The sequence below is a fragment of the Xenopus laevis genome, chromosome 3L (genome assembly GCF_017654675.1).
Source record: "Xenopus laevis strain J_2021 chromosome 3L, Xenopus_laevis_v10.1, whole genome shotgun sequence".
NCBI lineage: Eukaryota > Metazoa > Chordata > Amphibia > Anura > Pipidae > Xenopus > Xenopus laevis.
Genome location: NC_054375.1, coordinates 133843649 through 133915737, shown reverse-complemented (window position 1 = coordinate 133915737; position 72089 = coordinate 133843649). Strand labels below are relative to the sequence as shown.

Sequence of the window (72089 nt, the reverse complement as noted above, 5' to 3'; positions counted from 1 at the left end):
TAACAAAAAATTCGGCTTTTTCAATTTACTGCGCATGCGTCTGCCCCGGGAAATTAGAAGAAGCCGAAAGAGATCGCTCCGTTGTGCTCGCTGGAAGAACCCCAGGCTGGTGCAGTTTTCTGCTGATAGGAGCACCAGCCCAGGGTTTCAGGTAAGTAAATACATTGACTTGGGGGTGCCTAAAATTTGGCATGCCCAAGGTGTTAACGACTTTCCTTCTCCTTTAAAGAAATTTAAATAACCAGTGGATGCCAATTTACTAAGCGACTAAAATGTATAGTCTTCTAACCCAGACTAGTTGCATATCATTTAAAAGTGCCGTTTTGCTCCTGGGCACCACCCTGCCATGTTTTCACAGGCCCCATGAGTCCCTTGAGCCAATTTAAGATAATCACTCATACCTGGGACCTGTAAAAAAAACCTAGTGGCACAATTTTAAAGAAAGTTGTACCTGCCCAGGATAAAGGGTTAGTGATTTCAGTCACTGGGGTGTACCTAATAAATGTGCACCTCCAATGAGTTGATATTTCCATCTCTCTAAAGGAACAGTAACACCAAAAAATGAAAGTGTTTTAAAATAATGAAAATATAATGTTCTGTTGCCCTGCACTGGTACAACTGGTGTGTTTGCTTCAGAAACACTACTATAGTTTATATAAACAAGCTGCTGTGTAGTCATGGGAGCAGCCACTGAAAGCCGAAAAGGGAGAAAAAGCACAGGATACACAGCAGATAACAGATATGGGATTATCTACTGTGTATCCTATGATATGGTATAAACTGCCATTTATTTTTAGTTTTTTTGTGTACATATACACATTTTAATTGTGTCAAATTTTTTGTTTTTTTGTGTACAGATACACATTTTAATTGTGTCACATTCTCCTTTGCTATCCTCAGAGGATCTATATAAATAAGTATAGAAAATAATTATTCCCCCCCAATGAAAAAAGAAATAAAAGATGTACACCTATCAGAAGGTAATACCATTAAAGGGGTGGTTCACCTTCAATTAAGTATTAGTATGTTATGGAGTGGCCAATTCTAAGCAACTTTTCAATTGGTCTTCATTATCCATTTTTTTTTTATAGTTTTTTTAAAAATTATTTTCTTCTGACTGTTTCCAGCTTTCTAGAAATACAAATGCTCTGCAAGGCTACACTTTCATTGTTATTGCTACTTTTCGTTGCTCATGTTTCTATTCAGATCCTCCCCAATTAATTTTCCTGCCTCTTATTTAAATAAGGGCATGGTTGCTAAGTTAATTTGCAAATAGAAAGGTTTGGCGTCGGCTCCGCTGAATAAAAGCGACTCTGTGGTATCTTCCGAAGATGGTGGCGCCCATGATATCCGTTTATCCGCATTGGGGAGGTGGCAAGTAGAGCTGGAGGAATATGGAGGCAGTTAATGGGTGGGTATTGCAAATAGAACTGTGACGGGACGATTAGGATGAAGCTTTGTACTCGCTTAGTCTGTAGCATTGAGAATGTGTCAGCCGGGAGAGAGAGAGTCAGGGTTTCTGAGATTTAGGGGTCAGTTTCTAAAACTACACTAAACTGAGGTATTAGAGCAGGGATCCCCAACCTTTTGAACCCGTGAGCAACATCGAGAAGTTAAAGGAGATGGGGAGCAACACTAGCATGAAAAATGTTCTTGGGGTGCCAAATAAGGGCTGTGATTGGCCATTTGGTAGCTCCTATGTGGAATGTCAACCTACATTGAGGCTCTGTTTGGCACTGCACCTGATTTTTATACAACTAAAACTTGCCTCCAAGCAGGCCCGGATTTGTGGAAAGGCCACCTAGGCCCAGGCCTAGGGCGGCAGGATTTTAGGGGGCGGTGTGCTGCCCAACCACGCCCACATTGGTTCAGAAACACTGGGGATACAATCATTTTTTAAATTTCCCATGCACCAATCCCCATTTCTCTGGTCCAGATGATGAAAATTTGCACGAATAAAGGGGAGGGGATAGGGGCGACGAACGGCAGTGGGCCTACAGGTGCCCACTATGTAAATCTGGCCCTGCCTCCAAGCCAGGAATTTAAAAATAAGAACCTGCTTTGAGGCCACTGGGAGCAACATCCAAGGGATTGGAGAGCAACATGTTACTCAGGAGCTCCTGGTTGGGGATCACTGTATTAGAGGCTCGTTGCATAGACTGGGGATAGTTTATTTGCCCACTCGCATGTGGGGAAGGTGTTTCTGGACTAAGATCTTCAACTGGGCGTATGTCAGACCGAGGCAATCAGGTGACCTCTAGCGTAGAACTAATGAAAATGTTACATAATGGCTGATACTAAGCAACTTTTTAATTGGTCTTCATCTATTTTTTTTTTTTATTCTTTGCCTTTTTCTTCTGATTCCAGTTTTCAAATGGGTCACTGACCCCATCTAAAAGCAAATGCTCTGTAAAGCTACAAGTGTATTGTTGTTGCTACTTTTTATTACTCATCTTTCTATTCAGGCCTCTCCTATTCATATTCCAGTAATCAAATCAATGCATGGTTGCTAGGGGAATTTGGACCCTAGCAACCAGAGTGCTGAAATTGCAAATTGAAGAGATGCAGTGTAAAAAAAAGCTAAATAATTCAATTACCACGAAAAATAACCAATTGCAAATTGTCTTAGCATATCACTTTCTATATCCTACTAAAAGTTATCTCAATGTGAACAACCCCTTTAATGTCCTTTAAAACCTTTAAAGGAAAAATATATCCCTCTTTCATTCAGATGAGCCTATAAAAGAAAAAAAGTTCATAAATGCTGAACCATGTTCCATGATTCTGTGCCTTGAAGTCGCTCTGCTTTCCATGGGTAGTGGTGACAGGATTTTCTGGAAAGCCAAATCTCATCACTACACAATGCAACAAGATGCATTACACTGTGAGCCTAAGGGCAGCAGGAACTGGTCCCAGTGAGCAATGACAGACTATCATGGTTTCCTTTCAACATGTGCAATTGGGAATATTTGTGTAAAAATAAAACAATATTTGCAATTTTAGACAGGCCCAGATTTCGGGCTTCGGCACCCCTAGGCCACTGGGTCCTAGTGCCTGACATGACTGTTTACACCGACCCCACCGCTGCTCGTGAGCGTGCTCATGCATCGGAGCACTGGGGATGATGCGTACAGTACTACGTGTCCCCAGCGCTCCTTGGATTGTGGCTGTTGCTCCTATAATCTTGCCGCCCAAGTCCTTCGCCACAAATCTGATTTTAGATAGTGTTTATGTACTTTTTTTTTCTTCAACAGAATGAGCTTATGTCAAATAGGAGGATATATTTTCTCTTTGAGATTTGTGTTGGTCACCCCTTGTCTTAACTGCCTTAAAGTGATACTGACACTAATTTTTAAAATAATAATGTACATTTTAAGTTGCCTGTAGGTCACATTAATCGTTTCTTGCTGAGAGGTTTGTTTTTGTAAGTAAGTGTTAGTTGAAGTTCCTAAACCTGACTGTTTTGCCAACCTGACTGTCCCATCTCCAGTGTCGGACTGGCCCACCAGGATACCAGGAAAACTCCCGGTGGGCCCAGGTGTCAGTGGGACCTCTTGCTTCTAAACATTTGGCCTATTTCATGGTCATTGCCTATTTCTATGAGAATAAAGAGGCTAAATCGATGGAATACTAGGTTATAGTATATAAAGAAAAGAGAATAGGAGAATAGAGGTTGAGTGAGGAGAGGAAGAAAATAATACTTAGAGTGGGCCCCTGGTCTAAGGGTTTTTGGTGGGCCCCTGGTGTCCCAGTCCGACACTTCCGATCTCAGCCTGTCAGTTAGAGTTTCTAATGCTAACGGACTCCTGCTGCACAAATATGTCAGCCCCTCATACAGGAACATGGGGGATCAGACAGGTAATGTAAAAGCTTTGGGCAAATACTTTATGGCAAAGTTATAAGTAACTTTCAAAGGCAATATTATGATAGATGTAAAAAAGAGTTTAATTTCTGGTGTCAGAATTTCTTCAAGCATCTTTGTCATGTTGGTGGACAGACAGTATGGAGGGGTATCAGTCATCCCATTTGTTAAAGGAGAACTAAACCCTAAAAATGAATATGGTTAAAAATGCCATATTTTATATACTGAACTTACTGCACCAGCCTAAAGTGTCAGCTTGTCAATAGCAGCAATGATCCAGGACTTCAAACTTGTCACAGGGGGTCACCATCTTGGAAAGTGTCTGTGACACTCACATGCTCAGTGGGCTCTGAGCAGCTGTTGAGAAGCTAAGCTTAGGGCTCGTCACTAATTATCCAGCAGAAAATGAGGTTGGTCTGTAATATAAGCTGATGCTACAGGGCTGATTATTAAATTCTAATGCTAAATGCACTGGTTTCTGAGCTGCCATGTAGTAATTATCTGTATTAAAGGTTAAGGTAACTTTTATTATGTTATAGAACAGCCAATTCTAAGCAACTTTTCAATTGGTTTTCATTTTTTTTTATAGTTTTGTAGTTATTTGTTTTTCTTCTTCTTTCTTTGCAGCTTTCAAATGGGGGTCACTGACTCTCTTCTAAAATACAAATGCTCTGTAAGGCTACAATGTATTGTTATTGTTAGTTTTTATTACTTCTCATTCCATTCAGCCTCTCCTATTTATATTCCAGTTTCTTATTCAAATCAATGCATGGTTGCTAGGATAATTTGGACCATATTTACTAGATTGGTTAAGATGCAAATTGAAGAGCTGCTGAATAAAAAGATAAATAACTCAAAAACCACAGATAATAAAAAATGAAAACCAATTGCAAATTGTCTTAGAATATCACTCTCTACAGCCGAATGTTTTACCTTTGTCTTCACCACATGTTAATAAGAAGAACAGAAAGCTCACTACTGGCACAAGTTCAAAGCCGCTCCATTCAGACCACGTCTGTCTGCCTATAGGTAAACTTGACATTAGTTAACATCTTTAAAACTCTCCTTCCTGTTGATAAAGCACATACATCCTAATGATTTCCACAGGACAGCAAGCAATCTTAAGGTGGCCATACACTGAGAGATCTGCTCTTTTGGTGATGTCGCCAAACGAGCGGATCTCTCCACGATATGCCCACCTTGAGGTAGATAGATGTGGCCACGATCCGACGGGATTTTTCATCCCATCCGATCGAGATCTGGCCGACTTTTGGCCAGATCTCGATCGGTGAAGCCCGTCGGGGGGCCCCATACACGGGCCAATAAGCTGCCAACACGGTCTGTTGGCAGCTTGTTGGCAGCTTTTATCGGCCCGTGTATGGCCACTTTTAGTCCTGAAAAGTGGGTGGTGTTTTGGATTGATGACGGATTGATTGGTGATATTTAAGTTGATTATATAAAACCCGTATAGGAGAACTAAAGCCTGAACTTTAATATGGATAGAAATGAAGTATTTTATATACTGAACCTCCAGGAGCTGCCCTATAACATCTATTGGAGATGGTAATGAGGTGCTACACAGAATACCGAAATGCACTCTTGCCTCTCAGCTGTCCTGTAATATGATCAGTAGTGATGGGCAAATTTGTCCCGTTTTGCTTCACCGTGAATTTTGCAAATTTCCTGCGAAATTCGCAAAACGGCGAAAATTGATCGAAACTGCAATTTTGACACCGGCGACAATTTGCCGGCGTCAATTTCGATGCCAGTGTCAAAAAACTTTGGACAAATTTTTTACTCCAAATTCGCCTGCGGCAAAATGCAGAAATTCACTGTGAATTCACGCCTGGCGAATAAATTTGCCCATCACTAGTGATCAGCCTCGTAATATGTATTGTGACCCTAAGCTCAAGTAAGTGACTGGAGCATGTGACCTAGCAGGTTCATCTTAAGAGGCTCAGATTTTCACTGCCTTGGCCTGCAACAGAATCCCAGAACATAATGTGTAGCATTTCCAGCCTACATCTTTGTTAATGCATAAATACACAAAATGGGCAATAAAGCCTATGCAGGATCGGACTGGGGGGCCCAGGGCCCACCGGGACTGCTGTGTATGGCCCCCCGCTACCTACTGTGAGGCGAAGCGACGCTCGGCATACTTGAAAAACTGTTTTGGAGAGGGGGTCTGGCCCGGCGGGGGCCCACCGGGTATTTTCACGGTGTCCTGCCGGGTCAGTCTGACACTGAGCCTATTATTAAATGAGAAGTAAAGCCTAACTGAAGACATAGGGTAGAAATATTGTATATTATGTTTTGGGCTTCTGTACCAGCCCAAGGCAACCACAGCCCTTTAGCAGTAAAGATCTGTGTCTCCAAAGATGCCCCAGTAGCTCCCCATCTTCTTTTCTGCTGATTCACTGCACATGCTCTGTGCTGCTGTCACTTACTGAGCTTAGGGACTGACGCACAATATACAGTACACATAGAATAGAAATGTCACAATATAAGGCTGATTAGTAATTACTACAGATAATTACTACATGGCAGCACATAAACCAGTGCAATTAGCATCAGAATTTAATAATCAGCCCTGTAGCATCAGCTTATATTACAGATAAACCTCATTTTCTGCTGGATAATTAGTGACGACCACTAAGCTTAGCTTCTCAACAGCTGCTCAGAGCCCACTGAGCATGTGAGTGTCACAGACACTTTCCAAGATGGTGACCCCCTGTGACAAGTTTGAAGTCCTGGATCATTGCTGCTATTGACAAGCTGACACTTTAGGCTGGTGCAATAAGTTCAGTATATAAAATATTGCATTTTTATCCCTATTCATTTTTAGGGTTTAGTTCTCCTTTAAGGGAGTGTATCCCGAAACGCGTCAGGCATTTTAACCAGCAGCCTACTACAACAAACCCACATTTTTTATCCTGAGTGCCGCCTATTTTGTATATTTATGCAGTATCAATACAATGGGGACGCTGTTGGCTGAGGATCTGGGGACATACGAGATAGGAGCTGCCTGAATGAGAGTCGAGCAGAGAAGGAGCTTGGAGCGGACCGTTAATTTTTCAAGTGTATTTCTTTGTTAAACTTTACTTCTTTTTTTAAAGGGGTGGTTCACCTTTAATTTAACTTTTAGTATGTTATAGAATGGCTAATTCTAACCAATTGGTCTTCATTGTTTATTTTTTTTATAGTTTTTGAATTATTTGTCTTCAAATGTTAGTCATTTACCCCCATCTAAAAAACAAATGCCCTGTAAGGCTACAAATGTATTGTTATTGCTACTTTTTATTACTATTCATATGCCAGTCTCTCATTCAAATCAATGCATGGTTGCTAGAGTAATTTGAACCCTAGCAACCAGATTGATGAAATTGTAAACCAGAGAGCTGCTGAATAAAAAACTAAATAACTCAAAAACCACAAATAGTAAAAAATGAAAACCAATTGCAAATTGTCTCAGAATATCACTCTCTACACCATACTAAAAATTTATTTAAAGATAAACAATCCCTTTAAAACATGGCAGTGTTTTTTGGCCCTTTGTCCCCTGTGTTTTTCAGAGCCTAAAGAGAAATAGTCAGTGGTTTAATACAATGGAATGAAGTGAAAGCACCTGTGTTGGTGCTTCAGGTGATTCCCAGTGACTCATTGGGAGGTGACAGTTTGAGAATTGCAGCCAGCAACATTTCTGTACATTTCCCTGACCTTAGTACAGTGTGTAAGCGGTGATGTAGTAGATGTGATGCATTGCTCTTTGCCTTTATTCTTCTGTTCACTAAAAGACATCATGTTATGACAATATCTGTCCAAAACATATTTCCAAAATACAGTCAAATTTGAAGAAATTCAAGATGACCTTATCCTTCAGCACAAGGGAGATGACTCATGATCATACGAGATAATTCAATGTGACTACACAATTCTTTAATAATTATTCCCCAACCCCATACAATTTATATATTCTAGGGATGCACCGAATCCAGGATTCAGTTCGGGATTCGGCCAGGATTTGGCTTTTTTCAGTCGGATTCGGCCAAATCCTTCTGCCCTGCTGAACAGAATCCGAATCCTAAATTGCATATGCAAATTAGGGGCGGGAGGGAAATCGTGTGACTTTTTGTCACAAAACAAGGAAGTAAAAATATTTTCTCCTTCCCACCCCTAATTTGCACATGGAAATTAGGATTCAGATTTTGGTTCGGCCGATTCCAAAATAGTGGATTTGGTGCATCCCTAATATATTCAGTTTCTGGTGTTGTCTGGCAGTGCACACACTTTTTTTTCTCCATTTGCTTTCATGTCCATTCCTTGCCCATTTTTTCCCACCATCCTTAGATGAAGCAATAATAATGCTTACTAAATTAACAATGATTTAAATATTTAAATACTGCTTTCACCAAAGAAAATGCAATTACTGTATATGTTAATATGAGGCAGCTTAGTTTCTATGGCTCCTGGTAATTGGGATGTTCTCTCAGCCAGTAGACAAGTGCCCAAACTTGGGCCGTTCTGAGCAATCCTCCACTTGTAGAAATTTGTTGGTGGAGAAACCACTGGGTCTGACATGACCCTTAGCACACAAGCAGGTACCAGGAAACAATGCACATGAAAAACAAAAATAGGAAAGTATTTATCTGATACCATACCTCATACCAGTCATTTCTGACATCCTACGTTTTATTGCTCTTTGTTACTGTCAGTTATTTTATCTGTTGCCAAAGACCCAGTCCAGCTCCCAAAAGCCCTACAGGTACACGTACTGGTATTTTGTAAGAGGCCTAACCTGAATTCTAGAAATAATGCAGAATTAGTGATATTTATTTTCTGGTGTTACTGGCCCTTTAAGCTCTCACAGACTTGTGCCAGGCTTATGTTTAAAAATAAATGGTGAAAGCATTGATTCTTATTACAGACCCCCCCCCCCCTAAAAAAAAGCAGCTAAAAGCTGATTTAAAGTAGAAAGAAAGCAACCGGAGCAGTTTATTGCCAATAGATTAGCTACAATAGTTCAAGCTATAACACTATATTTATTCTGCAGAATGTTTTACCATACTGAGTAAACAGCTCTAGAAACTCTCTCTGTTTGTTTAGGATAACAGCTGCCATTATAGCTTGATGTGACATCACTTCCTGCCTGAGTCTCTCCCTGCTCTGGGCTCAGATTACAGAGAGGGCAGGAGGGAGGGGGGAAAAGGAGGGGGCGGGGAGTGAGGAGCAAACTGAGCATGCTCAAGCCCAAGCCCTGGAGGTTGAAGATGAAAACAGGAAGTCTGATACAGAAGCCCATGTGTACACAATAGAAGCAAAGAAATGCTGTGTTTCTTTTGACAGAGGACTCAGAGCAGCATTACTTTGAGGGTTTAATGGTGTATTTATATAGACCTTTCTGATAAAGCTTACTTAGTTGTAACCTTTCCTTCTCCTTTAAAGAGGCTCTTTATTTAGTTATTATTAGTGCCGTGCCACTTCCCACCAGTTTTTCTTTCTAAACATTGCCGCGCAACAGCATCACAGGGGATTGCACTGCAGGCAAAACAACAAAGCATCTCCAAAAAAGATAGTGTGGGGGGGGGTGCCTTTTAGTAAGAAGAAAACGTCAGTATATATATAAACAACACTCACACCTGCAAAGGGCACTTGAAATACTGCGTTTGCAGGGGTACAGTAGTCTTGTTTGACTCACTAAGAAAATATGCCCTTAGCGCTTTGTTTTGCCATATCCATGGTTGGCCAGTAAAATGTCTTGACAATCTCCCATTTCAATTTTCCCTTGTAGAACCGAGCTGCCCGAGTGCGAGTGGGTAAAGGAGACAAGCCTGTGACCTATGAAGAGGCGCATCCTCCACATTATATTGCACACAGAAAAGGCTGGTTGTCTCAGCACACAAGTGAGTGGGTCTTTGCTGTACTGATCACTAAAAGCCAAACACCACGTGGTGTTGTTGGTGGCTGTGGCTAAGGACAACGGCACACATTCCAGTCCCCAGCATATTGCTGCTCATCTGATTTCCAGCTCATTGTGTGCAGTCAGGGGCAACCATTATGGGGAATCAGGGAGTCCTATTGGGCCCCAGAGCAGTAGGGACAGTCCAATTGTGGAATGATTAAGGGCTGCAGTTTGCATATGGAATGGTTACAGTTACCACCTGGGCGATATTTCACTGGCCTAGCCGTTAAATCAACAGTTAGGGTCTTCACCGGTATTGACAATGTCTTGCCTATACATTTATAATGCCCTATAATCCCTTCCCTTTCTGCTGCTGATCATTCCTTATAACCACAAGCCTTCCTCTGTCTCATTTAATTCCCCACCTGCCCAGTTCCCTGCCTCCATAGCCCCCATGGCCTGCCTCTGACCCAAAGGCCCGTATTAGCGAAGATAAAAGGTGGAAACCCTAGGAATGGCTGGGTCTGGAGTATTGCGTTCATGTTTTGGGAGCAACTGGCTTTGGCAGGGTGAATTGGCCATTGTGGTAAATGTGCTCTATAGTTGAGCAAGTGGGGCAGCTTAGTAACCGTTTTCATTTGCTAAGCCCATTCTACCTTCTGCAATGTGCAACCATTTCTCTGTCCAATAAGGCTGCCATTGGTTAAAATTCATGGAAACATTGTAGCAGAAGTCGGAATGTTAAAGGGCATGTAAAGGCAAAAAAAATAAATCCCATTTTTACTTTCTTTAATGAAAAAGAAACCTATCTCCAATATACTTTAATTAAAAAAAAAGTGTACCGTTTTTATAAGAAACCTGACTGTATGCAGTAAAATTCTTCCTTCTTTTACTGCTGTGGATTGCAATTGTCAGATGGTCCCTAACTGCTCTGCAGGGAAACAATCATACTTATGAACATTAGCCTTACTTCCCAGCCGTGCAGAACTCAAGCAGCTTTGTTTGTTTTCCTGTAGAGCAGTCGATGACTGTGTAGAGATTTGTTTTGGATTTCTTTTTTGCCTTTACATCCCCTTTACTGTTTCCAACTCTAGCTGCAGGGACAAAGATCATGGAGCCAGATTTAAAAAGAAACTGGAAATCTATTTGGAGGATTGTTTTGCTGCAGCCACTGGTTCTGCAGATTTGGAGAAAGTTTGTATTAAACAATACAAAAACTATAAAATCCACATTCGATTACATGACAACACAGGACCCAGTGCAGTCTGTATATTCTGATTATTAATCAGACTTGCTGTATCGGCTTCTGGCAGATATTATTTGACTTGTGCTGTTTTGATAATTTATAACAATCCCTAAGCAGCCCAGACCACACTGAGCATGTGCACTGAGTCTTAGTCTTGCAAAGATGTTTAACAAAGTAACAAAATGGTGACCCCCTGTGTCCAACTTTGAAAGCATAAATCATTTGTTTGATTAGGCTTGTGGTGCAGTAAGTTCATGTTTATGTTTAGTATTCAAAATACAGCATTTCTAGCCTTTTTCTATTTCATCTGATATAGTGCATTGTTTCAGAACCAGAAGTGCAGAGAACAGAAAGCTGAGTTGCAATTACATTGTCCGATAACATTAATATGTATGTATATAGGACAGTTTAATAAAATCATGACTGGAGGACGGAGCCCTTCTCATGTCTCATTAGGATCTGTGCAGATGCTGATTGCACCAGCCTTTTGCTTTTCCAGGTAACTTGGATAGAGAGGGCAGCACAGCAGAACGCACCGTAAAAGACGTCTTCATCCGCAGGTTTATATTCGGCACATTCCACGGCTGCCTGGCTAACGAGATTGTGATTAAGCGCCGTGCCAATCTGCTAATCATCTGTGCTATCTTTATCCGAAAGTTTCCCAAACAGAAGTTCTCCTTCCTGATTGGCTACACAGAAACACTTCTTTCCTTTCTGTACAAATGCCCCATCAAAATGGAGGTGCAGACTGTCATTTATAAATATCTGTAATAGCCAATAAGTAGGGGGGTCACATTTTTCCCTGGCTACTTGCACTGCCTGCCTTGTCAGGCGACTACAGAATAACTTTTCTTGCAGGATAAAGTGCAATATAATGTAGCAGCCTAAATTGCAGCCTCTTTGCTGCAACATTCACCAGCAGGTTGTTATTAGAATTGTACTAACAGAACAGAAACAGGAACCTTCAGTTTTGTGCCTCCAGCCAACGTCAAGAAGGGGAGAACACTGATATTGTAACATATAATGAATATTCAGAGCTCAATTAAAACCATCTCTGCTTATAAACAAACACCTGAAAGTAATGAAACAATCTGATGTGGGGAACAGGCAAGAACAATACGTAGAGTGAATTGTGGGAGGTACCCCATGTTTGCTGGCCAGTTTATATGTTGTGGTTGCCCCAAGTTTATTGACGGCTGTGCTGCTGGTAAATATTTACTGTTCCTTTAAATATAGGCAAAAAAACACTGTTGTTTCTGAAGGTTACAAACAGTCTCCCACGTAGGATGATATCAGAGTTGATTTTGGCCTGATATTATCTGCACTGGCCTTATAAACAAAAAGATTATCAGTAGAAAGTTTTAATTGGTTCATAAAAGGGATCAGGGTTGCAGAACAAGTTTGCTCAGGGGTTTGGCCATGGAATCACCAACAATGCTTCTAATCCCTGGCTGTTATTGCTACGGATCAGTGGCAGACATATTCTATATGTCATTATAGCCCATCGTGCCTCAGTAAACCTTAGATTGCAACCTTGCCAGGCTTGAATTGCACAATGTATTGTAATTGGATACAGTGTTATCAAAATCCATGTTCACCTTTTAAACAAAACGTTCAGCAAACAGCTCTAAATTAGTTGCAGTTGAGAAAAAAAACCCAAAAACAGTCAAGTTCTACCATTTCCAAATGCGTGTATATATATATATATATATATAGTGAAATAAAGAAGCTTGCACTCACAGGACTTATCAAAATCAAAAAAGGTGTTTATTTGGATCAAAAACGACTAACGTTTCGGCTCACACTCAAGCCTTTCTCAAAGTGAACTTACAAACACTCACCAACCATTTAAACCCTAGAATGGCGGGAAACAGTACATAGTGACGTCACAGTGACGTGTGTGGGGGATTTTCCATAAGTGAACAAGGTAAACAAATCAAAAATGCAACAAACAAAGAATAAACAGATCAAAGATAACAAAATAAGTTATAGTAACATCATGTCAAAGTTGCAACCAATATGCAACATTGTAAAGCTGCCTGCACAGGAAGAACATAGAATACATTGTGTGTATATCCGAGGGAGCGCTCCGGTAATATTAACCGTTAGCAGCACTAATAAAGATAAAGTAAAGTCTTTTAACCAGCGGTGCTTAATAAAAAGTCTGATAATTACCCGCCGACTGAAGGAACTTCTCAATTCGGCTAAAGGCGATTCTGTATTTCTCTGGGTTCGTAGCCGATGTCAGAGGTTTCCGTGGCCTGCGGCGTCATTGATGGACCAGCGTTCGTTGAAGCACTTCGTGTCACATTGCCGACGACAAAGGTGGCATTGCGCGTGATCACTTGAAGAGAGTCAGCCGTATAAAGGGTAGGAGGGATTGCCGGGGAGCTCCACATCTGTCCCAGTGTCCGTGTCTTACGGTCAGTTGCCTGTGGGTGGCGCTATGTTCAGTAGGGGCGGAGTAGCCATGGGGTCCATGCCTAGCAACCCACTTTGTATAGCAATCCCTTCTTAGGCATCACTTGACAGCTTGCCGGCGGCTCCATATTTCTCACAGTCTGTGTCACAAGACCAACGGCACCATAAGCGTATCAGCACTATCAGTGGTTCTATGTCTGGCTCTATCACCAACTCCAGTGACTATGCTTGCGGCGGCCCACAGGGCAAGCGGAGTTGCTAAGGAGCCCTCTTCTGGTAACCATTGCACGTATGTCGGCGCTGATGGTCCGCGCTGTGGCAAGGCACCTGCTGTGTATACTTAGAGATCAAGGGGTACACTCAGGGTCATCACTTCCTCCACAGCACAGCTCTGCCGTAATTCAAGATCGCCGTATATGTTGGCCATATTTGTTCAAGAGCCCTTGTCATGCTGTCAAATAGGAGGACATGGTTACCATGGGATATATACATAGCAACCACCTATCGATCTGCGGGTAAAAACACAGAGTTAATGTTATCAATATAGAACATGACAGGCACGGCAAACAATATAAGGCCAGGGTCTAGGGATGGAAAAGTTGGAATAGCAGCTGGGAGAGATACACTTAGGTTCAAGTGCCAAGTACACATATAGAGGCTATAGCTCAATATATCACTTTGTCCTCAGTCACATGTAAACTAATCCAGCATGGAGCCCCGCCAGTGTGCACAGGTGTGAAGCGTGCCCTGATGGCTTGGGCAAATACAGTGAATGTTCTTTCAGAGCCACTGAGAGGATCTATCATCCGGCCATTGGTGTTCATGGTGTGCTTGATGTGGCGCCACCACGTAGGATATTGGGGCTGGTTTAGCCAGGGAACAGAAGGATTGGCAAAGGGAAACACGACACAACTCAACAGGTGTGCCATCTATGAGGGGTTCAACAGGTTGCAGTGCTGACAGTTTAAAAGAAAGGGGCATAGGAGATCAATTTGTTAAAAGAAAGGGGCATAGGAGATCAGTTCGTTAAGCCCCCGGGGGCTAAGAGTATCCAAGCGATGAATCCACTTCAGCTCAGTCTGTAGTAATAGTTTTTCACGGTCGCCCCCTCGAGGAGGGCTGGGGACGCAGTCAATGATCATACTACGCAGGGACGCCAATGTATGTTTGCATTCCACGAAGTGTTGTGCCACAGGGGTGTCTCCACTTCCTTTTCCTAGTGCTGCCCTGATGGTAGATCTATGGTTTGCCATCCTGTCTCTGAAGTTGGTAATTGTTTTCCCCACATACATCAGCCCACACGGGCATTTAATGATGTAAATGATGTACTTGGAAGTACAGGTTAGTCTGTGCTTAATCATGATTTGTTTCCCCGAGTGTGGGTGGGAGAATGTGGATCCAGTCAATAGTTGTCTGCAAGTGGTGCAATCAGTGCATCTGAAACACCCAGGCTTGGAATTGGAGAGCCACGTAGTAGGTGTAGGAGGTTGGTAGCAATGTGTTTGATCTGTGTTTACCAGCTGAAAAGGGGTGGGAGAGTTCTGTCTCTTTGCACTATAGACCAATGATCAAGTATTGCTTTACTTGATCATTGGTCTATAGTGCAAAGAGACAGAACTCTCCCACCCCTTTTCAAACAGCCGCCACGGATTGCGTACAAGAGAGGCAGAAACCTGAGGGACCAGCTGGTAAACACAGATCCAACACATTGCTACCAACCTCCTACACCTACTACGTGGCTCTCCAATTCCAAGCCTGGATCCACATTCTCCCACCCACACTCGGGGAAACAAATCATGATTAAGCACAGACTAACCTGTACTTCCAAGTACATCATTTACATCATTAAATGCCCGTGTGGGCTGATGTATGTGGGGAAAACAATTACCAACTTCAGAGACAGGATGGCAAACCATAGATCTACCATCAGGGCAGCACTAGGAAAAGGAAGTGGAGACACCCCTGTGGCACAACACTTCGTGGAATGCAAACATACATTGGCGTCCCTGCGTAGTATGATCATTGACTGCGTCCCCAGCCCTCCTCGAGGGGGCGACCGTGAAAAACTATTACTACAGACTGAGCTGAAGTGGATTCATCGCTTGGATACTCTTAGCCCCCGGGGGCTTAACGAACTGATCTCCTATGCCCCTTTCTTTTAACAAATTGATCTCCTATGCCCCTTTCTTTTAAACTGTCAGCACTGCAACCTGTTGAACCCCTCATAGATGGCACACCTGTTGAGTTGTGTCGTGTTTCCCTTTGCCAATCCTTCTGTTCCCTGGCTAAACCAGCCCCAATATCCTACGTGGTGGCGCCACATCAAGCACACCATGAACACCAATGGCCGGATGATAGATCCTCTCAGTGGCTCTGAAAGAACATTCACTGTATTTGCCCAAGCCATCAGGGCACGCTTCACACCTGTGCACACTGGCGGGGCTCCATGCTGGATTAGTTTACATGTGACTGAGGACAAAGTGATATATTGAGCTATAGCCTCTATATGTGTACTTGGCACTTGAACCTAAGTGTATCTCTCCCAGCTGCTATTCCAACTTTTCCATCCCTAGACCCTGGCCTTATATTGTTGCCGTGCCTGTCATGTTCTATATTGATAACATTAACTCTGTGTTTTTACCCGCAGATCGATAGGTGGTTGCTATGTATATATCCCATGGTAACCATGTCCTCCTATTTGACAGCATGACAAGGGCTCTTGAACAAATATGGCCAACATATACGGCGATCTTGAATTACGGCAGAGCTGTGCTGTGGAGGAAGTGATGACCCTGAGTGTACCCCTTGATCTCTAAGTATACACAGCAGGTGCCTTGCCACAGCGCGGACCATCAGCGCCGACATACGTGCAATGGTTACCAGAAGAGGGCTCCTTAGCAACTCCGCTTGCCCTGTGGGCCGCCGCAAGCATAGTCACTGGAGTTGGTGATAGAGCCAGACATAGAACCACTGATAGTGCTGATACGCTTATGGTGCCGTTGGTCTTGTGACACAGACTGTGAGAAATATGGAGCCGCCGGCAAGCTGTCAAGTGATGCCTAAGAAGGGATTGCTATACCAAAGTGGGTTGCTAGGCATGGACCCCATGGCTACTCCGCCCCTACTGAACATAGCGCCACCCACAGGCAACTGACCGTAAGACACGGACACTGGGACAGATGTGGAGCTCCCCGGCAATCCCTCCTACCCTTATACGGCTGACTCTCTTCAAGTGATCACGCGCAATGCCACCTTTGTCGTCGGCAATGTGACACGAAGTGCTTCAACGAACGCTGGTCCATCAATGACGCCGCAGGCCACGGAAACCTCTGACATCGGCTACGAACCCAGAGAAATACAGAATCGCCTTTAGCCGAATTGAGAAGTTCCTTCAGTCGGCGGGTAATTATCAGACTTTTTATTAAGCACCGCTGGTTAAAAGACTTTACTTTATCTTTATTAGTGCTGCTAACGGTTTAATATTACCGGAGCGCTCCCTCGGATATACACACAATGTATTCTATGTTCTTCCTGTGCAGGCAGCTTTACAATGTTGCATATTGGTTGCAACTTTGACATGATGTTACTATAACTTATTTTGTTATCTTTGATCTGTTTATTCTTTGTTTGTTGCATTTTTGATTTGTTTACCTTGTTCACTTATGGAAAATCCCCCACACACGTCACTGTGACGTCACTATGTACTGTTTCCCGCCATTCTAGGGTTTAAATGGTTGGTGAGTGTTTGTAAGTTCACTTTGAGAAAGGCTTGAGTGTGAGCCGAAACGTTAGTCGTTTTTGATCCAAATAAACACCTTTTTTGATTTTGATAAGTCCTGTGAGTGCAAGCTTCTTTATTTCACTACTTAATTTTTGGGCTTTTTTGCACCCAGGCAAATACGACCTTCAGACGAGTTGTGCTGGCCTCTACACTACTTTATATTATATATATATATATATATATATATATATATATATATATATACACAGCACCATAGAAAGCCAGCACTCTCGAATAAAAAGTTCATATGCCTGGGTGCAGTATCAAAAATATTATCCACAGAAATCCAAAGGATCCGCACTCACAGGTCTTATGCGTAAAAAAGTTTTTATTGCAAAGCTTACAGCCTAACGTTTCGGCCTCCTCCGAGGCCTTTCTCAAAGTGTCTTGGTCACATACAGGAAAGCATTATATACATAAATTGGCGGGAAACTACAATGATGATGTCATGATTAACATAACGAGATAATTAATGTTCATACGTGAAATCCCACTATATACATATTATACCATTGATGTATTAATATATTCTCATTATCACTTCCGAAATTCATTTGGCCCAACAACTCATAGGTTAAAGATAAAAACAGGTTAAAAACAAAACACAATGTAACCCATATATATATCCCAAGTTAAATTACTTTTTATACCCTGTTACAATGGTTTTAAGGGTTACTATGTTTCAAAATCTTTGATGATGTAACTTTTATCCATGGTCACATTTCACTTGTAACAAGCTCAATAGAAAGCCCAATGCACTAAATTTGCCTACTCTTCAGTCGGTCTATATGTAGCGGTATTATAATCCCAGGGTCTTGCTCACCTCGCCCCCTTATTTGGACAGTATTATCTTCCATAGTGATGTAATATTTATTGTCTATATTATCTACTATTCCCCTAGGGACCTCCCAAAACCGCCCATGTCACGATCACTATCAGTGTCAAGTATACTTGTATATGTAAAGGATGTATATACAAAATTAGTTTCCTCGTTTCTTTGGCTTTAACCCCCTCAGTACTAGCCCATGTGATGTATATACAAAATTAGTTTCCTCATTTCTTTGGCTTTAACCCCCTCAGTACTAGCCCATGTGTTACTTCCCAGTGATATAGTAGGATATAAAATTTCCATACATAAATCTAACTGATGTAGTGATATTGTAGATTTAAATAAATTATAAAGTTCATTCAAATAATTAATATACAGGTGCCATAAATAAATCCCATTACTATGTGAATAAATATAAGAAATAAATACACTTATATATAAAAATACTAAATGTAAGGATCAATAAAAATAAACATACATTTACGTGAGCTGCATTCCGTGATAAAACATACAAGTATTAATTCATATATAAAAAATTCTATAAATCAAAATTCAAGTTCATATTGTGCAAAAATCCTCTAAGACTTGAGGTAATCAATGCGTATAACCCATATTTCAAGGTTCATTGCACGGGTCCAAGTAACCTAGGTACTGCGAGATCCATGATCCGTCTCTAGAGCAAACAGGTAGTATGTTGAAACAAGCATGTTCATATACGAGGAAGACTCTGCGATCCCTACAATCGGCTCACCTGCATCCATCTTAAATTAATGCATTGAGTGATCCCTTACAGGACCGGACCCTCTCCAAACGGCTCCCATATCGGTTCGACAATTTAGACACCCACCTGCGGCATTTCCCTGAATCTGCAGACATGAAGGAGCAAAGAACACAATAGCGCCCTATCAGAGTGGCGCTTCAGCTATCCTCACCCAGTTCTTACAAACTTCTCGCTCCACACACATGGCGCGTCTCCGGCTAACCCCGAGTTACACAGCGAGCGTCAGGGCCCGACAATATGGCAAACCCCGAGGCGCTCCCCATTGCGGGGCCGAAGATCACTTGCTCACGGCCAGTATGGATAATTGGTAGTCACTTGTGCAGGGAAGATTCTCCGCCGGTGTGGATAATGGGTAATCACTTGTGTAGGGAGGGTTCTCCACCATGTGGATCAGGGGAAGTCACTTGTGCAGGGAAGGTGCTCCGCCGATGTGGATAATAGGTAGACACTTGTGGAGGGAGGGTTCCATTTACCGCTACCCAGCAGATGTATGCGACCAGCCAATTTTCTCCCAATCATGGATGGCTCTGCGGCGTATAGTGAAGCTTTTCATCGGCAATCTTTATTGAGCACAATCTGGCTCAATCATACAGTAGACCATGGATGTTGATCACGGGAATGGCAATAACATCGTTTCATGTTGCTTTTCCCATCGTTAGATATGATATATGCTCACCGTCTTTACTAACATAGAGATAAACTTGTAACACGGGTGCAAGGCTTAAATTTTTTCACAAACAGCACCATAGAAAGCCAGCACTCTCGAATAAAAAGTTCATATGCCTGGGTGCAGTATCAAAAATATTATCCACAGAAATCCAAAGGATCCGCACTCACAGGTCTTATGCGTAAAAAAAGTTTTTATTGAAAAGCTTACAGCCTAACGTTTGGTCACATGCTTTCCTGTATGTGACCAAGACACTTTGAGAAAGGCCTCGGAGGAGGCCGAAACGTTAGGCTGTAAGCTTTGCAATAAAAACTTTTTTTACGCATAAGACCTGTGAGTGCGGATCCTTTGGATTTCTGTATATATATATATATATATATATATATATATATATATATATATATATATATATATATATATATATATATATATATAGTTAATAATAATAAGTTAGGGACCGCCATTCGGGGTTTACCTTGACATGGTATGGTGGCTTATCAATTTTATGATCATAACTTTGTAACAAAATAACCCCTGTTTTGGGTACATATGCAATAGCATTTATTATACTTATATATATACTTTAAAGCCTTTAGAGTGCTCCCACAACCCCCCTGTTTTGATATTATATATATATATATATACACCATTCTCACAGGACAGCATTGGCAAAACAAAGTGGGAACCAACAGGCTCTTGCTGTAAGGTCACACTGGGAGATTTGGGGAGATTTAGTCGCCTGGCGACTAATCGCTTCTTCTTTGGGTCGACTAATCTCCCCGACCTGCTTCCCCCTGTCTTCCGCCTGCTAGAATGAAAAAACGCCAACGGCATAGCACTCGCGGCGCTTCGTTTTCTGAAATCGTCCGAAGTTTCCTGGTGAAAAAAACGAAGAGCCGCGAGTCCCATGCCGGAAGGCGTTTTTTCTATTCTAGCAGGCGGAAGGAGGAAGCAGTTCAGGGAGATTAGTCGCACCAAAGAAGAGGTGATTAGTCGCCGGGCGACTAAATCTCCCCGAATCTCCCAGTGTGACCTTACCCTTAGACTGGAACTAGATTTGGAAATTTCGATTAAAAAAGGGGGAAGGGAGTAGGGATTTGAGTAGCAGAGAAAGACATGCAGTGGCCAGTAGGAGGCGCTGTATGTGACAGCTCACCAATTATTGATTCATTTTGTTCCCCAGCCCTAGGGAATGAGTGACCCCTTTGCCAGACAACTGGAAATCACGTGTCTGCCGTTGTCTTGCATTCCAACCCACAATCCAGGCCTCCTCCTTTTCCGGAGACTGTCTAGGATTACCTTTCTGCACCACATATTTTTGGACATGGGGTTTTTGCTCAATCACAGCACACACGCATAGTTTTCACGTTAATTGTACAGAATTTTATTGCTATGTGTGGCAAGACTCCGTGCTTTATCTTTGCACATGTAGCAGACAAGATGCCTTAAAGAAAAAATGGAATTTTAACTTGGGGGTGCCAAAAGCTAGGCACCCCCAAGTGGTTATATTTACTTACCTGACACCCCAGCCAGTGCTCTGATCAACAAAAAACTGCACTGACCCAGGGTTCTGCTAGCGAACACAACGCAGTTGTCTTTTTCATTCTTCTAATTTCCAGTGGCAGACGCATGCACAGTGGAATGAAATAGCCGGCTGTTTCATTAAAGTTCACCTTTTACTGCGCCTGCCCTGGAAAATTTGAAGAAAGAAGAAGCCGGAAGACGATTGCTCTGTGGTGCTCACTGGTATAACCCCGGGCCGGTGCAGTTTTCTGCTGATAGGAGCACTGACCCGGGGTTTCAGGTAAGTCAATACAATCACTTGGGGTGCCTAACATTTGGCAACCCCAAGTGCACAAAGACTTTCCTTTTCCTTTAAAGGACAAGGAATGATGAATGAACTATTTTGTCCTGAATGGGAGCATTACAAAGGCAGTTAAAGTTGATGTAAAGGCAAAAAATTTAAATCCAATTTTTACTTTCTTTAATGAAAGAAATCTATCTCCAATATACTTTCATTAAAACAGGTCTGTTTTTATAAGAAACCGGACTGTATGCAGTGAAATTCCTCTTTCATTTTACTTTCTCTGACTGCTGAGAATAGAAAACTTCAGATGGTCCCTAACTGCTCTGCAGGGAAACAATCATACGTTCAAACGGCAGGGGGGAGGGACTTCCCAGAACTCAAGCAGCTTTTGTTTGTTTCCCTGTAAAGCAGCCGGCGACTATGTAGAGATATGTATCTGCAGACCCAGTGCAGTCTGCGCATTCTGATTATTAATCAGTTTTGCTGTATCAGCTTCTATGGCTGATATTATTTGACTTGTGCTGCCTTCATAATTTATGATGATCCCTAAGCTTAAAGGAGAATTCAACACGGGAATCTGAAACTAATTAGGCTTCTGGTGCTGTAAGTTCATGTTTAGTATTCAAAATACAGCATTTCTAGCATTTTTACTTAACTTCCCCTTTACGGAACTTACAGATAACATCTTGTTTTGATGCTTTTGCCAGCGTCTAGGCCAGAATCGATACAAATCCAAAAGATTGATGTACGTCTCAGCCGCAGAAAAACTTCTCAGAGACCAAGTCGCACTTGCATTTTATATAGAAAACCTAGCGCTTCACAAGGTGAGAATGGGGCAAACATCTTTACAATTTGGCAAATAATCAAACAGATATGGTGACTCACTTCAGGCATTTATTTGTGCAAAATCACCACAGCAATTAATTACAAACTTGTGACCAGGAGGGAGTGGCTGACATGAGGTATGCGGACAGGGAGAAGACACTGCCATGTCGTATGATACGAGTTTATTTTTCACAATTTTGTGAAAAATTGGTGCAGTGATTTTGCACAAATAAATGTGAGTCACCGTACATATCTGATTATTTGCCAAGTTGTAAAACGTCTGCCCCATTCTCACCTGATTTGCCAAGTACTTTAGGACGCCAACATGGTGCTCTTCCATAGACAGTATAGAGGTTTTTTTTCCATTTTGTAACGGACGGCTTTCTTTGTCCTTCAAACTGTAAAAATCATAGCAAGAAATTAAAGGAAATCTATACCCTCAAACAATGCTGGCCTCTATAAAAAGAGATCACATAAAACAGCTCATATGTAAATAAATCATTTTGGGCTGAACGTCACAACGTGTCAAGGAACGACCGGTCGTCGACTGTCGGATGAAGCCGTTTTCATCAGACAGTCGGTTTAGTGTAGTTTTTACCCGAGATTTCTCATTCACTTCCTTTGTCTTTTGGACATCCGATCACATGGAGACAGTTCGCTCCTTGGCGTGCCGTTCAGTTCAGCCCTTAATAGTATGTGCCATTGGATAATCCTAAATAGAAAATTGCCTTTTTAAGTACTAATGGCCACCCCCTGGGATCCTATGAGTTACAGTGCACACAAACAAACCAAGGACACACATACTTGTTAGGTCACATGAGCCAATAAATGGACAAAGTTCTGTCTTTTGCTTCCACACTTCTTCCTGTTACAGTTGTAGTATTTCTGGTCAGCTGATCTCTGAGGCAGCACACATTTTTTCCCCCCCCAGTTTGGCAAGATTCTTTAATAGACCACTTAATAGGATACACACTATCCTTTGGTTAAAGGGATACTGTCCTGGGAAAAAAAATTTCTTCAAAACACATCAGTTAATAGTGCTGCTCCAGCAGAATTCTGCACTGAAATCCATTTCTCAAAAGAGCAAACAGATTTTTTTTATATTCAATTTTGAAATCTGACATGGGGCTAGACATTTTGTCAATTTCCCAGCTGCCCCCAGTCATGTGACTTGTGCTCTGATAAACTTCAATCACTCTTTACTGCTGTACTGCAAATTGGAGTGATATCACCCCCCCCAGCAGCCAAACAAACGAACAATGTGAAGCTAACCAGATAGCAGCTCCCTAACACAAGATAACAGCTGCCTGGTAGATCTAAGAACAACACTCAATAGTAAAAACCCATGTCCCACTGAGACACATTCAGTTACATTGAGAAGGAAAAACAGCAGCCTGCCAGAAAGCATTTCTCTCCTAAAGTGCAGGCACAAGTCACATGACCAGGGGCAGCTGGGAAATTGACAAAATGTCTAGCCCCATGTCAGATTTCAAAATTGAATATAAAAAAAATCCTTTTGCTCCTTTAAGAAATGGGTTTCAGTGCAGAATTCTGCTGGAGTAGCACTATTAACTGATGCGTTTTGAAAAAAAAAAACATGTTTTTCGATGACAGGATCCCTTTAAGTATTTATAATGGGGGTTTCGTTTTTTCCATTAAGATGCCTTGATGGAAATGTTTAGCTCAACAAATAAATCAGATTTTTCGTAAAGGGGGTGTTCACGTTTAAATTAATGTTTAGTATGATGCAGAGTGATATTCTAAGAATATTTGTGGCTTTTGGAGGTATTTAGCTTTTTATTCAGCAGCTCTCCAGTTTGCAATCTAGTTGCTAGAATCGAAGTTACCCTAGCAACCATGCATTAATATGGCTAAGAGACTGGAATATGAATAGCAGAAGGCCTGAATAGAAAGATACATACAAATGTATAGCCCTACAGCGCATTTGTTTTTAGATGGGGTCACTGATCCTCATTTGAAAGCTGGAAAGAGTAAAAGGCAAAAAAAAATTAAATACTATTTTAAAAAATGAAGGCCAATTGAAAAGTTGCCAGGGATTAGCCATTCTATAACATACTAAGCGTTAACGGTGAACCACCCCTTTGATTAAAATAATGGCGAAAAGTATGTTCAGCCCAAGCCTTATTCATTGAACTCATGTTGAACAATGTTCCATTGTTATGTTTGGGTTTCTGAAGTCAAAAAAATCAGTCACAAATGGCTGGATTACTGCGATTTTATTTTGGCTTCACCAGCAGCAAGATCAAAAAACAAACCACTGATATGGACATTGCAAGACTCCAGCTGTATTGTATCAACACTACCCACATGATCTCTCCCCTTCATGTGGCCCTCAGCCCCAAAACAATATATAGTTAAAAGATTTTTTAAAAAAAAAAATGATATTGGATTTATAATAGAAGCACCCACAACAAAGTGATTCCCTCCTTCATTAAAGTCAGTCTTTAGCTGGAGTATCTGTTGATGTTATCCAATAAGGCCAATCATCTTTATGTATGCAGAAAAGATCTTTTCATTTTGCCTAATCTAGTCCCCTCGGGAAGCGTCTGCCTTGCATTTAGTGAGAATTTCACTGACAAAAACAATGGTGCCTAAAGCAATGATGTGGACAAGATATGTTTGTTTAGAGGAGTAAAAGATCCAAATACTGGGTGAGGGTAACGTCAATGTGATATAAAACAAGAGAAAAAGATGTGGAGACATTTACTGGAAGACGACAGCTAGGACAGGCAGTTTTATATACAGGACTACATTAATACTGAGGAATGATTTGTACATGTAAAGATTGGGAACAGGATTTGTCAGATTCTGAAGCATAAAAAGCAAGTTTTTACAGCACTGGAGGCGATTCACTTCTTTCTAGCCTGATCTTATCCTCCTTCGGTTCTTTTTTTAACCCTCCACCTGCCGGACCAGCAGACTGTATAAGATAATTTGATAGTGCCTCCAGCAGGAGAGGGTGGCAGTAAACTCTTGCACATTTCCCCCCCCCCCCCCTACCCACAACATAAGCTCTGATGAGCCGCGTGCACTGATCTGTGGTCCTGAGATGATTGTGTGCAGCAGCGATTGATAGAATGTCCTTACACCTTCAGGATGGCGTATTTGAAGAGTGCCATGATGCCGGCACTGATTAAACCAGAGATTGGCACCGTGACAAACCAGGCCAAGAAGATATTCCTGAAGAGGCGCCAGTCTACTGCCTTCTTGGACCTCAGCCATCCCACGGACACGACAGAGCCCACCTGCAAGAAAGGACAATTAGCATTTCAAGTCATTTACTAGAACGTTTTTCAAGGGGTGGCTCACGTTTACATGAACTTTTAGTATGTTATAGAGAGGTCAATTCTAAGCAACTTTTTAATTGGTCTCAATTTTTTTTTTTTCCTTCTTTTGATGCTTTCCAGTTTTCAAATGGGGGTCACTGACACTAAGTAAAAAAACCAATGCCCTGAGAGGCTTCAAATGTATTGCTACTTTTTTATTACTCATCTTTCTATACAGGCCCTTATTCAAATCAGTGCACGGTTGCTAGGGTAAATCAGACCCTAGCAACCAGATGGCTGAACTTGCAAACTGGAGAGCTGCTGAATAAAAAGCCAAATAACTCAAAAACCACAAATCATAAAACATGAAAATCAACAGCAAATTGTCTCAGAATATCACGCTCTACAACAAACTCAAAGCTAAACAACCCCTTTAAACAGATACAAGATACCAATACAAGAAAAATTCCTGCTCACCTTACAATGCGTTGTACTTATTGGGAGACCAACATTTGAAGCGATTACAACAGTCAGTGCCGATGCCAATTCAATACTGAAGCCACTGAAAGTGAAAAAAAATAAAATATAATGTAGTTCAATGGATGCATCTCACATAGTCCCAAACCATTAAATGAAGGTTATCATTTGCGCTAAATAGAAACTTACCTTGAGGGTGTGATTGGTGTTAGATCTTTGCCCATTGTCTGAATGACCCTGCGTCCCCAAACCCACAGACCAATGCAGATACCGATCCCTCCATAGAGCAGCAGCCAAATGGGAGTGGCAGCCTTGGTGGCAACATCTCCACTCTCATAAACCAGGTACAGAGCCACCAGTGGGCCAATGGCATTGCTGTATGAGACAAATTAATCATTAGACCAACCAGAACCAACCTTTAGTGGAATATAATTGTACACAGTTCAACAGCATATTTAAAAAAAACATCATAAAACAGAAAACAAAAGAGCAATATTAAAATCATGTTCAATATACAGTGAAACCTCAATTTTACATCCCGATTTTAAGTTTTACCTCACTTTACATTATTGTTTTCAGGTCCCAACTATATATTATGCACAATACATTTCCCCAATTTTCCACCATTTTTTCCGGTCCCCTGAAAAATGTAAAATGGGGGTTCTCCTGTAACTGCCAAAATATCGGACATTCAAACCACTGGTTGTTGCCAGATTAATTTGGACCCTATCAGTCAGACAACTACTGAAATATCATATATATCAGTGATCCCCAACCAGTAGCTCGTGAGCGACATGTTGCTCTCCAACCCCTTGGATGTTGCGCTCAGTGGCCTCAAAGCAGGTGCTTATTTTTGAATTCCTGGCTTGAAAGCAGGTTTTAAGTGCATAAAACTAAGTATAGTGCCACGTAGAGCCTCCTGTAGGCTGCCGGTCCACATAGGGACTACCAAATAGCAAATCACAGCCCTTATTTGGCACCCCAAGGGTCTTTTTCATGCTTGTGTTGCTCCCCAACTCTTTTTACATTTGAATGCGGCTCACTGGTAAAAAAGGTTGGGGCCCCCTGATTTTTTTTTTTTTTTATATATATATATATATATATATATATATATATATATATATATATATATATATATATATATATATATATATATATATATATATATATATATATATATATATATATATATAATAATGATAGAATAAGGAGATAAAACAGCAGATTGTCTTTGTATCAAGGTCTACATGATAATAAATGCCAATATTAAATGAACTACCCCGTTAAAGGGGATGTAAAGGCAAAAAAAAAAAAAAAAAAATCCCCTTTTTTTAAACTTTCTTTAATGAAAAAGAGACTTATCTCTAATATACTTTAATTAAAAAATGTGTACCGTTTTTATAAGAAACCTGACTGTATGCAGTGAAATATCCCCCCTTCGTTTTACTTGCTCTGACTGCTGAGGATAGGAAACTTCAGACGGTCCCCAACTGCTCTGCAGGGAAACAATCATACTTTCAAACGAAAGGGGGAGCCCCCACCTTGCTTCCATGAACTGAAGCAGATTTGTTTGTTTCAGAGTCTGCAACTGTGTAGAAATTTGTATCCACAGAACCAGTGCAGTCTGTATATTCTGATTATTAATCAGTCTTGCTGTATTGGCTTCTGGCAGAAATAATTTGACTTGTGCTGTTTTGATCATTTAGGACAATCCCTAAGCTTAAACTCCAAACAGCAGCCCAGACCACACTGAGCATATTGGTCTTGCGAAGATGTATAACCAACTTACAGGATGGTGATCCCCTGCGGCCAATTTTGAAAGCATAAATCATTTTAATTAGGCTTCTGGTTCTGTAAGTTCATGTTTATATGTAGTATACAAAATACAGCATTTCTAGCCTTATTCCATTTTAGACTTCTAAATGGCCTTTTATTTATGGGAAGCTGCGCTGAACAGCTGTGTGCATCATATATGTATAGATTAGGAAGAAGATGGCCCACATCATTACAAGGAAGATTCTCTTCCAACTAATTTCTGTCCCCAGAACACCAACAAATAATGTAACGTGGGTCCAACACACTCACCTGACATCATTTCCACCATGTGCAAAGGAACCAAAGCATGCTGTGAGAATCTGTAAGAACTGGAAGAGCAGGGACACCTCTGGCTTGTCCTGGTCATGTCGTTCTTCTAGAGAGGAACTGCTGCTCTTCCGGTCAGTAACTACATCTTCGATACATCCTTCCTCCTGCTCCTCAGCTTCAACATCCATGTGTGCGTCTGCCACAGCATTGCAGTAACTGGTGTAGCTGTCCATACGAATTCTCTTCTTTCCATCAGCTCCATGCACGGTTAACTTCTCCGCCTCGTCTGGTCGTGCTTCTGCATCCCAGTTACGGAAGGAGTCGAGGGGCATGCCACAGATTGCCATGGTATAAGAGGTGTAACTATTGTTGCGCCGTAGTGGCTTGTCTCCAGAGTCTCCCATGCAGTCTCCCACCTTAGCCAGATGCAGCTTATGCAGGAGGTCTTTGTAAAGGCCAGAATCCTTGTGCACAGTGTGGTACTGATACTGTCCACTCGAGTTCATCTCGTTACTCACAGTCTGACTGAACTGTACATGGTTCCCGTTAGCCAGCTGCACACTCCCTGAAAGGGAAAATATAAAATCATTTGTAAGATTATGTGCTTAAAGGGGAACTCCACACAAATATAACTCAAAAGGTAAAAACCTTTAAACAGGATTCGTTCCCCCCCCCAAATGAACCAGTTAATAGTGCTGCCCCAGCAGACTTCTGCACTGAAATCCATTTTTTTTAAAAGAGCAAACTGTTTTTTTAATATTTAATTTTGAAATCTGACATGGGGCTAGACATAGTTAGTTTCCAAACTGCCCCAGTCACATGACCGGTGCTCCGATTAACTTCAGTCACTCTTTACTGCAACTTGAAGTGATATCACCCCCCCCCCCAGGCAGCCAACTGAACAATTGGACGGTAAGCAGATAACGGCTCCCTAACACAATAGAACAGCTCCCTGGTAGATCTGAGAACAACACTCAATAGTCAAATCCAGGTCCCACTGCGACATATTCAGTTACATTGAGTAGGAGAAACTACAGCCTGCCAGAAAGCAGTTCCATCCTAAAGTGCTGGCTCTTTCTGAAAGCACATTACCAGCCAAAAATGACCTGAGATGGCGCCTACACACCAAAATTACAACTAAAAAAAAAAACAAAAAAAAACAAAAAAAAAAAAAACACTTGCTGGCTCAAGAATGAAATTTTATATTGTAGAGTGAATTATTTGCAGTGTAAACAGTACATATCAAAAAAACAAAATCATGACAGAATCCGTTTGCAATATACATCAATTAAAAAAACACATGAAGACTTTTCATGATCTTTAATGGTTTTAAACAGTTCCCTAAGCCTAGCTCCCTGCTTATCTGCCCAACTACTTTGCGGAGCTGTCTGACTACTGTTACTTTGTATCAACAGCCATCTGTCCTTAGCCTGCATCCTCCAATCCCTAACATTTCCCTGCACACGTTGCTGAATGAAGCTGTTTTCTTTCTGTTACATTTTGAACACAAAGAGCTTCCAGCAGCAGTCAAAATGTAACAGAAAGAAAACAGCTTCATTCAGCAACATAAAGTCCCAACAATAAACAAAATAGCTTCCTTCAGCGTTTTTAAGTTTTCAGTACCCCAAGGTACTATCCCGGCTTGGTCTGTGGGAAAAACACCAGGAAAATATCCCCCTGGCTATCAGGCCCCCCAGGTCTCTCAAAGTACAGCCGTTCCAACCAAAAACAGCCCAGCCCTCCTGTGCAGCTCCTTCTCTCACACCCTGCTGCTGACTCCCTTAAACACCCCTTGGCTGTCCGGCCCACCTTCTGGCTGCTTAACCCTCTGGTGCTTCTTAAAGGGCACATTCCTAAATGGACGGCTCAGAACCTAAAAACAGGGGATACATATCTGCCATCCACAATAAATCCCGTCCGGCTTGTACACAGTATATAGCCCCTCTTTCCCTGCCAGGATTTCAAATGATGCAGAGAGAGAAGAACTGTCAGATTTCAGCATAGAAAATGGCTTTTATACTTTTTAAAGAAACAGGTAACTGTGTTGGGTAGATTAGGGGTTTCTGTGTAATGTGGGCCTCTTTATCAAAATTTGGTTTGGAAGCTGGAGTTCCGCTTTAATTACAGCAAGTTTCTCTATACATGAGATAAGCTGGCAAAGAGATATGCATTAGCAAATGCCAACCCAATGTGATCCACCTATGATCGTGTAAATCTGAGGTCTCATTTAGCTACACAATATAAGAATTTGAAGGTAGGCCTCAAGCACCAATTCAAGTGCTCTCACTATTGGATAAAAGTTTAAGATAAAATGTATTACTCTTTTTCAAATGTGCCCATCTGAAAAAGAATAAGCTATTTTACCCTTTGAGAATGTGGATGTGTTGCTCAGCTGCAACAAAAGCACAAGTCAGACACTGCAGGGGCCTTGCAGAATAAACTTACCATTCATTGGTTGGTCAATGTTGGTCTCCATACTATTAAGCTTCTCTTTCTCTATAGGGTCATCACAGTCTCCCATATTGAAAGTGACTGTTCTCTCTTCTGTTCTGGATACAGTGACCATATCCAGTATGGGAACCTTTACTTCTGCAACAATCCCTCCATCTACAGGTAGCTTGATATTGTCTGGGTCTGGTTTTAGGATAGGGCAGTGGAGCTCCCGATTCTTCTTGTTCATAAGTGGGGACTCTGATGGGCTTGACTTGAATTCACCTGTTATGACCAAGAGGATTATTCTTTGTAAATATGGTAAGAAAAAAAAAAAAAAAAAAGTTTAAACTTTCTGTGTAGCAAAGACACCAAGGAGGTAATTTATAAAGGTCCAAAGGAAAGGTCCCAGTGTCTGCGCTGATGTCCGTATCGATATCCGATGATTTTGGCGCAAAAAAACTCAGAAAAAAATCATCTTTTTTTTTTCCCGGAAAACTCAGAACAATTCAGAGTTTTCGGGTAAACCCCCGAAGTTTGCCCAGCCCTATTTTTTTCTTCATAAAGAAGGTCCATTCAGGATTTCGGAGTTGCTTGAAGTTTGATATTAGAAATATGGAGCTAAATTCAGACCTTGATAAATAATCCCCCCCAACGGTCAATCCCAGTGGGGATGGAAATTTTCAACCATACAGGGTACAACGGAATACAATGTACCCCCAGGTCAGTGGTAAAACAAATTTATTTAATCGAATTAAAGGGAAACTATTGCGAAAATGAAAATTTAATAGAAGCTTCGGCATTATGAAATGAGAAACTTTGTAAATACAATCAATGAAATATTCTGTATTGTTTCTGAAATAATCAAGTTTATGTTCACTATCCCTCTCTCTCAGCATCTGCTTCTCTTCATTATGTCTTCATGCAGGAGTTGGGTGTCAGATAGTCATTGACAGTTAGATTCAATAGATCTTATAGGGGGGCTTCTTTCCTAGCAGATGAATTAGAGCTCATTCAAGTAACTGAGCTAATCCTCTTGGTCATAACAGGTACAAACAAAATAACTGCCTTTTGCACAAATTCTGCATACAGAGAGAGACAGGATTTCTGGCAATTTTAATAGTGAACTCTAATACATCTTCTCGACAAAAGGAACCCCCTATAAGACATTTTGGATCTAACTGTCAGTGAATATCCGACACCCAACTCCCGCATAAAAAGAGAATGAAGAGAAACAGATGTCGAGAGAGGGATAGTGAACATAAACGAGTATTTCAGAAACAATGAAGAATTTAATGGATTGTATTTAGAAAGTTTCTTATTTCAATATGCTGAAGCTTAGATTAAATTTTCGAGATAGTTCCCCTTTAACCATCCAGAGTCTTATTCCGGTTTCATGGGTTTAATTTGGTCACAAAACAGGACTGTTATTTTACTTGAGACAGGTAGATTTTAGCCCTCAAGTACATATTTCAAGGATTATTGTGCAAACAAACATGTAAGGTTTTTAAATACTTACACTCAATCTTGCGTTTCATTCTGGGGCAGACGAAGAACCAAACAAACAGGGCACAGAATACTGCACAACCAACGGAGATCAGGATGATGCCCCACAGGGGGACCTTGTCAAAACCCAGCACTAAAAAGAAAAACAACAATCACTTATGAACCCACCCCTGGGAATAACCCAATAAAATAAAACAAACACAAAGTATTATTTCATCTTGGCGGCAAAGCATAAATTATGAACCAACCATCACCAGATCTTGAGAACCGCATACTTAAAAAAAAAAAAAAAAGCCAAAAAGCATAACAGCAGATAAGAGTGGCTTGTTTTGTATTCATCTTTAATTTATGTAAAGGAAGGTTTGGCTCATTGTGTAAAGGAAGGTCATTATTTAAAGGGGAACTATTGCAAAAAATGACAATTTAATATAACCTTCCTCATGCTGAAATAAGAAACTTTCTAAATACAATCAATTAAATTCTGCATTGTTTCTGAAATAATCCGGTTTGTCTTCACTATTCCTCTCTCAGCATCTGTTTCTCTTCATTCTGTCTTCATGCAGCAGGTCAGATGACTGATCCAATATTTATTATAGGGGGGGGGGCGCTCCCTCTCCTAGCAGATGTATTAGAGCTCACTCAAATAACGGATTCCAGTACAAAAAAAATAACTGCCGTTTGCACAAATTCTGCATGTAGAGACAGGCTTTCTGGTGATTTTGATACATCTTCTAGGCAAAAGGGCCCCCCCCCGATTAGATATATTGGATCATTGATCCAACTACTGAATGAAGACAGAATTAGGAGAAACAGATGCAGAGAGAGAGGCTAGTGAAGATACATTTGATTATTTCAGAAACTGCACAGAATTAATAGATTGCATATAGGAAGCGAATATAAAATTTTAAGTTTTCACAATAGTTCCCTTTTAGATCGGTTTCTTCTTCTTTTGCATTTGAGACCCACTCCCCAAAGCTAATGTGTTATACGGGGCAGATTCCCAGTCTCTGTAAAATAAACAACCCCTCCAATCTCTGGTGTATTTATTTGGCTTGGGTGCAGACATACCTAAATGCTAAAAAGCATGAATATGCAATTTTGAAACTGACACCCACTCCACCTAGGCCAAAGCAATGTCTCTAGGTGCAGAAACACCCAAGAGTGGACTGAAGTAAAGGGCCCCTATGTGGCAGTGCCTAAGCATCAAAGACCCCCTAGGGCAAAATAGTTGGGCTGTAACGCCTCATCTTAGTGGGGGGGGGGGAGAAATAACATATGTATTAAAAATCGGAGAGCAAGATAGATCGTTACGATTTTTGCCCCAAAGTTTAATCCTTTAGCTAGACATGTGGCTTTGTGCCACATAACTAACATGTATGAAAACATGTTGCTTTTATTTATATTTAGCTTGATCACAAGCTTAAAAAAATGCATGGAAGATATACCAGCCAAGGCAAGTAATGGCACAGACACAGTTAAAGAAAAACCCCATAAAGGAACATTTTGTCCACACTGCATAAGCAGATATTTACCACTCCCAAGTCACATGACTGACTTGGATGGGGCTGATTAGGGGGAAAGCATTCAAAGGCAGATTCCAGATTGCCATTTATATAAATTTGACTAGCAAACAGTCACGAGTTCTTATGCACGTGTCTATAAGTTTGCAGAAAAGACTTTTTCTATTCGGATTTTCTACATAATGCACAACAAGCCATGGTGAAAGTCATTCCAGTAGACCAAGGATAGCCAGACAGTAGGCTAAAAGCTCGTTACTGAAACAGCAGAATTTCTAAAGTCTAAACACATAATTATGTGAAAGCCATTATATGAAAAGCTGCTATAGGATATTGAAAAGGGTTCTAGTTAAAGTGGATTGTTTTGTTAAAGTGAAGAATCTTGGAGGGACTATTGTTGCATGCTACGGAAGATAACGGTCTCATGCTATATTATCAATATAGAACAGAACACGTTTCAGGCAGTACATCCCTTGGAGTGGGAGCACTGCAGAGACCACATAATGCAGCTAAAAACAAAGCCTGTGGTCTAGCTTTTGTTTGTTTAAAGATTTCCGATTCCATTCCCATAAATTAATATAAGGACTGCATACTTTATGATGTTATCCAATATATCTGGTACTGAATGTGCCACTTCTATGTTCAGTCTAGCCTACAGAGAACTTCTTATCTGTCCTTTCCAGTAAAAAGAAAAAAAACAAAACAAAAAAAAAAAACTGTACATTCTTATCCCTACTGGTTTTCTACTGACAAATCTTTCTGTTCCAGTACAACTGTGGAACACTGTGTGCAGAATAATCCCAGAGTTTTTTTACTTGGACAAAAATAGTCTATAGCACATTCTTTCTAGGTAAGATCAGGCCAGACCACTTGTCTTACCTCATGGAATTAATGCTTAGCTAAGCTTTATTTCCCATAACTTGGGAGTATGTCAGACTCACTGCTCCAATACCCATGCCTCAAACTGGAAAAGCTTAGGTATAGGAATATACAAAATGTACATTTCTAGCTCTTTCATCTTGATTGCTGCATAGTAAAATAACGCTTAACGAGCTTTCCTCATAAACCCCATATATAAAAAGTAAAAGCTGTTAGCTCTACCCTACTCTCACTAGCTGTGCCTCACCATAATTAGAAAAGACATTAAAATTAGTGCATATTCTGCTTGACAGAGGTGCAAGAGTCTACATAGGCAAAACCACTGAAATGGGAATTTAAAAGTATAAGCCTACACAAATGGATTTAAGAAAGCCGAGAGATTCAAATGACTTGAACCTTATCGTTGAATATAGTATGATCCAAGAAGATACATTTGAAAGCAAGTTACTAATCACATATTCTGGTCCTGCCAAAAGCGTAATGATTAGAAAATTGTCTTAAGGTGGTTTAGGAAGGCTCTTCTATTTGAAATCAGAAAAGCTAGATTAGAAAATAATTCCCTGACTATGGCTGGGGTTTAAAGGACAATAGCCAAAAATTGGAAAAACAATCCCTTCAGAAAGGAAATTTCTGGACAGGTAAGATTAAGATATTTGATAGCACGGATTTTATGACAGAGTAATCCCATAAATCAATACATTAAAAAGGGCATGTCAAGGCCTAGCTATAGACTTTGAGCAAGGGGGAACAACGGTATAGAATAGGTCTTCATTCTTCAGTTTATAATGTAGACATAATGGATACTATATGTTGTCAAATAGCTGTTGACAACATTAAAAAATGATGCTACACAGGTGCAAAGCAAAATCTCAAAGAGGGTCTGTATATAAAAAAAAAAAAGCAAGTCATTTAGCTCAGGCATTACATGGACACAGAAATAAAAATGCTACAGAAAAGGATCCATTGCAATGCAAACTCTTTAGGACTAGAAGTCTTCTGATGCAGACTTTTTTTCAATTGAATGTGCTGCACTCATGAAATCAAAAAATTGTCAAGTTAAAAGTTTGAAGCTGGTATAGCCACTAAAGGATTGGTCAGGCAGACAGAAAAGCATGAAACTAGCCTTGGTATGAGAAACATACGCCCAACTTGTTTAACTAATTTGCCTTGGAGCAAGCTACAATAAAATTAAATCTTCTGCAGCATCTTCATAGCCAGGACTGTGCTGAAGGGAAGAAGGTGAGATTGGGACAGTGACAATTTAGCTGCCTTCCTGTAGGAGTTGGGAGGAAAGGGCTGTAGTGATTTAGCCAGGTTGGTTAACTAGCTAAGTTACAACTGTCAGCGTACACTAGCCTGCAGCCTTCTGTAACGGGCACAGGCCAGCAGACTTCTAGAAGAGTTGAGTCCTGTAAAGCAAAAAGTGGTAAAATCGTAGGTTTAATGGTATGTCCTTATATTTAAAGCATAGCTAAAAAGACCAACAGCTTTCTAAAAAGTACTCACGTGGTGCGCCAGTGTACATAATGGAGAATAGATTAATGCCAATCGTACAAGCGTAGAAGACTGGAAGAGCTCTTAGACCATTGGGGACAGGGTCAGCCTGTAAAAATAAAAAATTTGTAATAAGCCCCAAACTCTACATCCAAAGCCTGATAGAGGCAACATAATAAGAGGGCCTAGCTGCATGTATTTTGATTTAGGACTGTCCAGCTATGTTAAGGCCTCTCAGAATAGCGTTGTTCCGATCTCCTCCAAAACCCCACAAAGAGGTTAATTTCCATTTGTCTGGGCAAGAAAAAGTCTTAGAAAGCACATAACATGGTTTGATTTTCAAAATCAATAAACCTCTGTCACCAAACTGGGGTCACCAAACTGGGGTAAACAATGGGAGTAAATTTTGGTCAAAATAAAGAATACTCTAACACAATGAATGTCAATTGTGTCAAATGTTTAGGTTTCAAGAACATCGCTCATAACTTAAATTTACAAAACAGGGAATGTTTTCATACTAAACAACAATCCCTAGGAGACATCTTTTATAACTGAATGGAGTGATGTCTACCACACATCTTAGATATGAGAAGAATGTGTACAAGGTCTTCCTTGTATAAACACACTGTTAACTTTAGGACATGTTATTCAGGAATGTAAAAAACACAAATTACAACTATTTTAAAGTGTTGCAAAACAGTAAATCTGCAAACCTTTCCAATAAATAGAAAACGAAAAATAAGTGACCGTTCACCTTCACAAAATGGTTTGCCAATAGTATTCCAGATATACTTTTATTTATTTCTTTTTTTAAAGTTGAGTGTTACCGAAGCTCTGATCAAGGTCTAAACTTGAAACATTTCCTAGCAGAAATGTAATGCAGCTATAGACTTTATAAAAGTTCTGGAAACATGCTTGGGACTGAAGCTGCCGCCGTCAAGTAATGCAGGACTTGTGTATCAAATTGTAAGAGGTTTGAGAATTGGTATCCTGGTTTACAGAGTGGTTTCTAAAATTGTGGTGCTGGCCGGCCTGGGAGGGCTTAAAGGGGATGTAAAGGCAAACAAACAAATAAAAAATAAAATCAAAGATATTGATCTCCAATATACTTCAATTAAAAAAAAAAAGTGTACAGTTTTTATAAGAAACCTGACTGTATGCAGTGAAATTCCCCCTTCATTTTACTTGCTCTGACTGCTGTGGATAGGAAGCTTCAGATGGTCCCCAACTGCTCTGCTGGGCCAGTTGGGGTTAGATTTAGAGTGAAACCGATATTCTTGGAATTGTGGCTTTATGACCGATAGACCAGAACTTTCCTGTATGTGCAATCTTGTTATAAGCAAAGGGGGCCCTGCATTTTATTTTTTTTTAAACAGGAACACAGTAGAAGAAACTAGATTCACTACGATTGCCTAACAACTTGGCACACCACTATGATTCTACCTTTCATTCTACTCATCACATATCAGAACGATGTGCAATGTGTACAGCGCTACGAAATATGTTGGTGCTATATTTATAATAATAATAACGAATAGTAAATATATAGCGGGTCATCGATCTCCTTGCCTTATGCTGAAGATAGGGTTGCCACCTTTTAACAAAATTTTCAACGGACAGTGGTGGGGGCGGGAAAAAGGGGTGGGCCATGATGTCAAAGGGGGTGGAGCCACGGCATAATGGGCTGAAGGCAGCGAAAAGAGTAAGTTTTGATCAGATTGGGGGCGGGCCAAAGGCCTTTTTTAGGGGTATTACAAATTTACTACCTGCAGCTACATTGCCGTTAAATTTGTAATACCGGCCCCGGTCATTCTCTGTGCAGCACACTGCAGCAAAGCGAGCGTAGCTAAAATCTGCTAAACCCAACCATGCTCTAAGTACAGACTAAGGAACGGATAAGAAAAGTCAAAGTTTATTAGTGTTTAGAGTACATAATCCCATTCCAGCATCACAAAGCTGCCTGAACACACAGTTTTGTTACAGTATGTGAGGCAATGACATAGCTAGATTATGTGACACTGCTTGTATAGTCATTTATTACTATGGCAAGCAAAACGGTTGGCAGTACATTAAATATGCACCGGTCTGATCTCTACCCTCCATTCTATTTAGTATTTGAGAATGAAAAGTAAAAAATTAAGAGTTATACGCAACATATAAAATCAGTTTCGAGAAGTTGTTTAATGTTTTTAGAAGCCTAAAAAAAGGGACCAACAATAAAGGCAAATCAGTAACTTTACCTTGCAAAGGATGAACTTTTTAACAAAGAAGAACAGAAGGGCAGACATGATGCCGGAGAGAAGAGGAGAGATAAACCAGGATAAAACTATAATGGGAGACAGAAGGGGAAAAAAAAAAAATACATTATATACATTTTAAATACCCGCATATCAGTCAGTAAATACTTGCTAATTGTAGTATGATAAAGAGAAGACAATATGCCAACTGAATTACCGATCATCCCCCCCCCAGAATCAAGCTGCTGTTTAGCCATTGGGCAGCCATTCAAAGCACAGGTTACATAGCAGATAACAGATGCATGCTGTAGCATCCCATTATATTCTATTACAGAGCTTATCTGTTATCTGCTAAGTAGCCTGTGCCTTTTCTCATTTTTTTTTTTTTAGCTTGAATGGCTGCCTCCATGGCTACACAGCACCTATTTGTATAAACTATAGTAGTCTTTCTAAAGCAAACACATAACTTTGCCAATGCAGGGCAACAGTACATTATATTTAAAAAACTTGATTTTATTTTTTGGTGTTCCTTAAAGATTCTCCAATAGGTCATTTAATATGATATAAACTATCTACTGGTTAAGCATTTTGGGGTATAGCTTTCCTTAAATCAGCAGTTCTTTTAAGGGATACGGTCAAAATAAAGACCTACCAATTCTAAGAAGTTCAATCCACTTAACGCCTTGTTGTCCTTTAGCAACGAGAGAGAAGCCAATAGTTGCTCCAACAATACAATGGGTGCCAGAGATGGGGAGTTTCAAGAAAGAAGCTGCAAGCTGCCACACAGCAGAACCTGCAATGGAACATTACAAAATGTTATAGCACAATGTATAGACACATTACTATGGCAGTGTTTTAACAATCACCAGTCACTGCTTTCAACTTCTGTCATAGGCATGAGGTTTCTATTGTTCAACTTCCAAACACTTTTTCAGTTGAGTTTTCAGATTGTTCTCCAGAAATGAAGATATATTTTTTTCAACTTCTTTCCATTTTTTACCAAAATCTAAGTTTAAAATTTAATGTCCCTGTCTCTGGTGTTTCAGTTTGACAGCTCAGTAATTCAAGGTGCAGATTCTGAATGGTTACAATTTTGCAACATTTAGTTGATACATTTCTCAGCAGCATCTCTGTATTATTAGCAACTATTGTATCAATTCTAACAGCTGCCTTTAATGAAGGATAAGAAGTGTACCAATTTTTAACAGTTTAGAGCAGGGGTGTCCAACCTTTTGGCTTCCCTGGGCCACATTGGAAAAAGAAAAAAAAATTGTCCCGGGCCACACATGAAATACACAAAAGATTTGTAAAAGTAAAGAAAATAACATAGAAAACAACTACAATACCAGTTGGAGCTATACACTGGAATATGGGAACCGAGCGTTTCAAGCTGGGCCACATTCATACTCATCCTGGGGGCGCATGCAGCCTTCGGGCCGCAGGTTGGACACCCCTGGTTTAGAGGGTCGGCACCCTCCCCAGAGCCGCTCCTCCATTTCTGGAGAACTATCTGATACCAACTGAACTGAAAGTGTTGGAAGGTGAAAAACCCCTTTAAGTGGAAAGTGGTTACAGGTAATCAATGTATTTTAGCCACCATGGTTCTCCCTGCAAGAACCATACTTATTAACTGGCCCACAACATGGATTTTAAATTCCAAACAGAACTAGAATATCAGAGGGATTCAAAGCAAAAAACATAACATATCAAACCGTGAAGGAGTGTAAGCATGGAATTCTGAAGCACCACAGGGAAAGTGATGGCCCACCATGTGAAGCAATGTAAGACAGCTTACCAAACATTGCACTGATGGATCCAGCCATTAGCAGCTCCTGCGTAGAATTGTACATCGTAACGTCAATCAGTCCCTTGCGGATGGTCTCACTCACTTTAGCCCCAAGCAGGACCGAGCCAACTGTCTCAAAGATGGATGCCAATATACAGGCCTGCCGTAACGTGACCACACCGGAGCCCACTGCCGTTCCAAAAGAGTTTGCTACATCATTGGCGCCAACAGAGAATGCTAGCACAAAGGCTATGACAAAACCCAACACAAGCATCCAAAGGTACGGTGCCATGATATGCACATCTTGGATGCCAAGGGCACTGGTAACCGCACTGAAAGCCGTTGTTGATTCCATGTTTAGTTTTGGCTCAAGATAAATTGAATATCAACAAAAATAAAATATTTACTATGTAAACAAAAAGTGAGGTATGAAAATAATTCAATAAATTACTATAAAAATTAAATATGCAATAAACTGGAAAAAAAAAAAAAATTAGGGCCGAGAGTCTCGGACTAAAGTCTTTGCTATTTGCGGATTATCAGAGTCTGTTTTCTAGAGTTCCTTTGACTCAGGAGGGTTAGACATAAGCAAATTTCCATGATGAACAACTCAGATGAAGGACAGATTTCTCATTCTGTGAAAATAAAGAAAAAAAAATGATTAGTGTAAAATGAACTTAACGCCTAACACGAGGGTTTAAACTGCTATAACTCCAGAGGTCATAACATGCAATATCTTCTTATAGTGATTTATGTTAATACAAGGCAGCAGCAGGCAGTTCTTCACTAATGAACACTAAAGCAAGTAGTGTATGGTTCAGAAGTGTCCTATACATCCCTATAGTAAGACGGAAAGTGGTATTTCAACTGCTTGCTGCCTGGGCACAGGGAGAGACCTATAGCAATTAATTATATACCTTGCACACCCAGTCTATTTTACTTATTGGAAATGCATATGGGTAAGATAGTGAGGCAACACATACTTCTGGTGCAAAAAAAATAAATATATACACAGTTTAAATATTATCTACAAACAAACTCGATGTAAAACAGGTATCACCATAAAGTCCTGTAACAGATGTTCTTTAGTAACAAACTTCCATTGGCTGTAATGAGGAAAATGCTGCAATTAACTTTTAGCCAGAGCAATGCTTTAGTCTGAAGATACAGGGCAATGTGTGGGCAATCATTTCACCTTAGGGCAGGGGCATACGAGCAGAGTTGGGGAGGTTTAGTCGCCTCTTCTTCAGGGCGACAATCTCCCCAAACTGCCTTAATGAAAAATCGCCTGTGCCAATGCACTCCGGCGCTTCGGTTTCCGAAGTCACCCAGAGTTTCCTCGGAAAGTGAAGCGTCACGAGTGCCATTACGAGTGCTAATTATAGCAGGCGGTTCAGGGGGATTGTTGCCCCGCAGAAGAGGCAATTAGTCGCCAGGCAACTAAATCTCCCACAAATCTGCCAGTGTGCCCCCTGCCCTTAGGGGGTCAGGGATTTTATGACTAATAAGAAAAGGCCAGTTGGACAAAAGTGAGCAATGTTAATCACCAAATGACATCTTTGCACCATAGGATAAAGCAGAAATGTACGTTTTTTGTTTTTTTAACCTGCTACTGCTTTTGTATTATAAATGAAATGTATTCAGACTCAAGGTCCCCATAGAAGCAAAGTTTTCTCTTGCAGAACGACCGGTTTTAGCGACCAATCCTTCTAAATTACCGTGCGGTTAGAACGATCGAACATTTTACGATTTTTCGGCCGACATCTGTCAGGAAATTCATCGGCCAAAAAAAATCTGTCGGTCCCAGTGCAATCTGTTTGCAGGGCCAAGCAGGCAGCTCCCCTTTTGTTTTCCTGGCAAATTGGTCTTTTTATGGGTTGTACAATTCGTATGATCGTTCAGAGATAATCGTGGTCTCACGATGATGATCGGATCTTTTAAAAATCTCAACATCTATGGCCAGCTTTATTCAGTTTCAGGTACCCACCTTTTTGAGCCAATATTTGGCCAGTGCCCTTAGGTTATAATAAAGATCACATATATATGTTCCTGATAGAATCAGCCTGCCCCTTATCTACTGCATGGATGGAGCTCCCCCTGAGCCAGGCTGACAGGGGCGTAGCTACATAGGAAGCAGACCCTGCGGCTGCAGGGGGCCCCAGGAGGTATAGGGCCCCCCCCCCCATGAGGCTCGATTTCAACATATTTTGGTAAAAAAGGAGAACCTCTGGGGCAGGCCCGGACTGGCAATCTGTGGGTTCTGGCAAATGCCAGAAGGGCTGCTCTAAGATGCCATAGAAAGTCACAACTTAGTGGGCTGGTGGGGGAATATTCGGGCCTCTTTGTGGGTTGTTCTGGCCTCGGTGTATCTGAAATGGCAGGGCCTATTTTGATTATCAGTCCAGACCTGCTCTGGGGCCCTAAAATTAATTTGCTGTGGGACCCAGTAACATCAAGTTACACCACTGCAAGACCAGTTTGGGAATGTAGTATACAGAAGTCTGTAGGAGGCCACTGCAGCTCTGGGCTGAGAATTAAAATAGGCCCTGGCATTTCAGGTACCCAGGGGCCCAATCAGCCCACTAAATAGTGAGGGGGGAAAAGGAAAAGTCAGAAGAAATAGAAAGACATACGGCCTGTAAGGTTTAATCCTATGAAAGCAGTTTTCCCCTCCATGTAGACAAATTCTTGCAGTTGCCATGAGATTAAGAGTATTGTACGTTATCAGCGAGTATTTACAGGGGGCCCCACAGAGTGCAACTAAAGCAGATAATCCACACAGCAGTGGTCACGTGGCTACAGTATGATGTGCTGGGGCAGGCACGGGTTACCGCTGCCCTCACATAGGATTATGGGGAGTGGAATGGGATCCCCGGCTGTTCCTATGGTACCACACTGCAGCTCGTGCTGACAGAAGAGCAACGAGAGGATGAATGCGGGTTACAATAACCCCAGGGAAGGACATGCAGCAGGAAAGCGCCAATAGCAGCCGCGGTGCCCGGGAGCGAGCACTAATTAAATGACAGGAGAGGGCAGACCCCTGTCAGCACCCGTAGCCCATCAAATAGTAGCGCGCCGCTGTTTTCCCGCTCAGACGGCACAAGTGTCCGCGGCGACTCTTGTTCAATTTGTCTCACGCGGTACTATTACCCGGTGCTCTTCACACTAAACCCTGAGCCGCCTGTCGCGCCATCACTATTATGGACTGACGGTGCTCGCGCCTTACCGTGTGACAGAGACGCTTCCCGGGGGATCATTCGCCGACTGGACGCCGCTTCCCGCTCCTTTCTTCACAAAGAGGCGCTCAGTGAAACTGGGGAGGAAGCGAATCAGGCGCCAAATTTGACTCCGTTCAAACAGCCCAGAAAGCACCGCCCCCTCCCCGCCTATCTCTAGGGGACAAACTCGCCGTGGTGGGCGATGTCACCTCAGTGGGGGAGGAGCTCCCGCCAACTCGGCTTTCACCTGTCCCCTCGGCTGGGAACCTTCAGTGTTTCGCGCCGAAAGCTTTGTGACAGACTTCATTCAATATGAAGTGTAATCAGCTAGAGCAGGGGAATATGTGTCCCCCACACAGATAGAACTGACAACTACAGCTCCAGTCAGACGCTAGGGGTGGCATAGTGGATCTGCAGTGACATTATGGGGCAGATTTATCAAGGGTCGAAGTTTTTTTTTTTTTAGGGGCACATTTACTAAGCTCGAATGAGGGATTTGAAGTAAAAAAACTCAGAATTTCAAAGCATATATTTTGGGTACTTCGACCATCAAATAGGCTACTGCGACCTTCGACTTCGATTTGAACTAAAAATCGTTAGACTATTCGATAGTCGAAGTACTGTCTCTTTAAAAAATACTTGACTACATACGTCGGCAGAGGTACAATGTTAGCCTATGGGGACCTTCCGCATCACTTTTCTAACCTTTTTTTTGATTGAAGAAAAATCTTTCGATCGATCGCTTAAAATCATTCCATTCGAACGATCTTTACTTTGATCGATCAAAGTATTTGTGCGAAATACTTCGAATTCGATATTCGAAGTATTTAACTTCGAGGGTCGAATTCAAGGGTTAATTAACCCTCGATATGCGACCCTTCATAAATGTGCCCCTTAGTGTACTTCGACTAGGGAATAGTCCAAATCCGAATCGAATTTGAAGAAAATTCTAACATCGAAATAATGATGTACTGTAGACTTCAACGATTCGCCATCTAAAACCTGCCAAATTGCTGTTTTTACCCTATGGGGGGGACCTCCTAGAACCTATTTGGAGTCATTTGGTGGAAAAATGGAAGTTTTTTTTTGGAAAATACTTTCGAACGAACGAATACAGCCTATTCACCCAAAGTTATAAACGATTCGTTTTGTTTGTTTTTTTTCTTTTAATTCGAATTTCGAGGTGATGGAAGTTTTAAAAAAAAAAAAAAAAACCATCACCTCGATATTCAACCCTTGATAAATCTGCTCCTTAGATCAACCCTGCTGCAGTCACTTCCAGACAAAATATTACGATGACCCCCTCTAAAAATTGTAACGAAGCCCCCCCCATAAATTCTTATGGTTCAGGCGTGCAGGGCCCCTCAGGTAATATGAAGATGTGTGGTCCAAGTAACAGTTATGCCATATGCTTAAATCAGTGCCCCATGGGTACCCCTATCCCTTCTGGGCTCAACATCTTCCTTCTCTGTATAGGAGACATCTTTGCCACTTAAAGCAAATTTTGTTCAGGAAAAGGTTCATTTAGGGAAAAGGAGATACATGAATGGCCAATAAGGGTGTTCCAATAGTGCAATGCAGAAGCTCATTATTAACCAGCATGTCCCATTTCTGGTGGAGAGAAAAATGAAATAATCCTGGGCCACGGCTACATACTCTCAAACAATGGACTCCATTTTGAAGCATCAAATACAAATGTTGTCATTATCGTCAAAGTACACATCAGGAGGTTTCACCTTCAAAACCCACATCAAAAAAGGCCCAATAAGCAGTTTGTATATAGCCAAAGGGCAATGGCACAAAATAAACCCATATACATACTCTTAAACCATTTAAAAGGTTAAAAATATGTTTATGTCAACATAGTAAACGAACAGTAAGATTTAAGTATAAGTGTTATAAAGGAATGACAATATAATTTATGGTTACCCTGCACTGGTAGAACTGGTATGTTTGCTTCAGAAACTGCTATGGTTTATATCAACAAAGTGCTTTTAAGGCATGTGTGCAGACATTAAAGCATATGACACACTGTATCTAACAGATAAACACTTGTAAAGAATGGGATACTACAGAGTTTATCGGTTATCTGCTGTGTAGCCTGTGCCCTTTCTCTTTTTTTCAGCTTTAAATGGCTGCCCACCATGGCTACACACCAGTATGAAGTACAGTAAAGTTTCTGAAGCAATTCATTCGTTTTTACTAGTGCAGAGCGACAGTACATTACATATTACATTTCTTTAAAACTCATTTTCTGGTTTTACTGTTTCTTTATATCCCCATATAGTGTTAATATGGCTTTTATTGTGTTGAAATAAACATACTTAACTTTATGGTGCAAAAGTATGTATTTAGGATGCGCATTAGCTGTTTTGGGCGCTAGAGGTTCTTTATGCAATGATTTTGTAGAGGATAAATGGACACTCGATACCCCCATTACTGGGGTTTTTTGTTCAATGATACAAAAGTACCACAGAATTACCCTCATTAACTTGCATGTGAATCACATATCTAACCTCATTATGTCATTCAAGAGGTGACCCACTTACCAGTGCAGATTAGAATAAATTGTAACAAAAATATAAAAAAAGTAGAGCTCACGAAAACAAAAGGCAAACCATGCAGCGAGTATGTAGCAACTAGTTCTGTGGGCAAGTAACCAAGGAGATTTTCCAACACACAGGCAAGCTTTACTAAGCTACTTACAGTGATCTGCTGCCTATTAATTTTTACACAAAATAGAAAAACACTGATCATAATAAGCCGTTTAACTCCTTTCATGGCACCCACTAAAGAAATCTTTGGTGCTGGCATAATGTACCATCATGCGGACTGGTAGATTTTATGATCGGCGAGTCAGGCTTCACTGCACACGTTCTGGTAACACTCAGCAAGGTCACAGAACCCTAGCACTGAAAGGGTTAAAGCACCAATACGTTATTGAAGCGGGTTGCCAAAACAAGCAGATCTCTACCCGATTTGACCACCTATGCATTGGACCAAACCATTTGCAAAGATGACATTGTACTGCGGACTTACGGAGACTTGTCAGGAGAGGACGCAAGAATGCAGTGATCTCTGGTCCTCGCCCAGTGGGATTTTCTTGCCAGATATTAGTGGGGCAACATTAAATCTAGATGGGCAGCAGCTTCCATTGGCCAGTAGCCACCTTGTGATCATGAACTGCTCAAAGGCAGCGATTCAAGTAAATAAAGGACTTTGCATTATATAAATAAATTATTGCCAAGGAGAAAAGGTATTTACATTAAGATTTTCCAGGTGCCTAAGGGAATATACATTTCATTTTACCCCTGTAATATCATTCTGGCCGTCTCACATATACACCATCTCTGTACTGATGTACGTATAAACATTCACTGGCCTTCAGCGGACTACTTCTCTCAGCATACAAGGCAACCATAGCTCTCTTTATAAACATTCCACATTACAGTGTAATACACACTTTCTTCATGAGGTTGCCTGTTAGGAAAAGCTGGCAGAGAGCAAGACGCAAATGAGGAACATGCAAGCATAGCCAAGGCCCAGTCTGACGCATTAATTCAAGGTGACGACACTTCCCCCTATTGCTATAGTCCTTCCCCAGCATCCTTTGCACAAAGACAGCCTGCTCAGTCTGGATGTCCCCCATCACCTCCCCCTTCCTCTCTTCGTCGTAGGTGCCTCTCCCAAGGGCAAGGTCACATGACAGTAAAACAAAGAGGAAATAGGGGTAGGGGGTGTAAGCGAGCCTCAGCAGAAGATTCCACTCGCACGATATTCCTCAAAATAATCTATGCATCAGTGATGTCTGGAACCCCTTAGAGACAATCTCTCCTGCTGCACTGCAGATGCCAGGCAGATACAGATAACAGGCTGGCAAATACAGTCCTCATGATCAGCAGGTTTGCACACAGGGTACATGCTTTGCCGGCTAAATCTACCAATCACCGCTAAAAATGCCACTTTGTGAGTGCAAGTTGCACCAGATGCTATTAATTCAAAGTTAACGGAAGGTTGTGCAGATCTTACGAAAGAACTTTGCCTACAACATGGATAATGAATTCCACGAAAAGCTGTCAGTGCCCGGAATGCCCATACCTGCACTATACACACACATACATATTTCACAATCAAAAACACACATTGCAAAGAGATAAATGACAGAATCCACTTTGTACTGTAGGGACAAGATAGGGTCACCTTGTTCACATTGTCCAATTTCCTCATTTTAAACCGTGTCACGTTAAAGTGTAACTTATCTGGGAGCTGAATGAGGATTATAAATAAATCAATCCCAGAGCCTGCGCTGGTTATCATGTTGATAAGATGGTGCCATTTATTTATAGGAGTCACAGGTTATATAGCGTTTCATATGCTCAATACTAATCAATCACAATAAAGTCCCGAGATCCTTGATTTATAATCACAATTCATCCCAAGGACATCTCAGAGGGCGTGCTGTACTTGGCCTTCTGCATTCTAGCACGTCCAGGGCCACGCCACTAGACCACTAAGGGTGTTTCAGCAACGTGCTTGTTGGGATTACATAGGGAGGGGATGAAAACCTGCCTCAATCCAGACGATGTTGCACAAGATCTCCCAGCAACCCAAAGCTGTTGGGAGGGAGAAGTGCGAACACAACTTGCGGGTTTTATAACCCCGAAGGTTGAACATTCTTGTTCGTTGCTGGAGTACATTTGCCCACATACAGAAGTTCCACTTTTTGGATATTATGGTAAAAAAAAAAAAAAAAATGATTACATGCAAGATCTACTTTTCCCCAAAACTGCTATTGACCAATTCCCATATGGACCCCTGAACAATTAGCTGCTCGCATACCTGGGTAGCAGATAAGGAATCTGTATGCTGGATCGCTTCTCGGCCTTTTGGCTAAGATCAAGTGTAGTACCTTTGGAACCACTTGGTCCTCTGGCTGGCAAGACCAAAGAGGAGTATCTGTTCTAATGATCCTATCTGAAGAACGGAGAAACCATTGGTCCTCTGGACTAGGCTGACAAGCAGAAGCTTGATGAAAGCTGGGCCGCTGTGCTCCCATGAGGGTGGCCCCTGACTTGCATTTTGAGTTGGGGGAGATGCACATGCACCCATGCTTAATCAAGCTTCACTTCCTTTGCCCTTGCCATTAGGTGGGCGGGAAGTCTTTTCTTTTTCTGGCTGCCAACCAGAGCCTTGCAAAAGGCAACCAATGGCCTTGCACCACCCACTCCAGCACCCTTTTTGTGTCTGGTTTGAGCACCCTGGATGGGGTCACGGTCTTTTGGCTGGACTCGCAGGCCATGACACGCCCTGGGGGAAGCTTCGGCAGAACCCAGGGTAGACGGGACTCCCCCTAGCTTCGGCGAAGGGGAGTCCAAACGTCCCCAAACCCTTTTGGGGGGCGGGGTGGTGGGCCCTCCCTAGCTTCGGCTAAGGGGGACCCACCCGTTCGAGCTGTTCGCTGGCGGTAGCTGGGAACAGCTTGGGCAACGGAGCCCATGCCTTCGGGTAGGACTCGGAAGGATGATTCAATATCATCTGTATGCTGGTTACCTAAGTTATAGCAACCGAGGTAACCCATGCCTTCAACTACATACAGCAGAACCCACATTTTGTGTTTTTCAGGGAACCAGAAAAAAAAAATGGTGTATAATCCAGGAAAATGTAAAATTAGGGAAATGTATTATGCATAATATATAGGTGGGACCACAAAACAAGAATATAAAAAGAGGGAAAACTTAAAAACCAGGGGATGTAAAATTGAGGTTTTACTGTATTAGGCCACATCAATACAGGCAAATGTGACCCTATCAAATGTAGTTCAGATCTGCAGGTAGGTCTAGGATATTAAAGTGCCATTAGCTGGATATAACCCTCTACTAGATTTGCATTGCCCTCCATAAAGGGCCCTTATGAAATCTCTATATGGTATACCCTAAATGAACATAACTTGCCCACTGCACCAGTCTACTCAATTTGCCTATTCTTGGGACATTTGGGACCAAGCAAGAGACTCTGTAGATACTCATGCTGACCCACAATTTGTTTTTAGGGGGTTTTTTTTGTGTGTCCGTCAGGCCCAGACTGGCAATCAGGCACTGGCATTTCAGGTATACAGAGGCCCAATCCCCCAGCCCATTTAATAGGGACTTTTTTGACTCCCAGTACAGGCCGGTCTGCCCCCACTAGTGTTAAATAGGATAATGGAGATGTCCTACTGCTTATAAGGCAGCATGACAAATATTTTAAGAACAGCTGAAAATCCTGGAGTTTTAAATAGAGCCATGACAATGCAAGCAAGGGAAACTTTCCCTGCAAATAACTGCCAGTTGCCAGCACCAAATGAAAGATGCCATGACAGTTGCAAGACTTTTACAGGCAGAACTAGAAGCTTCCTTCAAATACAATGCTGTAATCTGAAGCAGTGTGAAAATCTCAGGGACCAAATTATACATGCAAGTATATTAATCCAACATTCCACCCACCCGTCCCCCCATTTTAGAATTTGCTCATTAAGAGGAGAGGGTAGGCGCATATCAGGCTTAAGGCAGCAGGCGGAGGGGTTAGAGCACGTGTTCAGCTCACAGGCCAGAGATTACGCTGCACAGCTGCTGGTGTGTCCTGCAAGTCAAGCCTGAACTGGATATGCTGACTGCACACACAACACATTATCCTCAGCATTTCTTTGGTCTCTTTCACACTGGAAACTTTGCAAAGCCCAAAGAGAAGGCAGACACATCAGAGGCAGCGTACGTGCTCTGGCCTGATTATATACTGTACACTTCAGATTTAACACTTTGTTCTTAAGGGAAAGCGCAAGCCTTCTTTGCAAGAATGCAAAAACAGAAATAAATGGTGTAGGCCACACACACAGACATCTGGTAGGGTCTATAGTCATTGCAATAGAATACAGACTAATGGCTGTTCACTTTCCTCATGACTCAAATCAGAGCTCATGCTTTCCTGTATAAAACCACTGCCCTGCCTTGTACTGTTTATACAGGAATTTACACAATCATAGGATGAGTCAATACTGCAAGTGAGTAATCTACCAAGGGAATGCAGGTTATATACTGTGGTTATACAAACTGCTCTGGACCAGAGAAATTACGGTTGAGACCCTCCGGCTGTTACCGAGCTGCAGCCCCCAGTGAATTGCTAAAAGGCAGCGATTCAAATAGGACAGAGGGTCACAGGTTTGGGTCCCCAAAGCTTAGAACCATGGATACCCTGACTACGCAGGTCAGAAGATTTAAAGGTATAGGACAGAAGGCGGAGTATTAATCAGACAGCAAATCTGAATACATAGATAACTGGTAGGACATTCAGGGGCCACCTATGATCCCATACCAAGAGGTCACATGATCATTAAACAATGTTCTCTTGCCTATGCCCCCCCGACAGTCCTTAAACATCAATTATGGGGCCACAGGACAGACAGTCAGCTACATGGTTATATTTTCTTCACTGCCTATTGGAAACATTAAAGGGAAATGTACACACATTTTCCAGGGCCTGACTGAAGAGAATAAAAGAAGAATAGATCTCCGGAGAGTTGCAGAACTGAGACAGGGTTAAGAGTGCCCTATATTATCTGTCTTTAAACTACAGCAGGGATGCCCAACCTGTAACGATTGTTCAACTACAACTTCCTGCAATCCCTGATAGGGGGGTGGTGGGCATGGCGAGGCTGGAGGGCCGCAGGTTGACTATTCTTTACACTATGGATGATTATGTAGGTCTACATTACAACGTCCCGGGCCCCCAGGTAAAAAAAAAAAAATGTAAAAAAAAAGTCCTAAAACTTGCCAACTCCTAGTAGCCACACACAGGGAAATTATGACCATAGGCTCCCCCATGTGATTTGAGACTTTCCTTAATTTTGGGGCAAAAAACTGTAGGCCACCTAAATGTCTAGAGGATGACCCGTTTTACCAATATTTATTGAAACTGTATATGTATTAGGGCCTTATGGGGCCCCTATACCTCCAGGGCCCCCCTCTGTAGTTGCCCCCTGGTGATGGGCGAATTTGTCCCATTTTGCCTTATGGAAAATTGTGAAAATTTTAAAAAGTCATATATTCACGTTTTTTTTTCCACTGCACATTTTGTGCTATTTTTGGGGTCCCTTTGAAGTGCCTCTTGGCTAGTTTTGGGCTTGTTTTGTAGCTGACTTTGAGAATTAGACCTGACAACCCTGGGTCAGTCCCTCGGGAATGGAATATTCACTAGAACTTCCCTTTCTTGTCCAACACGTGTGGAACCCTCTGTGGTGCCAGTCAGAAGCCGGAACATGAGCTTTATCTCCCCGGCACCGCCACAAAGGATCCCAGCCCTCCCGGTACTATTACATTCACGCATCTCTGTGTAACTGTAAAGCGAATGGCATATCTAGTACTTACCACAAAGTGCCAGCCGCTGTCACGTTAGAGATCTCTCTGTGTTAGTAAAGCCGGTTCCTGCCAACTCACTCCGCCATTCTGACAATGCCAACCTCGTGCGCACTTATATGGAAAGAAGGGGGCGGGGTTAGTCGAGCAGTAACCGCCCGTTCCATTCATTCATTAACCCTGCTGCATGCTGGTACCTGCTCACTCGCTCCGGACGGGAAGATGAGTTGGATCAGTACCACAAGCCCGGTGTCCTCTGAGTTTTCACCCGCGGGGATGTTTGCGGGCAGCTGTGGTTGGCGGAACGTGATTACTTTAATGATGGACATAAGGCGGGGGCTGGGAGCCTCGGGCGCTTAGTTGGTGGGGGAAGTACGGCGAGCCGCATGACAAGCCAGGCCCCTCTGTGACCCTCGTTCTGGAAGCTGATTGGCTGTTGACAGGGAGGGGACAGAGGCGTTAAAAAATCGGATGCGATAAGAGGGGGTGACGTCAGAGAAAAGGGAAGCAGCAGCGGGGAGGCCCGAATGACGTAGTAGGGAGAAGGTCACATAGCAAGAGGGTATGGTGGAAGGGTTTGTAATTGGCAATACTGGGGGAGCAAGTGTGTGTGTCACTCCTATAATACACTAACAGGATTTAGGCTTCCAGTGTTGCATGAGTGCTGGGATTGTAATACCTGGAGCAGGCCTGACTGGCAATCTGTGGCTTCTGGCAAATACCAGAGGGGCTTCTGTAAGATGCCATAGACACTCACTATTTATTGTTCCTATGGGGGTTGTTTGGGCCCCTGTGTATTTGAAATGCCAGGGCCTATTTTGAATCCCAGTCCAGACCTGTTCTGTAGGGAAAAGTGGGGTAACTACTGAGATCCCTTCCTTTGTAGACTGTCAACTCCTAACATTCTGACGTTTGATATTTGCAGCTGTAACTAAGCCGAAGGGCCTTGGGTTGGACATCATAGTTAAAAAATGGTGGGGTTATTCTGTCCCTATGGCTTTAAAGGAGAACCAAACCCTTTGTATTTAAATCCACTAGCCCCTCCCTGCTCCCTCCAGCCCAGTTACTTACACCCCGTTGTGTAGATTCAGCGCATTGGAGTTCACGGGCGACATTGTCTATTCGGTAATCTTCGGGCCTTCTTCCGGCGCTTCGGCAATCTCCATCACTTTCGGCACATGCACAGTTGTCAAAAACCGGAAGACTGCTCCCAACTGTGCATGCGCCATTATGGCGCTTACTTCACAAAGATTACCGGAGAGAACAAGATGGCTCCCGTGAACCCCGATGTACTGAATCTGCAACGAGGGGTAAGTAAAGAGTTAGGGGCATTTACCGAGGGTAACATCTAGGCTGGAGGGAGCATCGAGGGGTTAGGGGATTTTAATATAAAGGGTTTGGTTTTAGTATTAGCTCTATGTCCCCATGCTCAGTGATGTAAACTTTGCTGCTCCAATCTGTACATCTTACCCGGGAAACCTTTTTACTTCAGTCTCCTTTACCTGACCTGGCCTATAACAGTAGGGAGACCAATAGGCTAAAAACATGGCCAAGAGTGGCTAGTTTGGCAGCCAATATTTGTTCCATGTATGGCTAGCTCTACTAGGGCATATTGTGTCTGTACTTAGAGCCAACTTTGTCAGCCATTGTGCTACTGTATATTATAAAAATGTTATGTGTTTGTCTGTAATCAAATATATATATATACACTTATGACAAAGCTACATTTGGCATCAGGAGTACACACATTAGGAATGCAGCAAGTCCAAACTTTATGCATTTGCACATCTATAATACTTTAATTTGTTGTCCAGAGCTTTAGAATCACATGATCATAAGGAAACGGTTGGGTTGAACTCTATAAAACAAAATCCTGGAAAAAATGCTGAGTTTTAGCTGCATCCAAAACCGAATTCTGGATTTCATGCCATCATATGACAATGTATGCTCACAATTAGACCTTGTATACACAGGCAATTCATTGCATTAACATGAGAGCTCATTTTGGGGGAAAGTGTATTGGTTATGTAATTTAAAATCAATGTCATTAGGGCTGGGAAGACAGTGTTTTTATGTTGTGTAACAGTGTAACTGAACAGTGTGATTCACATCCTGTTTTCTAAGTGTGTGTGTACATTGGTGGTACAAATTTCTAGGAATCTCTGCAAAATATGTTTTTATTTATATTGAATATGTGTTTCTAGTTTGTCCCCCTGTGTAAACTAGGACCTTAGAGTCTTATAGACAATTTCAAATAAATAAAGAACATTTACAAACCTACAACTTTTTCAATTACATTTAAACTTTAAAGGGTAAGTTTCCCTAATTTGAGTTACTGCGTAACAGTAGTTCTTATACCTTTATAAGATTATGATCCATCTTAAATAAAAACATGGAGACAAAAAGAGGAGAATTTTAACAACCTCCTATTCAGAAATTAAAAATGTGGACATGCGTAACATTCTTACATTTCACTGATTGCAATAAAAAGCAATCTTTGAAAGCCCCAGTATTTGGAATTGAGATTTAAGGTGGTCCATACTCTTCAATATCTGACTAGTCAGCCTGCGGCTTAAATAAACAGATACTGTACAAGTGTCTGACAGCGGGAATAATCTGAACTGTAGGAAGTGAAAAAGATCTCCTCTTCACCTCTTCATTTGCCAATGCATTGGCCAACATGGTGAATTAGCTGATGACTTTTTCCAAACATGTCTGACTGATAAACCCAACAATATCCATGGTACAAAAATACTGGTCAGGATTACCCTTCCAATATTCTCAGAATGTAAGGAAGCCAAAAAGAAATCTGTTACATACAAGTGTCAGTATCAGTATTTATATGTGGCCAGGTTTTAGGCCATTGACACACAGGGCAAAGACCCTGCAGAATACAGTATTGCAGAGACCAGTAGCCCTCAGGTGACTAAATAAAAGTTATGTATTATAACTTTTATTTGTCTTTTTCTTGAAAAGCCCAAAAGTGCATGAATTCCTGTCATCAAAGTGTGAACTGCAAAAACTTCAATTCCGTCTGGCCCATTTACTCCCCTACCAAAAGGCCTGCAATAGTCCCTCCTTTGTTTTGATGCCAAGAAGGGTTCCTTTAACTCAGAGCCCCCCCCCAAACTAGAAGGCCTGTAGACACCTTTAGACTTTCCATTTCTTCACAGAAAGGCTGTTTTCCCCTCTAACAAAAAGTCGCCCTTGAAGGAGAGCCAAAGGCATGGTAAAAAGAGCCAAACATGACCCATTTAAATCGTTAAGGCATGCAAGAAGGCATATAATATGTCAATTGCTATAGAGGCACTTAAGCCTATCACAGGAGTGCTAACATGGTTACTCTCCAGCCTTGGGCATTTAACTGCAGTCCCATGGTCACCCTGGCAGACATAATAAAAGACCTATTGCAGTGTTTCAATTTGTTTATGGTGTCTGAAGCCCACTAATTCAAGGTAACAAAGGTGTACTTAGATTAGACTCTGATAAACTTAACAAACAACCTTCCTAATGCAAGATAAGAATGAAAATGCTAAAAAGCCAAAGCAAGCACTAGGTGGCTGTTCAACAATAGGATTTAAACAAAAGACACAAAAGGAACATGATCCTAATCTCATCTTTACTTACCTGGAAGCCTGTTAGAAAATGTCACTGCTCAAGATGAATAATACCATAGCACTTTCTTTGGTTTACATAGACTTACATACTATATAGTTTCTCCATGACTTCAGAAAGACAAATTGTTCTAAAGTTCGCCAGTGGCTCACGGGAAACATGCTGCTCGCTTGTTGCTCCCAGTGGCCTCAAAGCAGGTGCTTATTTTTGAATTCCAGACTTAAGGTGGCCATAGATGCAAAGATCCGCTTGTTTGGCCACATCGCCAAACAAGCGGATCTTTCCCCGATATGCCATTAACAAACATGGCTATATCAGGGGTAATCTGGTAACGATCCGATTACGATGTGCCGTGGGCTCCGGCGGGATCGGTCGGGTCAAAATCAAACCTGATCAAACGACCGATCTCCGCCGGATGAAAGATGTCGCACACGCCACACGATCCGAAAATCGTACGAATCCTCGATTCGAACGATAGGATCTGTGAGTCTATGGCCACCATTAGAGACAAGTTTTAGTTGTATAAAAACCATGTGTACAGCCAAACAGAGCCCCCTGTAGGTTGCTAATCAACATAAGGGCTACCAAATAGCTAAACCCAGCACTTATGTGGCACCCCAGGAACATTTTCATGCTTGTGTTGCTCCCAATTCTTTTTATATTTGAATGTGACTCACAGGTAAAAAAGGTTGGGGACCACTGGGCTCATAGTTCATCAGTGCAGACAACTTTTTGTATAATTTTGGAGGTTGCTAGTATTTGTCATAGCTAGGGTTGCCACCTTTTCTGTAAAAAAATACCGGCCTTCCTAAATATTTATCTTTTTCCCTATTAATAACATTGGGATCAACCATAATTTTTACCGGCCAGGCCGGTAACATACCGGCCAGGTGGCAACCCTAGTCATAGCATGCATTAATTTCATTCCTGATAACAAAAATACTACAGCTCCAGTGATTAATCCCATGGTGAATCCCAAATAGAAGTTACTAAAAAATGTTGTTCCACCTTAGGCATCTTCCCCCCCCCCACAAAACCACATTACAGTGGACCCCCTATCATATCCATTTGCTGTTCCTGTTAAGAAAATGCTTCCTTCCCTTCCCACCCCTAATTTTCATATGCAAATTAGGATTCAGTTCGGTATTCGGCCGAATCTTTTGCGAAGGATTCAGGGGTTTTCGCTAGAGAATTGTCGAAAATTTGCAGGTGAAACTTGCTGAGCTTTTTTGCTAGCAAATTATCCTCTTCACCTTTTAGTGAATTGCCGAATTTTCGGCAAAAAAACACAATTCGCCTTTTAATAAATGTGCCCCAATCCATTCTGGACAGTTTCCCAATATAACATTCATTGCCTAATGGATTTATTTATTACACGTAGGGAACCACTTTGTATATGTTTTCTCGTCATGGTACTGTTATCGATGAACCAGGAAACCATAAAATATGAGTCATTTCGATTATGTCAAGGGAAAGAAGAATGTATTGCTTGGAAAATTCTGATCTTTCCCATGGTCTGAAACATCTTTTAGGACTTTTAATAGCCATTGTGTAGTTAGCTTTCCGGTATCTGCCATCCTGCCTTGCTCCGTAGGTAGTGGGGGGGGGGTCAGGATATTAGGATGATCATATTCCCACCATGACATAAAACTTGGCTGTGTTTCAGCCTCTGGATCCGGCCGGAGAGGATGCTCTGGCTAATAATTAGTGCCCAGTGTTACACAGTACCAGCCCCGTGATACATTTCACCTCCTGCCTTGTTTGTTTCTGTATGTCTCAGTGAGTTTAGCAGGTTACTAGGCATTTGTCATCTATTATATAGCATAGCAGCAGAACGGAGATTTAGGCAGAAGAACTTGACAATTATATTGAAGCATACATAAGGTTAACTATGGAAGTTTACTGTTTTATGTGCCGGGTAAAATAGGATACACAGCTGGAGTGGCATTTTCTGGGTTCCCTTTCGACCTATGTCCCTCAATGTGTTTACTGGCAGCAGGTGGACCGGCAAAAATCAAAAGAGAGCAGCATGGAAAAATTGACGTTTTTTTACACATCACACTTAATCATGGTGAAAGTGCATTTTTAAATTCCACTTGAAATTGCAACTACATTTAATAATTTGATGGAAAGCTTAAAATATCCAGGGCTTGATCAGAATTTCTCTGATGGCAAGGACTTAGCTGACTTTTCATGTACATAGGAAGACATGCAGACATTTTTACTGACAGAGCAACTGATCGATATCTATTCCCTGAGGGGTTCCCATCAGTGGTGTATGGTCTGCTTCGACTAGAGATGTATAGGACCCCAGCCAGTCTCCTAGCAGGCAGGTTGGCAGAAAGCAAGGGGTCATTCTGAAGATTGTTTTCAGATGGGGAGCCCAGCGCCATGAAGTTTTTCCACTGGCTCCCATCCTGTCTTGCCCACCACCAACAGTTTCCATAGGCAGCAGCAAAAGTTTACATACGTATAGCTTAAGTTTACCAAATCATGTGTAAAATCTGGAACATCAAGAAGGACTGCAATGATATCTAACATAAATGCGGTTTCTTCACGCTATTGCGCATGCGCAGTAGAGTGAAAAGATGAACTACCTGAAGTAGTCTTCTATTTAGTTTTACTGAACATGCGTCTTCCCCGGGACATTTGAAGAAAGAAGTAGAAGGAAGCCAATCGTTCTGTGGTGTTTGCTGGAAGAACCCCCAGACCGGTACAGTTATCTCCTGATTGGAGCACCGGCCTGGGGTGTGTGGTAAGTATATAATCACTTGGGGGTGCCGAACTTTTGGCATCCCCAAGTGATCAGGCATCCCTGATTTTTCAAATGATCTGATAATTTTAATGGGTAGTTCACCTTTTACATATTCTAATATCGGAGACAGTTTGCAACTTTTTGTTCAGCAGTTCCATCCACTGACTGATTTCAAAGTTTCACAATGAAAATGTTGAACCCTGTCTGACTGTTGGGATGATTTTACCAGAACGATACAATTGTTAATAAGTAGACAATTTTATTGAATCGTGCTAAAATCGTAGAGAATAAAAAGCAATAACAATATGGGGCAGATGCATCAAGGGTCGAATATCGAGGGTTAATTAACCCTCGATATTCGACTGGGGAATGAAAATCCTTCAACTTCGAATATCGAAGTCGAAGGATTTTGCGCAAATACTTCGATCGAAGGAATAATCGTTCGATCGAACAATTAAATCCTTCGAATCGAAGGATTTTAATCCAACAATCGAAGGATTATCCTTCGACCAAAAAAAGTTAGCCAATCCTATGGGGACTTTCCCCCTAGGCTAACATTGAGTTCGGTAGCTTTTAGGTGAACTAGGGGGTCGAAGTTTTTTCTTAAAGAGACAGTACTTCGACTATCGAATAGTCGAATGATTTTTAGTTCGAATCCTTTGATTCGAAGTCGTAGTCGAAGGTCGAAGTAGCCTATTCGATGGTCGAAGTAGCCAAAAAATTTTTCGAAATTCGTAGCATTTTTACTTCTATTCCTTCACTCGAACTTAATGAATGGGCCCCTAAATGTGTAGCCTTACGGAGCATATAATAATTAAAAACAATTAAATAATTAAAAATGATTAAAAACTGATGAATAAATAATGAAGACCATCTGAAAAGTTACCTAGAAATAGCCATTCGATAACATACTAAAGATTGGGTGAACAATCCCTTTAGGAATTGAGGCCCTGGATAAAATCTTGCACATGGACCTCTAGCTACAACCCTAGCAGCACACAGTTGAGAAGTTGCCTATCAGGGCACCATAGTCATCCTCTGATGAAAAAAAAAGTGTTTCTTGGGAGCAGAGTGAATCCAGCACACAGAGTTATTTTTTCACATAGAGCTGCTAGCTACTGGAAATTGATTGAGTGAATAACTTGCATGACAGACAGGTGTGTCACTATTAACTACTAGGCCCCATGGCACAATTTGTTCATGGGTATGCCCTGCACTTTTATTAGCAATGCACCAGCAGACCTTGTATTGCAGTGTTAGTATATTCAGTTCCACTTCTGAAGTATAACTGAGTTTTCTGCTGTTATGTGATATCACAATCTGCAGTACTACTGTACAATGCCTTACACTTGCCCAGATTAACATGAAATCACAGAGATTAGGGCACAGCAAGATCAATCAAAAAGACCCAGAATGCAAAACTGGAATACAAGTAAAGGATTGGTTATCTCCAAACGCGTTATCCAGAAAGCTACGAATTACGGAAAGACCATCTCCCGTAGACTCCATTTTAATTAAATTATTTTAATTGAATAATTAAAAAAACAATACCCTGTACTTGATAAGGAACGAGATATAGACTATGGTATCTAGGCGTCCATGATAGTAATAGCCCTGAAATCAGAAAGCAATTTTGGAAAGCAGATTAGATATTGGATGCTGATAGAGCTCATTTTAGCCTAATTTGCTGTCATTCAGTCCATTTATGAGACTAAAACTATCCAAATCGTTATTTAACTGACAAATGATTGGGCCAGGGAGAAAACATCTGTCAACCAAATGCTCAGATCAGCCCAATATTTTTGAATCACCCTAATTAATGAGCAGGGTGCGCCAAAACTGGATAATATATATGGGGTTGTTTCAAAAAAGGTTTGGTATAAGTCTCAAAAACACTGAAACAGGTATGGGATCTGTTATTCGCAAACCCTTTCTACAGAAAGCTCCAATTTATGGAAAGGCCATCTCCCATAAATGCCATTATATAGTGAATAAAGTACCCCCTCTTGTAAAATATAAGGATATTATAAGTTACCGAGGAGTTTCATGACCATATAAAAACACGAGGCCGAAGGCCGAGTGTTTTTATACAGGTCATGGAACTCCGAGGTAACTTCTAATATCCTCATATTTTACAACTGGGGGTACTTTATTTATTATAATACACAAATTTTAGTGAGTCATGTGACAGAAATGACATCACTACTCACCGTTTATAACTGATGACATCACTACTCACCGTTTATAAGGATATAATTTACAGGATATTCATGGCTTTTGTGTATTATAAGCAAATAATTCGAATTTTTAAAAATGATTACCCTTTTCTCTGTAATAATAAAACAGTGTATTGTACTTATTTCCGACTAAGATATAATTAATCCTTATTGGAAGAAAAGCAATCCTATTGGGTGTATTTAATGTTTGAAATATTTTTTAGTAGACTTAAAGTATGGGGATCCAAATTATGGAAAGATTCCTTACCCAGAAAACCCCAGGTCCCGAGCATTCCGGATAACAGATCCTATACTTGTATATAGTTGTGCAGTCTAAAGTAGGGCTGTTCACCTAGAGATACAGCAAGTTGGACTACAGGTTATAAAATCACAAGATGCAAAAGCTGGACAGCAGTAATCTAAATGAATCATAGATTGATTAGCAGGGAGTATTTTTATATTTTGCAAAGAGTATAAAGTAAAGTAAAGGTAACAAGCAATTATGATTGGTTTGATTTCTTAACATTGTGCAATATATCGATTTTCTAAGTGAATAGACTGTGATATGGGGTTGATACCAAACAAGTGGCCTCCTGGGGCAAAGGGTGTTGTTTCAAAGATGCAGAATAATGTTTGGGTGATGGAATAAAGACACATGCCAATCTGCTGATACTGCAAAACAGGGGTGGCATCAAAAGGTAGGCAATGCAGATTCTTTACTGTATTACTGAAACACAACTGCACCTTTGTAAATATCTGTGCCTTGGCTAGGAATTGTTATTTTTAAAGGTCCCTGTAATTTTATACAATATGATTTGGTTGTTTCCAAAAACAGCCAACTTCCCTTTCTACCTTGTTGATGTTTGAACAAACACAGTACTTCCCATTTAGCTTCATATCTAATTGTTTCTCCAAAACTGTGTGTTAATAGTCCAGTTGGTTTGTCTGAGAAAGGAGACAATGCTACCAACCCTGAGATTGACTGAGATTCAAAATAGGCCCTGGCCCTTTTGTAAGTCCCCTCTGTACAACTCACATGTAGTATTGCACTGAAATAATGGGGGTTAACACTGGAAACATTTGGTCTCAGGCTTACAAAGATTGGATATCCCACCAGGGGGCTGTGGAAAGGTGACATCCATATCTGCCGTTTGAGACAATTTGAAGTCACACCATTTGGGCAAGGAAGCTGGGGCAGTCAGTTTGTTTTGATCTGTTGATCAAGGAAAGGGGCTGTGAATCTGGAACTGCAGGGGGGGGGGCCATTATGAGAAAATATATGGATTATAGGAAAGGATCTATATCTCCTCTGTCATAGGATTCACATCCTCATAACTCACATTTTGGTTATGGGAAGGTCATATGCTTCTTAATGATACTAAACAGGGCCAACCTATACCTATTTTAGTCCTTGTGCGCTAACAGACTCATAGCCCATATGAAAGCTTGTGCCTAAGTGTATGAACTCTTTGTATGTGCCGAAAGGGAAAGTTGCCTATATACATGTTGAGCAACAAGTACGGCTAGCAGGAAAGTGTAATTGATGCCTTGTTGTAGTGTGAGTTATTATAGAGGGCAGGGGAATAGTCACATTAGGTTTCTATCCCCTGTTAATGATATATGGTGGCAGCGAATTCATTTTCTGGTTGTTGGTATGTTTCGCGGTGTCTGATGTTAGTCTAACCTGTGTGTAAGGTGATTGAGAGACTTAGTGTAACCCCTTATAGCCAAACCCAAGTGTTACGTGTGGTTGAGAGTCCCATTTTCATGACAAAGAGGATCGGAAGTGGGGCTCATGTTTTTATTTGGGATGGCTAAAAATGCATATCTGGCCCATGTACCACTACAAATTGGGCAGATCCGACTGTTGGCCTGGCGATGTATGGCTCAATTGTAGTCCTCGCCCGACAGTATTTTATAAATAAGCCAATAAGCTTCAAACTTGGCCTGAAGAAGCTTAGTTGGGAGCTTTTATTGACTCATGTATTGACAACTTAACTCTAGAATGTGAGTAAAAGCAGGGAATATCCCAGAACTGAAGAAGACCCCTGTGGGTCTGGACATCCATCACAAGAAGGAACTTGTATAACAGTAGTACTCTGCAGAGGCTGAGATTTCATCAGAAGTCACTATATAGATCAGTTTCTGATTGTGGTTCTTTATGCTAATTGCTTTTTTGGGAGGGGGAAGCCTTATAACTCTCGCCCTGTGGGTCTGGACCAATTATATTTGCTCTGTCATAAGAAGCAGGAACTTGCAAGAGAGACGTGATCTGCAGAGTTTGAAATGTCACAGGAGCTGCACGTGTCAGTCCTACAACTCATCTGTTTATGTACAGACTAGTTGGCTGGAAATAGGTGGAACTTGGATTTTGCAATCATAAACATGAAGAGTCGCAGATATGGAAAGAGTTATAAATTTTTTTTCCTTGTGCCCTTGGAATAGCTTGGATGTCTCCGTTTACTGTGACGTTAGATTGAGCACAAGGCTAATATCTCCTGATAAGTACAACATTGATTTAATCACAGGGCAAATTCCAGGGTTCCATCATTGATACACTGACTCCTTTACTGTTCTCCCTATTAATCTACATATATATATAGAGAAAGAGACAATATAAATATAAGTGCTGCCTGGTGTAGTACACATTACATGTGACTCACTCAAACAAAGGCTGTATGAAGCAAAGCTATCTCTAATGGGATGCATGCATGGGCAGCATGGTAGTGGTTTTTAATTGTGGGATACTGTATGTATACTTGCCCTTGGGTGTCTATATAATAAAATATAGTCCTGATTATTATTATTAATATTGTTCTATAGTAATAATACTATTGTCACTATTTAGTGGGCTGGTGGGGGGCTGTTTGGGCCTCTGTGTACTATTTTGAATCCTAGTCCAGTTCTGAAGGGACTGCACTTATCCTATTTAGCACCTATGTTTGTAATTCAGCCCCCTATGACGTTGGTGTCCACAGAGCAAGCCTTTCTCAAACCAAACAATATATCCATTGCCACGTGTATGCAAACAATATGGTCATTCCCTCACGTGCACAGATACTTTGTGCAATCTTGCTTGTATGTATAAATGTAAATACGCAGAGTAGGAATGTTCGTGCATTGAGTAAACTATGCCCTGAGACTTTGCTGTCTGTTTATGAGACAATAATCAGAAGATAAGCAGTACCCATCAACGGGTTATATTTTTATTCCTCCCATCACACTCATTGGGTTATTGCTTGTGGATGTTCCTGTCTATTAGATTTTGTTATCTCTGCCATAAAGGACACGTTGTTTATCGTCCATTTATAATTATAGTTTGGAATGTACTATTCTTTTGCAAGATCTACAAATGTTCCCCCCAGAAAACTCCAGGACACAACAGCTAACGGAAACAAATATCTTAATCTGTGTTCTTATTAAATGCGTCAACATCGGGACTTTGGCACCCAATTCCTTCTCCAATGTGGTGACCAGGGGGGTTTATTCCTGACCGGCTTCCTGGGCTTTGCTAAAAAAAGAATTCTAAATGTGACACTTGTAATGAACAGAACTATTAAACATTAATGGGGAATTTCATCAAGTGTGACAAATGACTTCCACATGGATAATCATTTGTGCATTTATGTCCACATTGCAACCGGTGATGTATTGTAATAACTTGGGCAAGACAGTATGACCTTCAAACTTCCCCTTTGCTCTGTGTTATTAAATCCTTCTAACTATCCAACTTTGTATTCAAATCACATTATATTTGATGCTGGTGTACTTTCTAGATATATGACCAAATTTTCTAGATATCTAACTAATCAGCTTGAGCTCTGGTTTTTCACATACTGGACAATTTACTCCGGGATGTTGCTAACCAAAATGCACAAACAAAATGATAAGGCCAATTGTCATTTCTACGTTTCTCAGTGATTTCTTATGTGCCCGAATAGGGGTCATTGGATTGCCCAAATTTCAGTTTTGAATGATCAACAGGGATTATCTCTACAATTCATAAGCCTGGTTATAAGGCTATGGGCGCACAGAGCTGTAGGCTTTGCTGATCTCAGCCTGCGAGTGGTTAGAGTTGGGGCACGGGAGATAGAAAGAGGGACTGTGGAGCTGGGAAATGTAGTCACAGAGTAGAGGGTTGGAGTGGCTGACGCCAGGGACCTTGCCTTGGGCACCCATGCTCGTTGGCCCAGCTCTGCCCCTGCTCCATTTATCTTAAGCCGCTTCCACTTTCTTTTAGTCACGCAGCGGAGCGGAGGTTTGCTTGAAGATGCCTCCTTTTGTGTATTTGCATAATATATAACATAGTAAGTTAGGTAAAAAAAAGAAAAATTTCCATCAAGTTCGACCTTTTATGTCTATATATAACCTAACTAACTTCTAGTTGATCCAGTGCAAGGCTAAAGTATACATTAAAGGGGTTATATACTATACCTCAAATTTTTCTGATCAACCTTTTTGGGAGAAAGCTTTTTCAAGATTTATTTTATATATATATATATATATATATATATATATATATATATATATATATATATATATAAAATATCAAAAGAGCGAGGTGCACACCAGGAACCTTTGAAGGGTTAAAAAATCTTTTCTTTATTTAATACATCTTATAAAAACAGGTCATATATATATATATATATATATATATATATATATATATATATATATATATATACTGCAAGAAGCCCTAATCCGAAAATCTGCCATCTCAGACTTGTCAAGGTCCTGTATAAGTCAATGGGAGAGGCACCTATATCAATTTGAAGTTTTCATGGTCTGCACTGGGCTTAGCCCGAAAATCCGACTTTTTCAGGGTTTTTGGGCAAAAACTCGAAAAAATTGAGCGATTCGGGGAAAAATCCTGAAAAATGAGAGTGATTCAGTTTTTTGCTCGATTTTACTGTAGGTATCCCTGTGCACATATAACTACTTCTCTTCTCTATCTTCTCTACAAATTAAGTATCTTCTCTACAGTTGGGTAGTCAAAGGCTAGGGCCAAACGGGGTAGAAATCACCCTTCTTCTTTCGCATCTGTAAACCTTGTGTAGGCTTCTGCATGAAAACACTCAGCAGATTTCCATTGTGTTTGCAAGCTGATTTTGGCCCGTCTGGCCTAGCCAAAGAGTTATCTTTGTATTCAAACCACATCATATCTAATGCTGGTGTATATTCTGAATATATGACTAATTTTCTAGATGACCAACTAATCAGCTTTAGCTCTGTTTTTTCACTTCAATTGGTATCCGTGATCAAGCTGCAGCCTGGTTCTATTCCTTCCTTTCTGACTGCTCCTTCTCTGTTACTTATTCAAACAAATCCTCTCCCCCTGTCCAACTTAATGTGGGGATGCCTCTAGGTTCTGTACTTGGTCATCTGTTGTTCTCCTCGTACACTCTTTCTTTATGAGACCTTATATCTTTATTTGGCTTTAAATACCACCTGTATGCCGATGACATTCAGATATATTTAGATACCCCCTCACTAACCACTGACGTTCAAACCCAGATAGCAGACTGCTTAGTAGCTATCTCTTCCTGAATGAACCAACGCCACCTCAAGCTCAAGCAAAGACTGAGCTCATGGTCTTTCCACCCAAACCGAGCTCTTCTCTTTCTTTCACCATTATTATTGATGGCATGACCATTAACCCGGTTAACTCAGCACGCTGCTTTGGGGATCATCTTTGACCAGTCTCTCTCCTCCTCGAATCTTATTAATAATACTGCCAAAACTGTCGTTTCTTCCTCTGCAATTTAGCCAAGATACGCTGTATGTTGTCCTGATATGATTCTTTATATATTTATTATGGTATTTGTCTTCCCTGTGTATACTTTTATATATATTGTACTTTTATGCACTGTAAAGCGCTCCTTAACAGCACTTTACAAATAAAGTTATACATACATACATCAATTTGTGGGGCAGGGCCAATATGACATTACAGCTTGTGGATTCAAATATAGAATCTCTTCTTGAAGCAGAAATGCCACAGTAACTTTACCGTATATACTGTATATATAAAGGGTGTATTCCACTGTTTATTCTTTAAGTAAATACATAAGAACAAAGGCATTGCACACTTTGAGCACAGAACATTCCTATTTTCCATATCAGCATTCAAACATATGTGTGGGAAATTGCTCTGGTAGAGGACTCCTCCCTAGGGTTCGAAAAATCTTATCATGTATTAATTACTACTATGGCAATTGTTTGTTTAAGTCAGCAGAGCATGACTCAGCTAAGGAAATCAATATGGCAACACCCAAACTTATTTATAAACAAACACATATGTATAAATCCCCTCCCCAGTAGCAGCCTGTTTTTAAAAGAGACACTTATTATACAGAGGCTTCCAAGTTGACTGCTAATTTGTTTTGATTGTGCTCCTAGGCACAGAAAGTAGAGTGTGACTTTTCGCTAAATTTCAATGTTTGTGAGTTTATCCCAATAAATTACAAAAACATATTTCTTCATTGAAATACTATAATGGAAGTACATGTAGTGGTGACAGTTGCAGACAGAAATGCACAAGCTGAGATGGACATATTAATAATGGCTGCTGTTTTTCATATGAATGCCGAAAACTCCCTAATGAAGATAAAGTGAAATGGAAGATTATCTTTACAGCGAGTACAGAGAATGGAGCTTATCTGTAAGATAAAATATAATCACAGTATAACTGATATATGGTTTCCTGCAAAAGGGAATGGCGCTTATCTGTGAAATTCTAAACCTGAGCACAACATTGGGGATTGTGACTCATAGTGACTGTTCAGAGCAACACACAACAGTTTTACTGGTTCACTGACAACAATGTATGGGCTCTTATAGATGAGGGTTTCTTTATGTGTTCCCCTGCGGTGGCTTAATTTAGATGGTTTTTCACGGCAAGGAAACTAATGCAGTACCGTAAGCCATTGTTATAACATTTAACAGGGTTCAAACACTGCTCCTGATTATACTAATTATACTATATAGAATTTACAAAATAATTATGGAATTCACAAAGAACATGTGTACAGGAATGCAGTGACAAATGCCCATGTATAAGAGGTCTACTAATGCTCACTATAACTATAACATGGTGAATGTTATGGCAGTATTTTATGTATCTTCAGTTGATATGAGCAGTGGCAAGGCTAAAACCTTTTTGGGCCTTAATGGGGAAACCCCAAAATGTTTCACAATTTCTATTGTTCACAAATAGAAATTAAAAGAGAGATATAAGACCTAGAAACTAAGATAAGGATTCAAATAGGGACAAAGAGTAATATACAAACACAGTGCAATATAGGAAGTGCAGTTCCAAATCACAATGTTTTTGTTGTTACCCAAAATGCAGCATTACACCCTAGAATTACAGAATAATTCAGGAGATAAGCTGGCCATAGACGCAAAGATCTGATCGCACGAATCGAGGATTCGTACGATTTTCGGACTGTGTGTGGAGAGTCCGACATTCTTCGTCCGACGGAGATCGGTCGTTTGGTCGATCGGACAGGTAAAAAGATTTGCTGCGGGTAATATCTCTGCATGTATTGACAATCATACAATTATCAGAGGGAGACTGTCACTAGCTTTTGTCGGACATAACTTACGATTGCTGTTAGGGGCAGAACATCAGCTGATCTGTTCTTTTGTACTTTATTTGATCTGAATGGTTAGAGGCCGGTCGGATCTTTGCATCTGTAGCCATCTTAACATCTATCCCAACTGTGCCTGATGTATTCGTGTGCAGAGGAGGGATTGTTAATCAAGTAAGTGTGGCGTGGCCGGGCCCCCCTTACCCTCAGGGCCCCCCTACAACTCTCCCCCCTGTCCCCCCCTGATGGCTGCCCTGTGTGTGTGTATATATATATATATATATATATATATATATATATCTATATATCTATATACAGTATATATAGATATATATATATATATACATATACTGTATATGAAGGGAAAGTTGTGCTCACCACTAATTTTTAAAAACATTAGGCAGAGGGTGCAATGAGGCTGTGACCACAAAATTCACATAGACAAATTCCTCTGCACTCAACCCATTATCAATATATTTAAGACATTTGAGACATTTTGTGCATACTGCTACTGAAAAATGCCTTACCCTTTAAACAAAACAGGGATTGTTTGTCCATATATTGCATTGTATTTAAGCTGGCCAACTATTTTAAAGTCATCCCATATCTGGCCAGTTCTTCTGATTCATTAAGAATTCTATTGCTTAATTATACATTTTACACAGGGACTTAGTTTTACCCACAACTTACTCGCTGCTTTCAAGGTTCAAAATCCCAAACTTAGCTGCCCTTTCATTGGCCACCAGTGGGATCACCTTACTATAGTTGGAAAGGGTACAACATAGAGCTGGCCACTGCTCCTGTATAAATTATAACAAACAAGGGAACGTTGTGCTCACCACTAATTTTTCAAAAACATTAAACGGGGGAGCAATAAGGATGGGACCACAAAATTCATACTGCACTCCTCTGCACTCAACCCATTAACAATAATGTTAATATATATATACAGTATATATATAATACAGATTAATACAGATGCTTCTTTATAATAGGCAATGTAGTGTACAAAATGTTCACATCATACTAAGCACATTTACTAAGCTCGAGTGAAGGATTCGAAGTAAAAAAACTTCAAATTTCGAAGTATTTTTTTGGCTACTTCGACCATTGAATAGGCTACTACGACCTTCGACTTCAATTGGAACGATTCAAACTAAAAATCGTTCAACTATTCGATAGTCGAAGTACTGTCTCTTTAAAAAAAACTTCGACTACATACTTCGGCAGTTTAAACCTATGGGGACCTTCCCCAACAGTTTTCTAAGGTTTTTTTGATCAAAGAAAAATCCTTCGATCGATCGATTAAAATCCTTTGAATCGTTCGATTCAAAGGATTTCATCGGTCCATCAAATGATTTTTCCTTAGATCGATCATTCGTAGGATTTGCGGTAAATCCTTCGAATTTGATATTTTTGAATTCGTAGGATTTTACTTCGAGGGTCGGATTTGAGGGTTAATTAACCCTCGATATTCGACCCTTAGTAAATGTGCCTCTTCAAGTACATCAAGGCCTAAACCACCCTACACATAGACCAGTCTATAGGAAGTTACACCAGCCTAACTGGCAATTGGCAGACTAGTCAGACTGCTAGTTTGGGTTTAGCTCTGCAGTTTGTCAATAGGGTGTAAAATTCTTAAGATGTCTCTCTCTTGTTAATGGAACTGCTAAACACCTTGTGGACATGCAACTTAAAATGTTTGGTCTAGCTACTCTTTGGACATGGACAAGCCTAGGCTGGCAGTTACGAATCTTATAAATATATAAGACCAACAATCCCTGATTCCATTTTAACCTCTTAAGAAGGCTTTGGTGGTCAAACAGGTCCTCTCTTACCATATAACTTTTACATTTATTATATGAAAACATTATCTTATCAATAGTCATATTATAGTTCCAATAATATTTAGGATGTTAACCCAAAAGCATACAGACTAGAGCTTCCAAAATCATCTAGCACAGCAAAAAGCATTTGCCTAATTCTTATTAATGTTCAGGCTGGGTGCCCAAACCATTGCTTTTGGCTCTTGGAGAAGGCAAGCTTTGCAGGTTGAGAACCACTCAACTTCACTAAAATAATATACATTTAGGGGGTTATTTTTTAAAGGTCAAGTTGTGTTTTACCCAAAAAAATTCAAGTTTTCTAGGGTATTCTTTAGTCAAAACTAGAATTTTTTGGGTTGAAATTTTTTTTTCGAGATTTATTATGCCCTGAAGCTGGAAATATCTCAAATCTAAAATTACTCCAGCAAAAACCTGTTGAGGTCATGTAGAAGACAATGGCAGAGGTCCCTTCAATCATTTGAAGATGTTTTTAGCCTTCATGATGTTCGGGTTTTTTTGGTCCGTCTCACTCAAAAACTATTTTTTACTGAAAACTCGATAAATGTGACTATTAATCCAAATCAAATCATGGTGTTACGCTCTGTAGGTATAGGAGCCCAAGGACTGTCAGAATTACCCTTTAGGTGTAGTCAGACAACCCTACCTTACTCTGGTTTTCACCGACGCCCTTTTGGGGCCCCGGAACTTACTGTTGCGGAACAGGCAGAGATCCTCAACACGGCAAAGGTAATCGGAGTTAGGGTACAAAAGGATCAGGCAGAGACAAAGTCATCAAAAGGCAGTCGGCAAGGTACAGAGGTCAAAAAAAAGCCAAAAGATCAATAAGATCAATAAGTAATAATGCTTTAGCGTAAGTCAGAAACCTGAGAACCAGCTTGGGCAATGAAAACTAACAAAAAGCGACATTTGAATTTGGCACCGATACGTGACGTCAGCCAGTCCGCCAACATCACAACACACCGTTAATGCACATGCATGCTGATGACGTCATTGCATTTGAGAGTCTTTGCCTAATTGTGGCCAGAGGAACCTGGGGATCGGCACGTCTGATCTCTAGTGGCGCCTTACACATGGTCTAGGTGCCATTTATTGGAATGGGTTAAGATTTCACCATGATATAAAGCATTGGCATATATAAGCATGCTTCATGCTTCAAGCTATTTGCACAAGTGCTATCTCTAGTCCTGCTGAAACCAGAAAAATCTGAAAAGGCTTGTTTCATTGGTGCAGGTTGCCTTATAACCTGAATATTGTTTAAACAACTTGCCAAGTGAAAGTTAGAATTAAGCTTTCTCACTTCACATAAGCCGTCTGTCATCTGCATTGAAAAAGTTCCCCCCTCTCAAAGTTATGGCTGCTTTCCAAACAAATCTATCATATATATATATATTTATATATATATATATATATATGTAGGACTTTTTGTCACATGTGATCACGCTTATGTCATGGAGAGCACACATTTCATATCTTTTCCACCCAGCAGGTCAACATTTCCATGACTGGCTTGCTCCATCAACCCTATTATTCACACACACATAGTGAAAAGTTTATGAAGTGCCCATATATTCCAAGGCACTGATATAGGAGACAATAAAATCAAAACCTAAACACAAGATTCAAAGAACTTGAGTTTAAAGGATTACCATCAAACAATTGTAAAGTTTGCCAAGTTTAAACAATGTTTTTTTTTTGTTTTTTTTTGAGACAATACTTATGAAAAAAAACAAGTTTTACAATGTGGGTAACTATGCAATCGAGTCATAAATATGGTAATCAATGATGATAAACTTGGCAGAACTGACAATCAAACAATGGCTGTAAATTAATCAAAAGGCTTAAGAAGAACCGATGTGTGCGGAAATCGAATAGCCATATAAACCAAATGTAATTATTTCCTAGTACCTGCATTTATATGTTATATGTATGTGTTGTACAAATATATTATGGAAGAAGAATTAAACAGATATACCATAGAGCGGTGATCCCGTCCAATGGCTCACAAGCAGGGCCGCCATTAGAAATCACGGGGCCCCGTACAACAAAATTTTTGGGGCCCCCTGGGCCCCGCCCACACTGACGACCAAGCTCCGCCCCATATCCCGCCCACATCGCAGTTAAAAGACCACACAGACATCAGCGCTAAAAAAGTAACCCCCCCCCACACAAGTTGTAAAAAGCTATTGATGGTCAGGGCCCCCTTATAAAAAAATTGGGGCCCCAAAAAAAAAAAATTAAAATTTTTTTTTTTAAAAAACATTGGTGGCAGGGGCCCCCTGTTAAAAAAAACTTGGGGCCCCAACAAAAAAAAATGTAAAAAAAACTAAAAAATAAACAAACATTGGTGGCAGGGGCCCCCTTCTAAGTTAAAAACAAATTGGGGCCCCAAAAAAAATTTGAAAAAAAATTAATTTTTTTTTGAAAAAAAAAAAAAAACATTGGCGGCAGGGGCCCCCTTATAAGTTAAAAACAAATTGGGGCCCCAAAAAAAAATTTGAAAAAAAAATTTTTTTTTGAAAAAAAAAAAAAACATTGGCGGCAGGGGCCCCCTTATAAGTTAAAAACAAATTGGGGCCCCAAAAAAAAATTTGGAGAAAAAAAAATTTTTGGAAAAAAAAAAAATGGTGGCAGGGGCCCCCTTAC

At 40.9% G+C, this 72089-nt stretch overlaps 2 protein-coding genes and 1 pseudogene across 4 annotated transcripts; 2 read left to right on the top strand and 1 right to left on the bottom strand.

Moving 5' to 3' along the window:
- Nucleotides 1–962: 962 nt before the first annotated feature.
- Nucleotides 963–11778, top strand: LOC108710319 (28S ribosomal protein S24-A, mitochondrial). Its single transcript, XM_018251457.1, has 3 exons — nucleotides 963–980; nucleotides 9651–9762; nucleotides 11507–11778. Exons 1-3 carry the CDS (start codon nucleotides 963–965, stop codon nucleotides 11776–11778), a joined length of 402 nt encoding a protein of 133 aa, XP_018106946.1.
- Nucleotides 11779–24336: 12558 nt separating this feature from the next.
- Nucleotides 24337–51793, bottom strand: slc20a1.L (solute carrier family 20 member 1 L homeolog). 3 transcript variants are annotated; one of them, XM_041585012.1, is made up of 12 exons: nucleotides 51619–51793; nucleotides 51434–51535; nucleotides 39826–40451; nucleotides 38683–38823; nucleotides 38034–38119; nucleotides 35806–35902; nucleotides 31917–32036; nucleotides 30413–30682; nucleotides 27968–28532; nucleotides 26072–26257; nucleotides 25883–25967; nucleotides 24337–25384 (listed from the first exon to the last, which is right to left on the bottom strand). In XM_041585012.1, exons 3-12 carry the CDS (start codon nucleotides 40169–40171, stop codon nucleotides 25223–25225), a joined length of 2058 nt encoding a protein of 685 aa, XP_041440946.1. In that variant the 5' UTR covers nucleotides 40172–40451; nucleotides 51434–51535; nucleotides 51619–51793; the 3' UTR covers nucleotides 24337–25222.
- LOC121401747 lies at nucleotides 47905–48029 on the top strand (annotated as a pseudogene).
- Nucleotides 51794–72089: the final 20296 nt, after the last annotated feature.

Coding starts and splice junctions, on each gene's coding strand:
- LOC108710319 (XM_018251457.1), top strand. Junction 9,763..11,506: donor CTGGTTGTCTCAGCACACAA/GTGAGTGGGTCT, acceptor TTGCTTTTCCAG/GTAACTTGGATAGAGAGGGC.
- slc20a1.L (XM_041585012.1), bottom strand. CDS start 40,171: ATGGAATCAACAACGGCTTTCAGTGCGGTTACCAGTGCCCTTGGCATC. Junction 35,903..38,033: donor AAAAGTTCATCCTTTGCAAG/GTAAAGTTACTG, acceptor TTATTTTTACAG/GCTGACCCTGTCCCCAATGG. Junction 25,385..25,882: donor TAAGTACAACGCATTGTAAG/GTGAGCAGGAAT, acceptor CCTTTCTTGCAG/GTGGGCTCTGTCGTGTCCGT.